Source organism: Carassius auratus, unplaced genomic scaffold, assembly GCF_003368295.1.
Source record: "Carassius auratus strain Wakin unplaced genomic scaffold, ASM336829v1 scaf_tig00031751, whole genome shotgun sequence".
Classification (NCBI taxonomy): Eukaryota; Metazoa; Chordata; class Actinopteri; order Cypriniformes; family Cyprinidae; genus Carassius; species Carassius auratus.
Window position 1 is genome coordinate 876 of NW_020525948.1, and position 72,089 is coordinate 72,964.

Genomic DNA, 72,089 nt, shown 5'->3' on the forward strand with positions numbered 1-72,089 from the left:
TATAGCTCTAATGAAAGACTGTAGAGCTCAGAAAGGCTGCTGCCAAAAAACATTCACAAAAGACGATGTATTAGAAATTGGATCCTTTACAATCGTATGGTCACCTGTCCGGATACAGTGCTTATCTTTTTGTAAAAAATGCACTACACTTAAAAGTAAGGATTGAAGAGGCAAGGACACATGATATGCCGAAGTGAGCGGGAGTCACAGTGCGGTTCCAAGAACACTCAAATTCTTCATGGGTTTGTCTTGTCTAATCTATTAGAGGTTGGAAACAAATGACAGCCTTTTAATTTTTTATTTTTTTTTTAATGGACAGGCTCACCTGTGGGCCCCTGTTCCCTTGCTCTGCATTAATGAGTGGTTAAATTAGCCAAAGGTGCTGAGACATGGATACTGTCAAGATTGCTGTACTGGAGCATTAACACACACACACACATCTACACACACAACACAGACAGACAGACAGTGTGCACTCAATTCCCTAGAAGCCACCATCAACCAGGGACACCAGCGAGACACGAGCAGGAACCCTGCCAATGACATGATCAACTTGGATAAAAGGAAAGTGACTGTAACTCTGTTCCAAAACCTACGAGCGGCAAGAACACGCTGTATAAAAAGGTACACTTTTGTGTCTTATTACTTGTAACTACAGTATTAGAGACCCAAAGTGCACAAAAATGTTCTTTTTGTTGTAAAAAGTATGTTAAAATGTTTTCCAGGATTAGAGGAAACTCCACCCCAAAAATATAAATGTTGCCATTACTCAATTAAACCCATGTTCGTTTCAAACCCGTAAAAGCTTCGTTCAGCTTTTGGGAAACAATTTAAGATATTTTGGATGAAAACCGGGAGGCTTGTGACTGTCCATATGCCAAGTAAAATACACTGTCAAGGTCCAGAAAAGTATGGAAAGCATTGTCAGAATAGTCCATCTGCCATCAGTGTTTACCGTAACGTTATGAAGCTTATAGAATACTTTTTGTACAAGAAGGAAACAATAATAATAATGACTTTATTCAACAATTTGTCTCCTCTGAGTCTCTCCACACCACCGTAGTGCCTCTTTGGAGAATATGAGCCGAACACAGTCAGCTTACATTCTTTCTGTATCAGCTGCGCTGCACGTATGCACTGTTTACTTTCAAATCAAGCATAATATATGTAGAAAATGTATCCTTGTGGTGCGGCTGACACAGAAGAGCATACGCTCCCTGTGTCAGCTCATATTCTCCAAAATGGAGCAACAGTGAAGACGGATTGTTTGAATAAAGTCGTTTTCTATGCTTCGTATCGGTACGGTTGAAACACTGATGGCAGATGGACTATTTTAATGATTCTTTTCATACTTTTCTGGACCTTGACAGTGTATTTTACTTGGCAGTCTATGGGACAGTCACAAGCTCCCGGTTTTCATCCAAAATATTTTAAATTGTGTTCTGAAGACGAGCGAAGCTATTACAGATTTGGAACAACATGGGGGTAAGGGATTAATGTCAAAATTTTAATTTTGGGGAGGAGTATTTTCTTTTAAATTAGCCCAGAATGAAAATATTTATCAAATGCCCTTAATATTGTTTTTTTTTTTAAAGCATCAAAAATTACAAATATACAAAAAATAATATGCAATCATTTTGACAAACTAGTGAAGGGGAAGGCAAGGAATAAAATTTCAATTGTTAAAAAAATAATTAAAATGTACCTTAACATGTTTGCCACTAAACTTTTCAATGACTAATTTTTAATCACTGAAAATTACTATGTTATTAATTAGTTTATATTAAAATATGTTATTGAAATTTACTTTAGTAGATATTGGCTTGATCAGTGAAAGACCAAAATCTCTAAAAGCTGTTTTACATCAATATTACATTTTCTAGCCAACAATTAAATAGACTTTCTAAACACACACATGACATGGCCTTAGAAAATATCTCATAAAATTCACAGTTCTACAGATAATATTATGTAATTTCAAATTCAGTGGTGCCTGGGGCAGAAGAGGGGAGGGGGGCAAGTTCGGGAGTGAGTTCACCTTCCTGACAGCCTGGTGGATGAAGCTGTCCTTCTGTCTGCTGGACCTGGCCTGGAGACTCTGCAGTCTCCTCCCTGATATCAGCAGGCTGAAGAAGCTGTGTGATGGGTGGGTGGGATGCCAATGCAGAGGGCTTTGCGGGTGAGACGGGTTCCATAAATGTCCTGTAGGGAGGGGAGAGAGACACCAGTGATCTTCTCAGCTGCTCTCACTATGCGTTGCAGAGTCTTTCGGCAGGACGCGTTGCAGGTGCCATACCACACAGTGATGCAGCTCGACAGGATGCTCTCGATGGTGCCTCTGTAGAAGGTCTACATGATGGGGGGCGGGGCTCTGGCTCTCCTCAGTTTGCGGAGGAAGTAGAGATGCTGATTTGATTTCTTGGCCAGTGCTGCTGTGTTTTCAGTCCAGGAGAGGTCCTCTGTGATGTGCACACCCAGGAAATTTGGTGTTGCTCACTCTCTCCACAGTCGCACCGTTGATGGTCAGAGGAACATGCTGAGTGTGTGCTCTCCTGAAGTCTACAACAATCTCCTTCATCTTCTCCATGTTCAGAGAGAGATTGTTGTCACTGCACCACCCGGACAGGCGGCTCACCTCACTCCTGTAGTTTGTCTCATCTTTGTTGCTAATGAGACCCACCACAGTCGTGTCATCTGCAAACTTAATAAAAAGGTTGGAGTTGTGTGAATGTGTGCAGTCATGGGTCAGCAGAGTGAAGAGGAGGGGGGCTCAGCACAGTGTGATGGTGCTGGATGTGTTGCTGCAGACCCGTTCTGCCTGAGGTCTTCCAGTCAGAAAGTCCAACAGCCAGTTGCACAGCGAAGTGTTGAGCCCCAGTTGGATCAGTTTGTAAATGAGCTGTTGAGGGATGATTGTGTTGAATGCTGAACTGAAGTCAATGAACAGCATTCTGACATATGAGTCCTTTTTGTCCAGATGTGTGAGTGCTGAGTGGAGGGTAGTGGAGATAGCATTATTGGTCGAACGGTTGGACCGATATGCAAACTGGAAGGGGTCCAGGGAGGGCAGACTTTATGTGGTGCATGACTAGCCGTTCAAAGCACTTCATGAGGATGGGGGTAAGTGCAACAGGACGGTAGTCATTGAAGCAGGATGGAGATGGCTTCTTCTGGACTGGAATGATGGTGGTAGTTTAAAACATGTGGGAACAACAGCCTGACTCAGTGAGATGTTGAAAATGTCTGTGAAGACATCAGTGAGTTCTGCTGCACAGTCTCCCAGTACATGCCCAGGGATGTTGTCAGGACCCGGAGCTTTGCATGCATTGATCCTGCTGAAGGATCTCCTCACGTTGTCTGGGGTCAGCGTCATCACCTGGTCGCCGGGAGGAGGTGGAGTCTTCTGTGCAGTTGTGCTGTTTTGTTGCTCAAAGCGAGCAAAGAAGGTGTTCGGCTCATTTAGCAGAGAGATGTTGTTGTCACAGGTCTGTGGTGGGGGCTTGTAGTCCGTAATGGTCTGTATCCCCTGCCACAGGTTCCTAGTGTCTCTGCTGTCACTGAATTGATGAGCTATCCTCCTGGAGTGTTGTCTCTTAGCCTCTCTGATGCCGCGGGACAGGTTGGCCCTGGCTGTTCTCAGGCCCACCTCATCTCCAGCTCTGAAGGCAGCGTTCCGTGTCTTCAGAAGTCTGTAGACCTCCCCTGTCATCCAGGGCTTCTGGTTGCCCCGGACAGTGATGGTTTTTGTGACCGTTACATCATCAATACACTTATTGATGTAGGCAGTGACAGTTTCCAAGTACTCCTGGAGGTCAGTGGTGTTATTGCATGTGGCAGCCTGCTTAAACATGTCCCAGTCAGTTGTGTTGAAGCAGTCTTGAAGAACCTCTGATGATCCTTCTGGCCACACTTTAATCTGTTTGTAAACTGGTTTGGCGACTTTAATGAGTGGTCTGTATGCAGGCATTAGCATGACAGTGATGTGGTCTGAGGCCCCGAGGTGAGGGAGGGGGAGGGCTTTGTAAGCTCCTCTCTGTGTGGTGTAAACAAAGTCCAAAATGTTATTACCTCGTGTTGGAAAGTTAATGTGTTGGTGTATTTTTAGAAAAACACTCTTTAAGTCAGCATGGTTGAAATCCCCAGCTATGATGAGAAAAGCATCGGGGTGTGCTGTCTGCTGCTCACTGATGTGCTGGTACAGTTCATTTAGTGCTTCGTTCCTGTTGCTGATAATGTTGAACGGGGGAATGTACACTGAAATTAGCAGTACAGCAGTATATGCCCTCGGCAGATAGAATGGCCGGCACTTAATAATCATAAACTCCACCAGGGGTGAGCAGTGTTTGCTGATCACAACAGTATCGCAGCACCACACATCATTGATGTAAACACAAAGCCCACCGCCACGAGTTTTCCTCCCGCGACGAGAGCTCTGTCCGCTCGATAGCACGTTAGCTGGTCGAGCTGAATAGCGCCGTCTGGAACACTGTTGCTGGGCCATGTTTCCGTGAACACAAAAACACAACAGTCTCTTACAGTCCTCTGAGTTGAGCGTAGTAATCGAATGTAATCCAGTTTATTGTCCAACGAGCGTACGTTAGCCAGTACGATGGTGGGGATAGATGGGTTGTGTGGGTTAGCCGTTAGCCTAGCCCTGATACCTCCGCGCTTCCCCTCTTCTGCTTCCTCTCACACCGCTTGTGGCGCCTCCGTTGTGGGCGAGATGCAGTAGTGGGGGTCGGTGATGGTGAAGGTCTCCGTAGCAGACCGAGATCCCGTAGCTGTCCTGCTTGTGCGAAGTTTAACTGTAAAAATGTGGTGCTGCTGACATCGAGCAGAAACTCGCGACTGTATGCTCGCTTACAGACAGCTAGACGCGATGACGACGTACAAAAACTCTGCGACTCACAAGACATAAAACACGAAAACACTGTTCTGTCGGGACAGAGAGAAGCCGCTGCGTCTGGACGCGCCGCCATCTTGGTTACACAGTATATGATATTCTCCAAGCTGGATCTTAACAGTCTGAGTAATTCTGATTCTTGACCAGTAAACTTTGAAGTGTCAGCTTTGTGAACAAATGTTGATTATGTATCTAGTCAGAAAGAATCATGAGCAGAAACCTTTTTGTTTTGGGTATGTCAAAATAAAAAAATATTTATTTTATATATTATCTCCATCTCGAAAATGGGGGGTGAAAGGTAAGGGGTTAAACAGATTGGTGTTTTCCATTTTATTGTTCTTAATTTTAATGTTAACAAAATCCTCTTCAATGATCTGATGTACAGGAAAACACATCACTCCTTGAAATAAATATCACACAAACAATAAATAAATACTTTTTTAAAAGGGCTCATATGATGCTGCTAAAAACAACATTATTTTGTGTATTTGGTGTAATGAAATGTTTATATGGTTTAAGGTTAAAAAAACACATTATTTTCCACGTACTGTGCATTATTGTTTCTCCACTATGCCCTCCTTCTGAAACACCTCGATTTTCACAAAGCTCATATCTCTAAAAAGTGAATCTACAAATGTGGCATAGCTATTCAATTCAATTCAATTCAAGTTTATTTGTATAGCGCTTTTTACAAAACAAATCGTTACAAAGCAACTTTACAGAAAATTATGTTTCTACAATATTTAATAGTAGCTAGTAGTTTGTGCACATTTGACAGGATTTTAGAAAAAAAAAATAATAATAATACAAGATGTAGTCAGCTAGACGATGAACTATCAATATTATTAAGTTATTATATGATGCAGTCAAACATTTGTTGATTCAGGGTTAGCATCATCTGGGGTCCTCTGAGGGTCAGCATCATCTCTTCTCAGGTTTTCTGGATCCAGACTGGAGCTTGTGTAAATCCTAGTTACCACGGGATGTGAATCCCGTGGCGAAACATAGAAACAAAATACAGACATCATTAGCATAGCTGCTGATCCAACAAAGTAAAATTAGTTTAACCCAAGCTAATGAATAAAAATGCACCTTTGATCAGATGCAACTACACTTACAATTAAAAAGATACATTATTCGAATGCTTGGCGAAAGAGATGTGTTTTTAAACTAGATTTAAACAGAGAGAGTGTGTTTGAACCCCGAACATTTTCAGGAAGGCTATTCCAGAGTTTGGGAGCCAAATGTGAGAAAGCTCTACCTCCTTTAGTGGACTTTGCTATCCTAGGAACGACCAAAAGTCCAGCGTTTTTTGACCTTAGGGTGCGTGATGGGTTGTAACGTGGTAGAAGGCTAGTTAGGTACGCAGGAGCTAAACCATTTAGGGCCTTATAGGCACCTCTCAAAAATCTTTGAGAAGGTGGTGGCAGAACAGCTAGTGGAGCATCTTAACCACACTGATGCATTACATCCGTGCCAGTTTGGGTTTAGGAAAAGATACTCCACAGAGTCTGCGTGCTGCTACCTACTAGAAGACATCAAATCCAGTCTTGATGGTGGAGGTGTGGTAGGGGCGGTCTTTCTGGACTTGAAAAAGGCCTTTGATACAGTTAATCATCAGCTTCTTATTAGCAAACTATCTGATTTTTCTCTTGATACAAATACAATAACATGGATTCAATCTTACCTTAATGACAGACAACAATGTGTTGCGGTTGACAATAAAAAATCACCATTAAGACCTTGTAGCATGGGAGTGCCACAAGGTTCCATTTTGGGCCCCCTGCTTTTTACCCTTTACATAAATGACCTACCAACTGTGTGTAAGAGTAAAATTATTATGTATGCTGACGATACGGTGCTATATGCACATGGTAAAACTGCGGAAGAAGTTGCTCACAAACTGACTAAAGAGATGAAGAAAATTTCTTTGTGGCTGAAAAACTCATGCCTCACTCTAAATTTAGATAAGACTGTTTCTATGTTTTTCACAAATCGTTTTAAAATACAAATTTACCCTAATATTTTAATTGATGGACAAATTATTTTAAATCAAGAACAGGTAAAATATTTAGGTGTCATATTGGAACCACATTTAGGCTTTAAAAAGCATTTAAAAAAGTTAACAAATACAATAAAATTTAATATGGCACAGTTCAGATACATTCGAAATTCCTTTACAATCGAGGCCTCAGGGGCCTATCTAAATGCCATGATTGTTCCTCATTTTCGATATTGTATGACAAGTTGGTCACAGGCTACTAAAACTGCCCTCAAGCCACTTGAGTCATTATATAAAAGCGCTTTAAAGATTCACAATAAGAAAAGCAGACGATTCCATCACTGTCATATTCTTGTAAAATACCAGTTTCTCAGCTTTGAAAATCTGATAATTCACACCAATCTGTGTTTGATGTATAAAATACTTCATGACAACGCTGCTCCTCCACTAAAAGAATTCATATCTTTGGGCTCTGAAATAACAGCTCGAGCCACAAGATCTACAGTGCGAGGTGAATGCAGGATCCCGAAACGCAGGACAGTATTTGGAAACTCTGCTTTTTCTTGTGTGGTCGCTCGTCAGTGGAATATGTTGCCTATAGAGCTAAAAAAAAGCACAAATTTTTACACCTTCACACGCCAAGCAAAGAAATGGCTTTTATCAAATCAAATTTGTCCCCACATGTGACCAGATATGTGTATGTGTGTAAGTGTGTGTTCTAAGGTCTAAGTATATGAAAGGTGTGAACATGAACTTTTTAACTTCTAAACCATCTTAGAGCCTGCCCTTGAATACCTGTATAGTTTTGTAATCGATCTATGAGTATGTCATGATCTATGGTGTCCTATGGTTGTAAAGCACTGCATTTTATCTTTGGGTGCGATGGATGAAACTGAAGTGTTAGATGATGTAGAATCTACATTCGCTATTGTATTTCTAATGTTATCTATTTTATCAGTGAAGAAATTCATAAAGTCATTACTATTTAACGTTGGTGGAATATTTGAATCAGGTGGCGTCTGGTAATTTGTTGTCAGTAATTTCGTCTAATTCATGTGTATTTTTGGGTACACATAGCAGTTGAGATAGATCAGGCAGGTTATTTGCGAATCTTTCTTTGGTGGCTGGAACAATAGTTCTGCCCAGACGGTATCGCTGCGACATATAGTTAATATCAGTTATACGCAGCATGCACGATACAAGGAAATGTTCTGTAATATCATCACTTTGAGGTACAATATCTATAACAGTAAGATCGATTCCATGCGATATAATTAAATCTAGTGTATGATTAAAACGATGAGTGGGCCCGGTGACATTTTGCTTGACTCCAAAGGAGTTTATTAGGTCAGTAAACACAAGTCCTAATGTATCATTTGCATTATCAACGTGAATATTAAAATCTCCCATGATTAGCGCCTTATCAACTGTAACTAGAAGGTCTGAGAGGAAATCTGCAAATTCTTTTAGGAATTCTGTATACGGCCCTGGTGGTCTATACACAGTAGCCAGAGCAAGAGATACATTAGATTTCTTTTGCATGTCTGACAGAGTAACATTTAGCAGAAGTATTTCAAAAGAGTTAAACCTGTATCCTGTTTTCTGGGTAACATTGAGAATATCACTATATATTGTTGCAACACCCCCGCCACGACCAGTCTGACGGGGCTCATGCTTATAACAGTAGTTTGGTGGAGTAGACTCATTTAGACCAAAATAATCATTTGGTTTCAGCCAGGTTTCAGTCAAGCAGAGTAAATCAAAACTATTATCTGTTATCATTTCATTTACAATAACTGCTTTTGGTGTGAGTGATCTAATATTTATGAGCCCAAACTTTAAAAATTGTTTTTGTTCATTTACTTTACATTTTTCTGGTTTAATTACGATAAGATTTTTTCTAGATCCTACATTATATTTATATTTTGACCTCACTATTCGGGGAACAGACACAGTCTTAATAGTTTTTACAGCGCAAGTACTTTTATCATTTAAGCGGGTGGAACAAAACTCATTATAATGGTTATTTGAGAATTGTCTTACTAGTCACATGGAGCGAAGTGTCCTGGAGATGTTGTCAGAGAGCAGCTCTGCTCCGACTCTGCTGGGGTGTAATCCATCAGCGCGAAACAGTCTAGGACGCTCCCAGAAAAGATTCCAGTTATTAACAAATAGCAGTTTATGTTCTTTACACCATGACAACAACCATTCATTTAAAGCAAAAAGTCTACTGAACCTTTCGTGTCCTCGTCGATACGTGGGCAGTGGTCCTGACACGACGATTGTCGCCACGGGCATCGTGCTGCGAACCGTCTCGATCAGGCTCCTGAAGTCCCTCTTCAGTGTCTCCGTCTGCCGCAGCATTGTGTCGTTAACCCCGGCGTGAAGCACGACCGCTCTGGGGCTCTCGTCGTCCTTCAGGATCGCGGGTATCTGCGCAGAAACATTGAGAACACGAGCACCAGGCAAACAATGAGTGTGCACTTTGCCTTCGGCTAACGTAGCACTTACGTGTCGGACGATGGAGTCTCCGATGATCACAGTGCCGCGTCCTGTCTCGCGGAGGGGAGCGAAGTGGTTCTGGATGGAGATCTCGAAGGCAGGAGGGGGAGAAGTCATCGCACGGGACCCAGCTCGTGTCCTCCGCTGTGGATGCACCCAGGGTCCGTGGTGTCCCGGCGTCGCAGTGAAGGACATCTGGGAAGATCGCGTCCTGGGTGCACCGGGCCTGCGCAGAGAAACACACGGAGTAGACATGGTGGGACTGTTAACAGCACGCTGTATACTTACCCCGGACTTGTGAGCGTCAGCCCGGGATGATTCCAGCACGGCTCTCCGCTCTCTCAGCTGGGCCTGCCTTACCTCCAGGTCGCGAATCTGCTTCCCCACGGCCTCGAGCTCGAGCTGCACAGAGTGGAGACATTCATCCGCCATTAAAGCAAGTAACAGTGAGTACAGCAGTGGCAATGTGTGAGAATAGAGTATTAGCAATGTAAGCACAGTTAGCAGCAACCACGCTTGCTGATGCTAACTGGCTAAAAGCTAATAGCGGACCCGGGAGATCAAAATAAAACTAGTGACAGCGAGGCGCTCTGATTGTTTTTGTTGTAGAATACAATAGAGGATATATTCACACGTTATATAAATGGAAACGATGATGTATAAAATTGATTTTTAAGTTAAAAATAGTCAATGAAAAGAATATAGTGACGGAGCTCAAACGCAGTACAGCCATCAACAACAAACAGGAAGTGACGAATATATGGGTCCAGCACTCTTAGGCCGGGGTCCCTGTCACTTCGAAAGGGGGTAGTGCTAAGCAGAGCTGGTTTTCCGGCAGCGTTGTTTTACTAGGCTGCTGAGTCAGCGCTGGCTTTGGGCAACTCAAGGCAGATGAAGATGAGCGCTTGGTTTGCAACACGCATAATGTATTGCATAGCCTGGGATTACTTTTGCAGCAGTGAAGTGCTCAGCCAACCCATTCACAGCGGGGCATTCCAACACCACCAAGCTGGCCATCAAATGCCCAATAGCCTGGGTAGTGGCCTTAGTAGTGTGCAAGAGAGGGTCCGTAGCACTGTGCAACTCCTTAAATGTGAGACGTTAGGTTGTCCTGCGAAAGCCAAAGTCATCCGGCATGGTTTGGATGGGAGGGTCGCATTAGACTTCCATCCAATGGCAGTAGGCAGGCACAGGTGTGGGGCCACAGATTCATCCACTGGAGGGATCTTCTCTGGCCCTTCTGCCCCGTGCCGTCAGCCGGGACATGGACACGGATCAGCTTGGTGTTCCAAGAAGACCTGGTGTCGACCGGCTGGGTAGACTTTAAGGAGACAGGAACCTGAGACAAGCCTGACTGATCATCGGTGTCTGAGGCCGCTTATGACATGAACAACATTAATAAGGAAAACAGTGTGTCAATAATACAAAATGATAGTTAAAGGCAGTTCATCATTGAATTCAGTGATGTCATCTCTGTTCAGTTTAAATAGTGTCTGTGCATTTATTTGCAATCAAGTCAATGATATCACTGTAGATGAAGTGACCCCAACTAAGCAAGCCAGAGGCGACAGCGGCAAGGAACTGCTATATAAATGCAGTCCATTTACCATTTACATTTTTCTTCAGTACACAAACTGAGATTTTTAACACAAACTGTTGCAGTCAGTCACTCTTATAAAGATGATGGTAATCACAACTTTGAGAGTTAAAAAACATACACAAACAAAACTGAATTAAACCCTGTGACTTGTGACAAACTGTCCTGAGCGCGTTCTCAACAGCTGTGTTCTTCTGAAGAAACCAAGTCACCTACATCTCGGATGCCCTGGGGGTAAGCAAATAAACATCAAAATTTCTTATCCTTTATAAGTAAGAACATGTAAGGTTCATAGCCCATTTATATTTATAAGTATTAAAATAGAACATTGAATTCAGATTTGTGTAAAGCACATTTCATAATTAATGTTATTCTGAAGTAGTATTATGTAGTCAACAGACCTGGAACTACTTTAGCCATGGAGCAGTATTGTAATGGTATTGTGGAAGACTGGGAATTCCATCTGGTAAATACATGAATATTCAGAGACAAGCAATATTAACTTCTCCATTGTTGTTCAGCTGTACAAGCAACAAGTGAAAAAAATGGCAGGGCCTTTTCACACACTTGCCATTTAAAAACAAAATAGTTTGGTGGACACGCAGGCTGAAAATACCATAAAACATGGATCTAAAACACAGATCTGTGCCTAAAGTGCAAGTCTTCTGAACCCATACATTAACTTTGAGAAACATATTTGGCATAAGTGGTCATTCATTAAAAAACACTCCAGTTTGCCGTAGCTGAGATCTCATTTGTGACATCAGTGATGTGGGACATTATACAGCACTTTTAGTATAGTAGCCCTGAGCATAGAGCAAAAGATGATCTCTCCACATAACTGGATCATTCCTGTTATACAGTGACTTTTACGTCCCAATGATTTTATCATATTTTCTCTAAAATTAGTCATATTTATAAGATATGGCTTAAATTGTATGTTTAGGTCATCTTTATCACTTAAACAGGGATAATAGAAATGATAAATACTATTTTGTATCTTACAAACCTTTTTATTACGGAAGTTCTAAGTGGCCATGCATTATAATTTTTTTTCTTCTTGTTTTCTCGTTATAACGACTTCATTTTCTCGTTATCTCGACATAACAAAGGTCGTTTTCTCATTATAACGACTTAATTTTCTCTAAGAAGTTACAAAACTTTGCCAGCAGGTGGCACTATAGACCTGAATATAACTGATGGGGTGTTGTACACTATCCACTTTACTGTACGCGGACCTTCCTCTTGATCGCTTTAATTTGTGCAGTCTTGTTTATTACTGACATTTAATTAATTCATACATGTTAAATGCTTGAATCAATATGAATATTTTGTGTATTAAGTTCTTGCTAGATGCATGGGTTTCACCAACGCGTTCTGTGTCATAAAATAACTGCTTATCAAAACCAAGGTTGACATCACTGTGTTCTGTTTGCACCTATATCTTTTATTTGTGCTTCTTTTAGGCACACGATAGGTAGTTAATAATCTGAGATGTTCTGTTTATCTACAGTAGGATAGGATTTAACGATGTAGGCTGATGTGCTTCTTTTCCTTATTACTAATCTTTATTGTTAACCATATTGATGAGAAATGTGATGTATATGTAAAATCCATAGGCTTTTTTTTCTACACACACACACACACACACACACGCACACACACACACACACACACACACACACACACACACACACATACACTACAAGTACACATGAACGCTCTTTTCAAACAGAAGCTTGTAACACACATGATATCTGCCACATCATATAATGACTACTACAAATTACAAATTATATATAATTTTATTTCAAATAAAGGGAAAATTAAAAGTGAGTTTAATCAAGCAGCTCTAAAAGATCTTAGAATAGTTCTGCATCATGACGTGTTCGCGGTGTTGCCATTTAAACGTTAATTACAAAAACAAAATGTTTGTTGTACTGTCTATGGAAAAATCAACAGTGATTGATCAGCCTTTATTTATATACAGTATTGTAGACGTTATTACCTAGGCGAAGGTAAATTTGCTGTAATAAAGGCTACAGGAAGAGCCCCTGCATGACTGTCCATCAGATGCCTGTCAAAGTTGAGTTCGTTACTATAGCAACAGTAAAACTGTCATGTCGTTATAACGAGAAAACAAACTTTCGTTATGACGAGATAATGAGAAAAATAAGTCGTTATAACGAGAAAACGACTTTCATTATGTCGAGATAACGAGAAAATTAAGTCGTTATCACGAGAAAACAAAAAGGAAAAAAAATGTAATGGATGGCCGCTTAGAACTTCCGTATTTTGATATACGCATTCAATTTTATGTCCTCAGTGCAAAGTTAACTTGATAAATCAACTTCCACAAGAAATATAAACCATAAAATAATAAAAAAAACTAAAAATTTGTTATAATTATGTTATAGACTAGGCTAAACTGTCTCTAATCATACATATAAATCATGTGAAAATATAGTTTTTTTTTTTTGTCCCTGGAGTCATTTTCCACCCTATTAGTACATACTTTCTCGCCTTCCAAAACCGACTGCAATTTCATTGAGACCATTTTATAGAAATTACATTATTATTATTTTTTTTCCTGGAATTCATCTGTACAAACTGAGGTAAACTCTCACTCCTAACTTTTGTTTTTGAAATATTATCCTGCTTGTCCCAGCCTTAAAGTTCCACCCTGTTAGGCTATATTATGGAGAATGTTTGTCCCATCAATAAAAATAAAAAAATAAAACTTTTTTTTGGGGTGGTGTTGGTGCAGTGGATAATAAGACACATGCCTTTGGTGTAAGAGACCCGGGTTCGAATCTACTGTGAGACACCAATGTGTCCCTGAGCAAGACACTTAACCCCTAGTTGCTCCAGAGGCGTGCGACCTCTGACATATATAGCAATTGTAAGTCGCTTTGGATAAAAAGTGTCAGCTAAAATGAATAAATGTAAATCTGACATAGTTATAAAAGTTCTGTTAATCTGTAGAAGGTTAGCTAAATAAATGATGATCACACAATGAGCTTTGGCTAACTTAGCTCAAAATTTTCCACCCTGTTAGATTCCACACCTTGTTAGGTCTGTAAAAAGGGTGGAATGTGCAACTAACAGACTGGAAATTCTTGTAGAATAAACAATATTTAGTGTATATAGCAAATTGCGTGTGTGTGTGTGTGTGTGTGTGTGTATGTATGTATGTATGTATATATATATATATATATATATATATACATACACACACATTTGTATTTGTATTACAAATACAATATACAAATATATATTACAATATTTAATACAATTAACGCAGTATCCATTTTCTTCCATCATAATTATCATCATAATAAAAAAACACAAAAAATGGCATCACTGTCCATTACTATTCCTTCTTGTGATGGTTTTTATGTTGGTTTGTTAATCTAGTTAACCCAGTGATTAACTTTTTATCATTTTAATATTTTATATACTTTTTATATTTTAATAAAATTTTAATTAAAAATAAGTTATGTCTGACCTTTCTAATTCGTAATTATTTCTCTAGCCATCTGAACAGATAATTGTTGATTGTGAGAAGGAACACATAGCTTTTTTTTGTTTCCCTCCCTCAAAGGAAATCGGTTTTATTATTTATTTAATTTTTCTTTTATTTTTTAGGTTCCATTTTTAAACAATATTATATAGGTGCAGTTCCACACATTACAGATGGGAAACCATGCAGGACAATGACGGAAAGCTTGTGCACCGCTAACGAACCTGTTAACAATGGTGTTCCACCCTGTTATGCTCCTTTCCACCCTGTTAGACAAGTCATTTTAAATAATAATTTCACAGCAACGTTAAATTTATTTATTTTGGGAGGTGAGGAGCACTAATAGCATATATATGTTTTTGAGCAATGTTTTTTTTATTATTATTTACAACCATATTGGCAAAAATTGGCACAAAAAGTAACTTTTCTTAATAATTAAGACATATTCTATTCATGAATAATTGTTTTGTTATTGTTTAAAAAAAAAAAAAAAAAAAAATATGGCATAAGAGACATATACTATCCAAGAAAAGCTTACTTTTGTTTCAAATTTATAGGTCTCTAACAGGGTGGAATATTTTCATGGCCAGTGTCTGAACAATCTATCCATAATTATTATTTCTTGAGTCTCCGAGCTTTACCAATATCCGTTCCTAATAGTTAAACATGTCAGTATTTTGTTAGAATGCAAAAAACATAAAAATCATGTAACTTTTTTTTTTACAACACTTATGAAGCCAAAATGTTACCGCATACCAGGAATGACCCATCTATTAAGGATTAAACAAATCTACATCTATTATAGATGTTCCTAAAGCTTATTACTGGTGTTACGTGATGCTTTGGGAGTATTTGGCTTATTCTCTCATTCCGAGGTCATCTTTTTATTGAATTAGTTTGTGTGTGCTCTTTTTCAGTGAGTGATCTGAGGATGGTGCTGATAGGAAAGAATGGATCAGAAAACAGACGAGTGGCAAACACTATACTGGGAAGAGCAGTGTTTGACAGTGAAGCTACATATTATTTACAGCAATCCAGTGACAGAATCAGCGGAGAGCTGGAGGGGAGAAAGATCACAGTCTTCAATCCTCACCTGTTCCAGAAGAATCTCTTACATAATCAGATAACAGAGAGAGTGAGAGAGTGTGTATCTCTGTCTGCTCCAGGACCTCATGTGTTTGTACTCGTACTGCAGTATAATGACTTCACTGAGAACGACAGACACAGAGTGAAATATGTGCTGAACCTCTTTAGCTACCAGGCCATGAAACACACTATAGTGCTCACTACTGATGAAGAGACACATGGATTCATATTCACTTCTAAGAATAACTCTGTTCATGATATAATAAAGGAGTGTGGAGGAGGACATCTACAGTTTGATACAGGGAACCCAGGCTGGCAATCTGAGATGTTTAGAAGGACAGAAGAGATACTCAAGAATGAACATGAAGAATTTCTCATCTGTGACATGTGTGAGGATGGAGGATCATCAGTGGATGGAGATCAGAGCAGATCTGGAGCTTCAATCAGAGGAGATGAGAAAGAGATGAAGTATTCTGATCTCAACGAGAGCACACAAACAGAACGTGATGGAGCAGGTTTGTCAAAATAGTTTATGGCTCATTTGTATGGGCATGTATGTTTTTTTTTTTTTTTTTTTTTTTTTGGGAGAAATTATGGTAAATTGGTCATTGCAATGAACTGGGTAAATTATAATAGGGTGACAGCCAAAATGTTTACTTTCATGTCCATTATAAATAAGATACTATAATACATAATATGACCCAAAACAATCTAATCTAAATAGATTACAAAAAAAATTCCATTTTAAAGAACTCACTTCATCAAGTTAGCACGAAGAAAATATATTTACAAAACTATACAATTACAGCCAGAAGTACAAATGATGTATACAGAAATGACTATAAAACATCACATTTTGCAAAATTACCCTTGCATTTACTTAAATTTTGAATTATTACATTTTAAGTATAAACTTTAAACACTCAGGTAACAGTTACCTACGTAACATGAACTAACAATGGCAAATACTTCTACAGCATATATTAAAGGGGTGCTATTATGCTCTTTAACAGTGTCTTGGATTTGTTTTGGCGGTGTACTAGAACATGCTCGTATGCTTGCCCGCATTACGAAAAGTGAAATGTGATGTGATTGGTCTGCGGTTCCAGTGCATTGTGATTGGAGAACAGCTAACACAGTCTTTCATTCTTTCAATCTTTCCTCTGTCTGCTCCATGTTCAGTTAATGTTAATGTCAATGTTCAGTCATTGTTTTTTTTAAGAATTCATTTCTGCTCATCAAGCCTGCATTTATTTGATCCAAAGTACAGCAAAAGCAGTAATGTTGTATAGTAATCCTGTTCCTGTGGCTCAGTGGAAGTGCATGTAAGCAGAGCAAAAGGTTGTGGGTTCAATTCACGAGTTCACGCTTACATATAATTAGCTGAGGTATGGTATGCGTATTTGGCGTGCTGTCCGGGGAAGGGCTCCTAGCTCGGGAATGGCCCGAACCTTCCCCGTCTAATTATAAAGTGAACTGAAAGTGAGGAGATGGGGTGGAGGAGGGATGCTGATAAACCGTCAATGGATAGAGGTAAGTCAGCGATATTTATACTGTGGGATTGATTACTTGATTATGGTCCACCTGTGTCGATTAGGCTAAGTATCTGATGCGCTCCTCCCGAATCTTGTTAATAAAACATCATTTACTGGGGTGAATTATGTCAATTATCAGCAACACTCTATATTTGATCATAATATGCATAACTATATACTATTTATTAAAAACAGGCTTACATAAAAGAACAGGCTAAAGAATAATGAGTCCAATGTTGCATAACAATGAGAGAAAAGCTACTCTTCTTCTTTTAAATGGCTTACTCCATATAATAGTGGATGTAGAGGGTGACAAAGCAGCAGACCCAAAATAGCAACTCTGGTAAATACACCAGGGGACTACATATAAGATCTGTGAAAGCATCTGACATCAAAATACATCGAAATTTCTCAAAAACAGTAGAAAGATGGCTTTCAGACTCACTGAATGGTATTCAGATTCAGCAGTGGCATAGGAATAATTATTTCATAATGTCATAGAAAGCAGTGATAATTGAGCAGTCAGTAACTGCTAATTGACCTGTTTAAGGACCAGAAGGATGGGAAAATGCTATCAGGCTGTAATGATATTCAACCATTTCAGTCCAAACATCTTCATTCAGGAACTAACTATGGCTATCAATATGTCAATCAAAGCTATTTCAAGATGAATCCCTCATTTATATGCCGATGTAGTTCCTGAAACTATGCAGCAGGTATTTGGCCGTTGATCATAGCAGCATGGAAAACAAGTTTTATACAATTATGAATGGATAATATATAGCATAGAAACAACGAACACCCCCTTTATAATTACTAAAACTGTCATTCATCTTCATCGAGATATCGAGCACCCCTGAACCAGGCCTATTGATCATTTACACAAGGAATACAAAAGCCCCGACATGGAGTTGATAAATATAGAGAAAAGATATATGGAGAGAGAAAGTTACCCCTCAAAAAAGTCAGTACAAAGCTCCCTCTCCCCGACTGCGAGTGGAGGTTTATTATTCTCCTTTTTTAGCTAAAGTTAGGTTCACCGAAGTGGCGCGAATCAAGTTGCCACGTCAATGATCACCTGCGCTGAGCGGCGTTCAGACGGGAGCAGGGCGTTTAAAATTTAAAGAGACATGACAACTAGCCCATAAACAAACTTAATATCAATGATTGTAGATAATTAATTCACGAAATGTACCATATGCATTGCATGAATTTTATCGCATTGGTCATTAGCATTTTTACTCAAATAAAAATATCTGAGTATCTGGATCCCCCCCAGCCCCCCTTCAATTTGAGCCCTGGTGTCAGTCCCATAGACTCCCCATGTTAAAATGTCCAACTTACAGGAGAAAAAAAAAAAAACATGTTTACAGCCTGGTTCAAAAAATGGTTGTGGGTGTGGTTTCATCAGCCAGCTCCCGCCTTTTTGTCGAGGATGATAAATGGATAAAAAGTGATAGTTAAGACTTGTATTGTTAGAGAATATTTCTATTTAAATAAATACTGTTCTTTTTAAACATTTTATTCAACAAAGAATCAAAGAAAAAAAGTATCACAGATTCCATAAAACAAAAACAAAACATTGAGCAGCACAACAGTTTAATAACGGATAATAGATTAGCATATTAGAATGATTTCTGAAGATCATGTGACACTGAAGACTGACTAATGGCTGATAAAAATTCAGCTGTGCATCACACAAATAATGTTATTATAAAGTATATTAAAGGGGGGGGGGTGAAATGCTCGTTTTCACTCAATATCCTGTTAATCTTGAGTACCTATAGAGTAGTACTGCATCCTTCAAAACTCCAAAAAGTCTTTATTTTTATTATATTTATAAGAGAAAGATGGTCTGTACCGATTTTTCCCGGAAAAACACGAGCGCCTAGAGGCGTGACGTGTGGGCGGAGCTAAAGAATCACGAGCGCGAGTAGGCTTTTGCGTTGAGAGCATGTGGAAGCTGTGACACAGATCCAGAGGCTGAAATTTAACAAGAGCAGCATCAGCAAAGGCTTCTCTATGTGGTATGTACTGAAACTGTATATATTTGCTTAGCGGTTTTGGAAAATGACTAAGTTCCACTTTATGTCGTCTTTTTTTTTTTTTAAGCTGTACATGTGGAAAGTGCAGTTTGATGACAACATTGCATGTTGTTTACTTGATGTGCTTACGCGCTGATAGCTAAGTTAACAACACAGAGATATTTGAAGCAGTTTTACTCACCGCATGTGGTTCCAACACACGATCGTGACCCTTTTCCGTTGGGACTGCATTATCCTTAAGAAATAAACGATGTGCAATCCGAAATGCAGGGAACAAACAAAAACACTTGCACAACTCCATTGATGCTCTGTAAAAATAAACTCCATCCACTGGTCCCTTAATGCTGTTTTTTTTTTGGTAATCTGTGCAGGGTTGTCTTGCCCTGGCAACCAAAAACACACTTCTTTTGTGACATTTGGTGACGCTCTCGCTCTGATCAGTGAAGTCTGTTGTGCTCTCAGTGCTCTGCTATACGGGAGCGCGCTCTTCCGGCAGAAGTGCCTCAGGACCCATATAAGGAAATTCCGCTCCATCTAACGTCACACAGAGCCATACTCGAAAAAAACTTTCCGAAACTTGACAAACCGGAAGAGGTTTTTTTGGAACAAAAATACTCCTTCAAACGTACAACTTAATTTTTGAAACTTTGTCCATGTTTAGCATGGGAATCCAACTCTTTAACAGTGTAAAAAACTCAGTATGCATGAAATAGCATTTCACCCCCCCTTTAAAATAGGAAACCAATATTTAATATTTCACAATACAGTTTTTTTCTGTATTTTTGATCAAAGCATAAGAGACTCCAGTAGAAAACATAACAAATCTAACTAATAACCACACTTTTAAATGACAGCGTATATATAAAAAGCTATATTAAGGTGCCACTTGGTGCACACACACCACTCACACTCAAATCATAGAACAGAAACCTGCACACTAGCCCACTACTTTTATTAATAAAATAGCATACTAGATTGCTTATAGGCCTATTACCCAGCAACAAGGAGGTAAGAGAGAAACATTTCTAACATAAGTAAAAAAGTTGATTAATACTAAATAATTTGCAACTTCCATATCTTACCTCGCGCTCTAGTTTCAACGTTAAAAAAGCTTGCTGTTGAACAGTAGGTCCGTTCAGTTAAGATTTTTCCTCAGTTACTGCAGAAAATAATTTTTTTTTTTTTTTTTTAGATTAGTTTAGATTTTTAACTTTATTGTCATTGCACATGTAAGGTACTGGGTAATGAAATGCAGTTAGCATCTAACCAGAAGAGTACAGGATATAAAGTTTCTACAATATGTTACAAATGTACAATAAATATACAGATAAGGCAGTACAGAACATTTGGAGCTGCAAGCAGGACTCGCTGCAACTGATGCACGATTAGCCATGTCAAGAAAATATGAAAGTTCAGAGGTTTCAAGTAGAACCAAAGGCAGTAGGGTGGAAATATTGATGTCTGCGCCAAAAAAGCATGATGTCAGCCACAGTAAGAGAAGTGTAGCTAGCAGTGGAACTTGGCATAGCCACACTGGTGGAAGAGGTACGATACGAGCTTCTGTCACTTCAGATAATCACACAGATAATCTGGTTAATGTCATGCAAAGGCAAAACGACATCACTGAAAGCCTAATAAAGCAGCAAATGCTATCTACATTGCCATCACCGAACATTCCCGTTTTCAAGGGAGATCCATTAGAATATTGTCTCTTCATGAGAGCCTTTGAGCACCACATAGAAAGCAAGACTGAAAACAGCAAAGATCGGCTTTACTATCTAGAACAGCACACAAATGGGCAGCCTAATAACTTAGTGCGTAGCTGTTTTCATTTGGATCCAGATCAGGGCTACCCTGAAGCCAAGAGACTGCTAAAGGAATGCTTTTGTGATAAATATAAGATATCCATGGCATACCTTGACAAGGCTGTAAACTGGCCTGCCATTAAAGCAGATGACACCAAGGCACTTGAAGCATACGCACTCTTTATGACAAACTGCAATAATGCAATGTCAGATCTGGAGTACTTAGAAGAGATGGAAAATGCTGCTAACATCCGTACGATCATCTCAAAGCTCCCATACAGGCTGAGAGAGAGATTCAGGAGTGTCGCCATAGACATTCAGAAAAAGCAAGATCGGCGGACAAAGTTCAAAGACGTAGTGTCATTTGTCAACACACAGGCTGAAATAGCAGCACACCCTGTGTTTGGTGAAATCTCAGGACAAACAAAGTGCCAGACTGAAAGGTTAAGTGGAAAGAAAAACATCACAACACTAGCCACTGAAGTAAAAGAACAGAAAGCTGAGAAAGAAGCTGCTGGTGCCCAAAACAAGAAAACTAAGGAGAAGGGAACAAACATGGACAAAGCCTTCATGAAACCTTGTATCTTCTGTCAGGGAGATCATACCATGGAACAGTGCAAGAAACTCCAAAGAAAGCTTCACAAAGAAAAGCTTGAATTCCTTAAGAGCAGAGGACTTTGTTTCAGTTGTCTTATAAGAGGACACATGAGTAATGCCTGTGAAGAAAAGAAGAGCTGTGAGATATGTTCAGCGACACACCCTGACGCTCTTACACATAAAGCAGAAATTTAAAGGCTTAACCAAAGGAAGAGGCATCACAGGAGGAGCCAAAAGAGGAGTCTCCAAAGGAAGAGCGAACCGTTGTCAGTGGATTTGTGGATGCAGGGGAAGCATGCTCTTAGACTGGGGTCGGGGGTACCGGAAGTGTCCTCGCCATCGTTCCTGTGAGGGTAAAGGCAAAGAAAGGCAACAAGGTGCTGACTTGTTATGCATTCATGGATCCAGGGAGTAACGCCTCCTTCTGCACTAACAAGCTGGCGAACGACCTTCACCTGCAAGGAAAAAATGTAAACATCCTACTCACAACTATGGGAGACCAAAGGACAGTCTCATGCAAAGCTGTATCAGACCTAGAAGTGATCCGCAGTGTCAAGGATGGGCCGTATGCATTACGCACAGCTTTGGGATGGACAGTAAATGGACCGCTGCGTGAGAACATCAGAAGCTGGACAAAGAATGGATACCCGCAGATCCAGATGAATCGGATCTCAGTGGCTCGACTCGAAGACTTATGGACTCAGCAACTCAAGTATGATTTTCCTGAGAATGCTCAAGTAGAGCAGTTAGAAATGTCTAAGGAAGACCAACTGTTTATGGACAGAGTTTCCAAATCGGCAAAGCTGGTCAACGGCCACTACTCTATTGGTCTTCCGTTGAAGAACAAGGATGTGAAAATGCCCAACAACAGAGCAATGACAGAGCAACAAGTGCTCAACATGAAAAAGAAGCTACAGAGAAATCAAACGTTCAAAGAGGACTATGTCAGCTTCATGAATGATGTGATAAAGAAGGGCTACGCTGTAAAGTTTCCAGATGAAGAACTAAAACAGTGATGTAAAGGTGTGGTTTATTCTGCATTACGGTGTCTACCACCCTAAGAAGCATAAAATGCAAGTGGTATTCGACTGTGGTGCTTCATATCAAGGAACCACACTCAATGAATAATTACTGCAAGGGCCTGAGATGACAAGCAGTCTGGTTGGAGTCTTGACTAGATTCCGTCAAGAGCGAGTCGCAATCATGGCGGATGTGGAATTGATGTTCCACCAGGTCAAAGTCCCAGCAGAAGATGCTGACCTTCTCAGGTTTTTGTGGTGGCCGGACGGCGACAAAGAACTACAGTTGCCACTGTCAGATTCCAGGTTTTGGACGGACAGAATTGCCATACTCAAGTACTTAGCAAATGAGAACATCAGATTTAAGACATTTGTGGCGAACAGGATTGCCATAATCTTGCAAGCATCAAAAGTGCAGCAATGGAGCTACGTCAAAACTCAGTTGAATCCTGCTGATTGCGCCTCCAGGGGACAAAAGGTGAGTGTCTTCATGAAGAACGAAGTTTGGATTGCAGGGCATGTCTTCCTCAGTAAACCTGAAAGGGAATGGCCAGACAAGCACGATTACCTAGAAGAGCTCACGGCTGAAGATCCTGAGGTCAAGAAAGGCATACTTGGCAATGCTTCAACAGCAGAAGAAAGCACTGATGCAATGCAGCAACTAATTGGATACTATTCTTCATGTATAGACCTCAAGAAGGCTGTGGCATGGCTCACATGACTCAAGGGAACCCTGATAAACCTGTCAAGGAAAAGAAAGGAGATGAATGGATTGTACAGTGATCAACAACGGGTGGACGGGGAGATGTTGAGCTACAAAAAGAGTCTCAAACAGACTTACCTGACTGTGGACAATCTGCGACAAGATGAGACGGATATCATCAGCCATTTTCAGCAAAGTAGTTTCCAAGAAGAGATATCTGCTCTTCATAGGAAGGACTCCATCAAGAAGAGAAGTCAAATCTTCAGACTTGAAGACTATCCTCAACTTGAAGAGGGAATCCTTCATGTTGGAGGGAGGCTAAGTCGGGGATCCATGCCAGCCGAAGCCAAGCACCCGATAATCCTGCCTAAGAACCATCGTGTGGCTGATCTGATTCTCCAGGATATACATGAGCGGCTGGGACACAGTGGACATAATCATGTCTTGTCTCATGTACGTCAAAAGTACTGGATTATCGATGCTCTCTCGTCAATCAGAAGAATGCTGTCACAGTGTACTATCTATCGAAGACAACATGGTGCATAAGGCACACAAATGATGGGGGACTTACCAAGAAACAGAGTTGTACCAGATGAACCACCCTTCACCAGAACTGGAGTGGATCTATTTGGGCCATTCAACATTTAACGTGGAAGATCATCTGTAAAAAGATATGGGGTGATATTTACCTGCCTTGCATGTCGTGCGGTCCACATAGAAATGGCAACATAATTGGAAACAGACTCCTTTATTCAAGCTCTGCGTCGCTTCATTGCAAGAAGAGGTCAGGTAAAGGAGATGAGATCTGATAATGTGACCAACTTTGTTGGAGCTGATCATGAGCTCAGAAAGGCAATAAAGGAGTGGAATACTTCACAAATCGAGAACAGCTTGCTCCAACGTGACATCAGATGGTTATTCAATCCACCATCCGGATCCCACCATGGAGGGGTGTGGGAGAGAATTATCCGCTCCATCAGTAAAATCATGGGTGCTACACTGAGAGAACAAAATTTGGGTGAGGAAGGTCTTCAGACGTTCTTCTGTGAATGTGAAGCCATTCTGAACAGTAGGCCTATTACCATGCCTTCCAATGATATTAATGATCTGGAAGCTCTTACCCCACAGCACTCAAGACTAACCCCAACTTGCCACCAGGACTAAAAGAAGGAGGCAAGTCCAGTATATGAGTGATCTATTCTGGAAGCGCTGGACCAAGGAATATCTGCCTCAACTCCAGAAGAGACAGAAATGGAACCATCCATCACGGAACTTCATCCCGGGAGATGTAGTCTTAATTGTCGATGAATCAGCCCCAAGGGGATCATGGCTGATGGGAAGAATCGTTAAGACTATGGAGGACGAGCATGGAGTGGTCCGCAAGGTTTGAGTCAAAACAAAGACGAATGAACTTGAGAAGCCGATAACTAAACTCTGCTTACTTCAGGAAGCAGTATGAGAAGGACTGTAACTGAGTTTTACTCAAAAGAAAGACATTTAAAGTTATAATTGCTTTTAGGATAGAAGGCAATTAGGGTTTGGGTATGTAGAGGCCAAAGTACAATTCATAGTGACGTGAATAAGAATTAATGTTAAAAAGGTAAATTATTTCATAAAGAAGTTCATGTAATAGTTAAAATGTTAAATACTACTTAAAAGGTTAAAAGCATCTTAGAATTCATGTGTTTATAGGATTTGGTACATTTTGGTAAAATAGTGTATTGCCTCTTTAAGAAAAGGCCATCTATATTACGTTGATTTTCATTATGTTATTCAGATCTTGAGAGCTGTGGAAGCGAATGGTTTTCTTACCTGCTAACTGCTTACTTCTAGCTACTTTTGTTAGTAATCTTTTATTTCATTAGCAACTATAGAATAAGTGTATTAGTCAGCTCACATTTTCTTTTTTTGTAAATTTGAAACCAAGGAATAAAACTTGACTCTGAGATTTTCATCTTTTATTTCAACAACGTTTCTGAAGTGGATTTATTGAACTGTGTTGCTGGGCTGACAATGGACACTACACATGGGACTAGCTGCTTGGAATAATATTAGACAGTTATTAGTGTAAGCCATTGCATATCTCAAGATTTCAAACCTCTAAAGTTCCTCTAATGTAACCTCTCATATTCTCTAATGTCATTTAAGTAATATGGAACAAAAACAACTTTTATTTATTGCAACTGCATAAAAAATTAGAAAGTGGTAACTCAAAATTTAATCAAAACTTATCATCCTTATTCTCATACTATTGCTGCTCATTTCTTAATCTAGGATTGCGATCAAATAGCACATCTAGGTTCCTAACTGATGACAAAGAATTGACAGAGCAACCATCAAGTCTTAGACAGTGTTCTAGGTTATTACATGCAGAGTTTTTAGGTCCTATAATTAACACCTCTGTTTTTTCAGAATTTAGCAGTAAGAAATTACTCGTCATCCAGTTTTTTATATCGACTATGCATTCCATTAGTTTTTCAAATTGGTTTGTTTCACCGGGCCGCGAAGAAATATAGAGCTGAGTATCATCAGCATAACAGTGAAAGATGTATCATATCATATATCCACAGGTGGGTAGGAACGAGTTACATTTACTTCGTTAAATTTACTTGAGTAATTTTTGGGGTAACTAATGCTTTTCGGAGTATATTTAAAGATGGGTACTTTATACTCTTACTTGAGTATATTTTTGGGGAAAAATCTGTACTTTTACTTCGTTACTGTGGGCAACGCTCCTCTCGTTACTTTATCTTAATGCAATAAATGTTATAAATGCTTCAGTTTATTCCAAACGCGCAGTCTACTTTTCACTGGGCAATGAGGTATGCCCATTCGCAAATGATTCATTCTTTTGAGTCAATTCTGTTCAAAGGCTTGATCAAACCAATTGGCGAATGAGTGAATTGGTTCATGAATCAGTTTGAATGAGTTGTTCAGTTCCCTGCCGCACGCGCTGAGCGTCTGAAGCGGCTCACTCAGAGTTGTAACGTTTAAGATCATCAGCAGCGTTGAAAACGGGGCTATGGAACTGCACTGAATTGAAAGCAAATCTGCAAAGGCTATTATTTGCTTGCGATGGAGATCCTTATTAGATGAACGCGTGTGCTGTCTACTGTTTAACAGGTAATAACTTGGGCTACATTCGATTAGAGTACACAATACCACTGTGACATTAGTTTGTTGTACGTGTGTGGCTTATAACAGAAGGGAGTCAAGTTGAATGCAGCTTCCAAAAGACAAAAAAATAGCCTATTAAGATTTTATTAATTTTAATACAATCACACAGGTGCGAGTAGCTACATTCAGCAAGTCATATAATCAGCTGCTAAATTCAGATCAGTGATCGCTTGCTGGCGCTGAGCCAGAGACAGACGCGTTTTTACAGCGCTGCGAATTATAACCATTCTGTTGAGCTTTTGAACGCAATGGCCAATCAGAGGAGTTCAGATGAGTCATCGCTAAAATCCCGATGCTTCCTTCACTCGCTCACTGACTGAATACCTCTTTCTCCCTTATGAAAATTAACCATGGTTTAATTATAGTAAAACTGTAGTAACCATGGTTTTTTGGCGTGTTGACTACCATTTGTATAACCACAGATTTACTACAAATACCATGGTCAAACTATGGTTAATATAGCAATACCATGGTTCATTTGTGGTTACTATGATTTAACTATAGTAACTATGGTTTTTTGGTTTTATTTGTAGTAAAACCATAGTTAATTTTCGTAAGGGCTGGCGAATTCTCTCTTCAGAAACAACAAAGTGCAGATGTGTGTAAGAATCTATTATTAAGATATTGATTCTACAGTGTTAACAGTTTCAGTGATTTTAATGGGAGTTTCTGAGAGTGATTGAAATCTATACTGTCAGTGAAAATGATCTTTAATAATGTAAATGTTATTTGCTCTCTTTCTGAACAATGGAAGATTAGTAGCAATATTTATATCACATTAACTTTCAATGTTAAATTCACATTTAATATAAAGACAGTCGTATTAAAAATATGTTATGGCATGACACCTATATCTGATACTTAAGTAAACAGACAGGGTTTTATAATAAATTACATAAATTGGAGTAAAGGCTGATGAAATATACACATTCATACACAGACACATACATTTTATCTACATATCTAAATAAAAATAGGCTCAGTATATATGACCCAAGTAACTAACTACTTGAGTAGATTTTTTATTCGATACTCTTTTACTCTTACTCGAGTAACTATAGTACTTTTACTTTTACTTGAGTAAATATTTCTAGAAGTACTTTTACCTTTACTTGAGTACAGTTTTTGGGTACTCTACCCACCTCTGCATATATCATATTTTCAAATTTAGGAAGGTGCAATCCTTTTCATTGTCCAGTTTCCTGGATGACAGCCATTTTAACCAATCATGATCAAAGCAATAAAGTAAAACAACCAATAGGAATTCTTTCAGTGTTAGTTTTATTGTTGGTAATGATGATAATATTTAAGATATACCTTTAGATTTTAGAATAGGTATCATGATTAAAATATTTTAAAATGCTATTTAAATAATAATAATAATAATAATAATAATAATCTCAAATAATTTAATATAAATAATTTAAAAGGCTATAACCGCAGTTCATTCTGTTCACCTGTGTTCATTCTATTCAGTCATTAGTCCCTCTCTTGCTTTGGTGTACGTAGTCCCCGTTTCAGTTCAGTCCCTGCTGGTTATTAATGTTGCTTGAGTTAATGTAGGTTTGTTTTGGATACACTGTTGAAATACCTGTTCTTCTGTGGATTACAAACAGTACTCAACACATTGTAAAGAGAAATTGAAAAATGTCCTCGATAAATGTTCAAACAAGTTCCAGAAATGTGTCCTACTTAGTGAAATCATCCCGACCCAAGTTTTGCACAAGCAACTATTCAAATGTCACAGACAAATATTTAAAGACACATTCCAAGAGTTTAAAAACAGTTCTTCACAAGTTTGACCTAAACGCTTCTCATTAAGACTCTGCCTACACAGTAAGTCTGTAAGTGTCACAAGCACACGATGAAGATGAATAAGTCATAAATCCAAACAAAATGTAGTACAGCAACATTCAAAAACATGTAGACATACAACCAGACAAACTCGAAGTGAACATACAGGAACTTAAATACTCAGACCAAACAAGGATAATTAACTAGGCACAGAATAATACAATCAACACAACAAAGGAAACGGTGCCAAAGGAAAACAAAGAAATGTGACAGTAATGACCGATACACACTGCATGATTTTAGAAATTTTCACGTTGACTTCATATCTCATTTTATTGGTTGGTCAGGAAATGTGGATCGTATCAGCAAACACACTGTGCAATAATCATGCTGTATCAGCCCAATCTCATGGCAATTTGTACATATCTTACGAGGTCGCTAATTTGTACGAATTCGTACAACCACACTCGTACAAATTCATAAAATTTTTGCCAAATTGTACATATTTTATGAATTGCACAACTCCGCTCCTAAACCGACCCGACATTGGGGTTTAGACAAATCCTATAAAATCGTACGAGTGAGGTTGTACAAATTCGTACGAATTAGCCACCTCGTAAAATATGTCCGAATTGTTTGTGAGATTACATTAGCTGTATCACTGGCTATTTTTGGTCGCAAGACTATGACAACAGCCATCTTTTGAACCTTTTTTAGTATACGACACAGAACCACCGATTAGGAGCCACGATAACAGAAATTACGATTGTTTCACAATGCCAATATTTCACCTGGGACAGCCAAAAATCGTGCAGTGTGTCTCGGGCTTGAGAGCTATCATTAAAGTGCACTTCTGTTTTAATGCTGCACAGTACACATATAAAAACCTGCCATTAAAAGCATGTTTAAAAAATGATGATAATAGCTTCTCACACAATATAAGTGGGCCTTTATTCATGTAAAAATCATAGCTGATTTTATAATTTAGTAAAGTAATTATATCTCCTGCAAGGGAATTAAAATATTTGGGTTTCTTTGGCATCAGACAGTGTTTTGTCTCTCTCACACACAACTTGATATTTAATTAAGGACAAGTGACTTTCAATTGAACAGTTTTAGGAGTTGTTCACATTCTCATTTTTATAAAACAATTAAAGCTTAATATATTATGACTATTTGTAATTTTTGACTTTTTTTAGAGTTTAATTTAAAGTTTAGAATTTTAGAGATTCATTGATAATGTCTCATATAAAATCAAACACATAACTGTTTGTGCTTCAATTAACTTACTGTCAGGACGATCAAATAATGGACTACATCTACCTGCTTCTATAGGGAGAAACACACACAGAGAGAGAGAGAGAGAGAGAGAGAGAGAGAGAGAGAGAGAGAGAACAGATTGTTTAGCTATTATACATTATTTATAAAAACATCTGTTAGAACTGAGTAAATAACAGTGTGTTAGTGATAGATCGACGCTAATTTAATTGATGTTGATTCTTACCTGTCGCCATTTTAACAATATCCCCTTTAAATCTAAATCGAAAGAAAAACGCCGCAAGACTTGTCCTGTTCTCCTGTAGAGCTCGAGGGGAAATGAACTCAAATTCACAGAGGAGCTGTGTGACGAGTCAGATTCTAGTTTCGGTTTCGATTCCCACCAACATGAAAATGTGACACGCTGTTGCTTTCCTTCGCGGTTTCGCCCCTGCTTTAAAGTCTAAACGTAACGTCTATGCTTTATTTTAAGAGTTATTAAAAGTTCTTTAAACCGAGAAAGAGAAGCTTGGCCTAAACCATCAAATAAACATCAAAATATGTCAACGCCCGCTGCAGTCACGCCATCTGCGTTAGAGTAGCGCGGTCACGCTATGCGCGCTTCAAGTTCATTGCGCGTCTACTCGCGGTGTTGTGCCTGAACGCGTTCATTGCAAGATAGTTCATAAACTCGTTCATATTTTGGGCGAACGTGAACTGAATGTGCTGTATTACTGCCTGATGAACGTTACTGTCAACTCGTTCATTCTGGTGTCTGTGAACGGCACGCTCTCTCAGGTTAACTTCGTTCAATAGGGTCGCACCGCCGTCCGCCGCATGCGTGACGCGTCATCAAAAAAAAAAGGCTTCCAGGCGACAGCAGCATGTAGCAAGAAGGCGTATGATCATTTAAAATAATTGTATGATGTTTATGACAAGGTCGGTGAGAATGGGAGACAAAGCATTAAAGCAACAAGGGGGGAGTGCTGTCTCCTTAATGCTTATGTAAACCCTGGTTGGATAAGGATTCAAAATTGGATATGAAGGTGAAATCTGAAGCATAGCTTAATTGTTAAAACTGATAAAATAATTGCTGTCTGTGATTCTATATGGGCTGTTGCAATAATTTTGAAAAATAATAGCTCGCAGCAACATATGGAAAAAAAGAACTATGAACTAGTTCATTTTTGGAACTGTGTGAACTTAGTTCAAAATTTTGTAGTTTGAACTATGAAGTGATCTAGTTCATTTTAAAATTTGTGAATTGAACTTTGAACTAGTTCATGCAGAAAGTGAACTTTCCCAACACTGTCTACTCGGCGGTGCGTGGTACATTAACGTGCGAGCGTTACAGTCTTCTTCTTTGCGTAAATCCTCCTTCGGTTGTCATATTTATACATATTCATAAGAATGGCGGAATTCATTCACGTTTTAAGTTTTATAAGTGTATATGTTATCATTCAATCTGTACCTGCTATTGCATGGTGTATCCTGCTTATGTGGAGAGAATCTAAATTCTTATTTTTAAAAAATATAAAATTATATTTTAGAATAATAGAATAGAATAATAATTCTTTAATAAATTCTTTAATAATTGCATGCCAAAATCAGGGGGGGGGGGGAACACAAAAACAAATCATAAATTGCCAAATCATGAAGAATGCTATCTTTTTCAATATCATGAATTTGGTGGGTAATTATTAAATAATGATGCAGTAAAATGTTATGACAATCACCACAGTGGCACGTGGGGAGATGTACAACAAGAGTCTGGTGGAGTTTGCAGAAAACAATTTAATTCATTTTTTTATGAATTTTCAAATCTGACTGTATAGTGAAAAAGATAGCATTCCTCATGATTTTGGCACGCAATTATTAAAGAATGATACAGTAAAAAATACAGTAGAAAGACAGTTGTACAAAACACAATCCCAATTCAGTAGCATTCCCCATAAAAAGGAAAAAGTATACAGCTTTGAACCCAAAAATACATAAATAAATAAAAACACATAATTTTAGTAAAATAAATGGTGAAAACTTAAATAGAAGGCCGTGAATATGAATAAGAATATGAATAAATATGAAAACCGAGGGAGGATTTAGTAAAGAAGAAGACGGTAGCGCCTTTAACCCGCTCGCACGGTAATGTACCACGCACCGCCGAGTAGACGCGCAATTTATTTGAAGCGCAGATAGCGTGACCTCAGTTTTGTTTAAGTTAACGAGGCGCAGTGACAGGGAAAGTTTGCTCAGAAACCCTTGTTGAAATATGAATCAGTAGCTGTAATGTACCCGGAAAGGGACATAAGTTCAGCTTACTAAGTTCTGTTGTGGCTGCACGAGTTTAATGCCTAAACAAACCTGCATGACCACAGCGAGGGGCGTCATGCACTCGTTATTTTCGAGGGGGCACGAGTTGGGGGTAGGGTCGTCATGTGACATACAGCAGCCACAACAGCATATGGGCTAGTCAAGAGGGTCTGGCTGCAGACATATCCAAAGTTGCATATCTCCGCCATCTTGGATTTCCGGTCTTGCGAGTGTGTTCGTAGATATTTCCGGTTGTGCTGAACGCCAGTGCGGAGAACCGGAGAAGTCCGAATATTACCTGAGAGGGGGTTCAGCGAAAAATCTGCAGCTGTCAGCAGGAAGTGGCTGTCACTGGCAGCAGGAAGTGGCTGCCAATAAAACCGGATGGCAGCTGTCGCTAATACCCGGAAATTGGAGGAGGCTGCCGGCGGCAACAAGACAAATAAATAATTATATACACTTATGATTATGTTTAATACTTTTTTAAATAAGTATAAAAGGTCAGTATTGTATATTATTTGATTTAAAATATTGATCAAATATAAACAAAGAAATAAGATCATTTTGCTAAACGTTAATTTCCAGCTGAATGTTTATGCATGTATCATTGTTTGTGTGAAATAAAACAATTTATATTTATATACGAGAGTGGCACTTACTGGGTGTATGTTGTATATTTATTATAGGCTATATACACAAATGACTGAAAAGAGAGAAGTCTCAGAGACCTTTATTTAAAATCATAATTTGCGGTTATATTTGTAGTATTTCAAGAAACAACTATATATATATATATATAGTATAAAGTAGCTGTTAAATTTGTAACGGAGTTAGTAAGTTGTCAAAGTCAGTGCTTTACAATGTAAACCGTATAATATATATCCAGTAAGCAAGCAGACTAAAATATCAATCAGAATCACGAACAACAATCCGGAGGTATTTTCAAGACTCTTAGATCAGAACTGATGAGGTATACAGAGTTACTTCTCCAGCATCTTGCACCACTCACTGTACAACCCAGGGTGGATGTGCATCTCTCCTCATTTTCCTCTTGCAACATGGTCAAGTCAAGCATCGTTTATTTATATAGTGCTTTTAATAATACAGCTCAAAGCAAAGCAACTTTACAGTATTAAATAGGAAAATAGTGTGTCAGTCAATAATGCAGAAGGACAGTAGTAAACTCAGTTTATCATTCAATTCAGTGATGTCATCCTTCAGCTCGGTTCAGTTTAAATAGTATCTGTGGAATCATTTGCAATCATGTCAATGATATCACTGTAAATGAAGTGACCACAACAAAGCAAGCCAGAGGTGACAAGGAACCAAAACTCCACCGGTGACAAAATGGAGAAAAAACAAGGTCTTTACAGGGGATCTGTATCTGGGCTCTAGTTGTCCTGGTCTCCGCTGTCTTTCAGGGCTGTAGAGGTCCTTTCTAGGTGCGATCCACCATCTGGTCTGAATACGTACTCGATCCGCGTGACTGCAGTGACCTTCGAATAAGAAAGAAACAGATTAATATAATTGAAGATGTTAATATCTATACGATGTTTGATAGGGAGCCAGTGCAGGGTTTACAGAACTGGGCTAATCCGGTCATACTTCCTGATTCTAGGAAGAACTCTAGCTGCTGCATTTTACTATTCATAAGAAAATGGTGACTTTAATACCTAAATTGCTTTATTAACAGTAGACATGCATGCACAGCCATATTAATGATTATTCCCATTGCATCTTGTCATGTACAGAGCAGTGGTTACATTTTCATGCATAATTTGCACACCTGGTAAGCAGTTGTTGTAAACCTCGTCGCAGTGTCTGCAAGGTGTACATTTTGTTGAATTCCTGACATGGCTTAGACTTGTTCTCCATTTTGTTCCACCTGTATATTGAGATGAGGAGCGTGAAAACAGCATTATTACAAAGATAAACATTCAGACATGGCAACTGAGAAATGTAATGTTATGGCACCTTTTTAAACCTCTAATCAAATATGTAAAAGAAGATACTCAGTCAAGCCAGCTGGATTGTGCACTCTTTCGAAAGGAGTCTGTATACAGTACAGCAGACTTCTGAATTTGGAACAAACCAAAGACGGACTTAATAATGTGGCATCACCCCTCCTCCAGGATCACGTAAAGAAGAATTTCCAACAGGACAGCATCTGGCAACTATTGGGTATTACAAAAAAAATTAAAAAAAAAGGTGTCAGTGCCATGGTTTTGTCTCAAGATGCACATCAGTAATGTGTTTTTTTTTCTTTCTAAATGCATGTTTACAAAAGCTACTTCAATGTTCTAAATTTATCTACAGCCTAATCCTGGCTTAATCCAAGCCCTGTCTGTGAAACTAGACCTAAAAGTTATAAGGAATTGAACATGAATATGAACCGGTCCATTATATTTTGTATAGATAACAATAAAAAATAATAATAATAATAATAGTTTTGCATTCACATGCTTACAACTTCAACTGGTACACAGAACAGTTCTGCACATGCATAGTATTAGAGAAAACACACCTCAATAGTGCAAAAAAAAAAAACTTATTTTAAGAACTCTTAACTTAATGTATATCACACAATCTCCTGAAAGACTTAACATGCAAAAATATATGGTTAGTGTTGCAAATGAATCTTCTATCATTCTAGTCAAACAACATTCTTTTATATTATTCAATAGACTGTTAACACGCTAACAAACGTTAATATTTAATGGTACGTCAAACGTAATTTGAAGTTAATGGTAGGCCCCTAACAAGGTACACAAACAACGTTGCTACCACTAATTAGATTTCATTGAACAATTAAACCAAAGTAGACACCAAGTCTACCAAGTCGTTCACCAAGATACCAATTAAAATCAAACTTACAACGCAAAAAAACATTAATTACTCCGATGACCAATTTCTGAACTTACCGTTTGATCAATCGCAACCATTACTGAAGCGTTTGGGTGCAGTTATATCTGATTGGTTGCGCCCACGTTGGTCGATACTGATTGGCTCCCACCGAATGGCAGGTCCCGCCTACCATCCAGCTGCCAGTTACTGCCTTCCGGCTGTCAATGGCAGCCACTTCCTGCTGCCAGCTGCCGATTTTTTATCTGAACCCCTGCTGTATTACCTTCTATATATGTTTACAGGACTTATAATATCACTTAAAATGCAAATAAGATATACACTGCTATTATTACTATTCTATAAATGTTAACTGAGCCAGTGCATTTGAAACTGTATATGTTTGGGTACAGTGAATGAATTAAATACACTAATGTTCCCTACTGTTCACGAAATGAAAATTAAACTCATGGTGTGTACACACAGATATATAATTTATTTTGACCTTACCAATTATGTAAATGTAAAAATTACTTATTTCTCGTAAATGTTTGTATTACATTATTATTTTTTTGTTTAATGAAATATTCATCTTGTGCGACATGGGCTGTGATTTATCTTCACATTTCTCAATTGTGCACTACATTAGTTTGCTTCATCATCATTTTCACAACATATTTCATTATTTGACAGTCAATTTTGCATCAAACATTTTGAAATGAAAAAAAAACGGGCTGTAAAATAATACAACTAATACATTACTAATTTTAATATTTGTTTTATCTGAAGAATTCATAACAAAATACATGCGCTGCTTATAGACAAAATTATTTATGCTGCAGATATTTTACAAAACAGATGAACATTGATAAAACGCAAATTAATGCACACAGTTATCTTTCAATTAATGCAAACCTACCATAATAGCATTTCCAAAAATTGTACACAGTTATAATCAAATAAAGTAAAAAAACATACATACTTTATCTCGTTTGACAGTCAGAAACCTTATGATCTTATAGATAACAGTCAGAACAAAATCAGCTCTCCGAAAAAGTAAAGTATTGCATATTTGAGTGGTTTGTGTTTGAATGAAGAAATCCATGTGGACTGATTAACCTGATGCTGGCGCTGATCCGCATAATCAACAGAAGAATAAAGCAATCTCCGCATTGTATCGTGATGAATTTCCACAAAGAGGTACACAAAAATGTAGGGAGGATGTTTCCTCGTGTCTTTGATATACCACTATTCGCTGTTAAATTTGAAAAACATTAATTATATCCATCTAGCCAAGTTTCGTATGTAAGTTTGCCTTACAGTAAATGCGAGCGTCACAGGACCGGAAATAAGTATGAACACACACACGTCGCTGAAGCACACCGGCGCCATCTTGTGCACCTAGCCCACTGGCAAATTATTATTAAGCATTATTATTATTCATTTTTATTGGAAAAATTCCTAGACACATGAACTATATCATGAAATATCTTGATTCACACCTTCATAGATTGTTAGATAATATGCTAGGGTCAAAGTAGCCTAATATTGTATTAACTATATGCATAAAAACCTGTCTGTTTACTTAAGTATTCACGTGCCCCCTCAGATTTCTGAGCCGAGTGGATTTTGAATGCATCTTCCAAAAGATAAAAAATATATAAATATAAAATACGTGCGTTTTGATTCAGACAAAATGCAAGTTTTGAACGTGTAAACAGGTCAACCAAACTGGCGGTGCAAACGTCTTTTGAAGCATCCAAACAGGCGAAAGAAACGTGCGATTTCCTAGTGTTTTCAAAATGGCACGTCGAAAGCGTGTGCTCACGTCATAGGGCAGAAGTCCGTAATGCTTCGTCCGCTAAATATGGGCTTTTACGGTAAGGCATTGCTACAGCATACATATTCTTTTTTTCCACTCGGTCATAATGAGGGATGTTATGTCGTTTAAATGACACATTTTAATTTAATGTGGTTAAGCTTCATTAAAGAAATGGGTCTGGTACACTCTTTATTATAGATCAGTGGTGTGGTACAGTTTAGACGAATGTTGTTCATTTTAGCTGCTATCTAAAGTTACCTCTGTAGCACCATGTAGCACCAGCACAGATGAGCACCACGACATCATAACTCTTGGGAACGTGATATTATGTCGTGGCCACGAGTTTCATGTGTAAACAAACCTGCCAGACCATACCAACATGGGATTGTCAGAGTTGGATTCATTAATGTTTTATTTTGAATTAAGAGATTATTATATTATTTATAATATAAATTATTTCATTATTAAATTATTATATTAACCAGAGGCCTTGGCTACCGGGCTGTATGCGATCGTCAGCATTCAAGTGAAGTTTATCATGAATAAATGTTACATAAAGTGTGTAATATAAAATAGGCCTACAAGAAAAATATTTGATCATTGTCTTGTGAGTGTGTTATTTGATCGTCTTTTCCCGTTAATATTTGTATATTATTATTTTCATATAATTATTGTTTATATTTTTATATTATATTCGTTCATATTCATCTTTTCCTTTGATTTCGATCTCTTTACTTAACGTTCTGAATGCTTTTGTAAATAGCGTACTGTAAATGGTAGACATGCAAATCATGCTTTGATTATGCTGACTGGAATTTATGTTGGAATGTAGTCAAAGTCATTTTAAGACATACGGGTATTCGGTAGTCTATGGTTTGAGTTTAACATATATTTCATTTTATTTTGGCTAAATAATAGACCATAATTATAATTACAATAGTGTTCCGTTGAGGAATTGATCATTCGCGTAGTAATGTCACGTTTGTAAATGAAAACACAAGATGCTCATTTATCATTTATCTGACAATTAAGCCAAGAAAGTTTTGAATTTGTGATTGTATTTATGCCCATGTGTGATGATAAGTGACCATGTTGTGCTTTCATTTACAAATGAAGCTATACGTGAATTATTAATTCCTCAACGAAACACTATAGTATTTACAATTATGGTCTATTAATTAGCCAAAATAAAATTAAATATGTTACATTTAAAATGCATTCCAGCAAAAATTCCAGTCAGCATAATCAAAGCATGATTTGCATGTCGACCATTTACAGTAGGCTACGCTATTATTTACAAAAGTATTCAGAACGTAAAGAGATCGAAATGAAAGGAAAAGATGAATATAAACGAATATAATATAAAAATATAACCAATAATAATAAAATAATAATAATATACAAATATTACGGGGACAAGACGATCAGTTAATGGACAAAACAAGGATAAAGTATTTTTCAGTCAAATGGAAACATATACGCAGCAATCATCCTTAACTGAAGAAGTGTGCCAAATCATCTCTTGAGAGAAGCTCATAAATTCTACATTTTCTGCAGTGTCGTGTGTCAAGTCATGCTCCCCTGGGCATCTTACAGACTGCATCTTAACGAACTCCCGAACTGACTCAAATGATTCGTGATCCCCAAACTTACTCACATGATTCGCGAACCCCGCTCCGAACTCCTGACTCAAATGATTCATGATTGAACTTCGAACTGACTAAAATGATTCGCGAACCCACTTTGAAGTCCAGAACTGACTCAAATGATTCGCGAACCACTCCGAACTCCCGAACTGACTCAAATGATTCGCGAACCCGCTACAAACTCCCGAACTGACTTAAATGATTAGCGAACCAAAAACTGACTAAAATGATTCGCCAACCTGCTCCAAACTTCCAAACTGACTCAAATGATTCGCGAACCACCTACGAACTCCCAAACTGACTCAAATGATTCGCGAACCCGCTCCGAACTCCCGAACAGATTCAATTGATTCGCGAACCACCTACGAACTCCCAAACTGACTCAAATGATTCACGAACCCGCTCCGAACTCCCGAACAGATTCAAATGATTCGCGATCCCCATACTGACTCAAATGATTCGTGATCCCACTCCGAACTCCAAACTGACTCAAATGATTCCCGATCCCGCTCCGAACACACGAGAACTCTTTGGCCACAGCTGCTGTGCTTCAGAAGCTCTTGCAGCAGCTCAACACTGGTTTTCTCTGAGGTGGTTGGATCACATCAGATTGTGGTTAATCTTGCAGATCATGACTTATATCCACTCTTCCTCTCCCTGCAGTTTGGTAATATAAAGATTCCTCCTTTGAACTCCCACCTCTTCTGTGGGTTTTATTGTTCTGGGTCTGAATTTGGGCTCCAGGGGTTTCAAAAAAGAAAAATTTTCAATCTCCAAGGTGAACATTAAGGTGAACATAGCTGGTAAAATTATTGGTGAGAAACAAGTAACCATGTCTGATCTTTATATTGTGGCAGTAAAAAGGAAAGCATCTGCTATTGTGACAGACTCTGCCCATCCTCTGCACAGCTCATTTGATTTACTTCCGTCTGGTAGACGATTTAAAGTACCTTTGGCGAAAAAGGCCACATATAAGAAGTCTTTTATCCCTACGGCCGTTGACATTTTAAATAGGAAATAGGGGAGGGGGTTATCTTAAATTGTGTGGTTGTCTTTTGTATTGTATTGTTGTTAGCTGTGTATTGATAGTTGTATATTGTTTGTTGAGCCTCTTGCCTAAAGACAATTTTCTACCCCTGTGGGGATAGACAATAAAGCTTTTTTGAATTTGAATTTTGAATTTGAATAGTTACTTAATTCAAAAAGTAACTCAATTACTTTGTTGATTACTTACACCAAAAAGTAATGCATTACTGTTAAAAGTAACTTTTTAGTTATTTTTTAAAGAACTTTCTTTAATGTTCCCATTAATGCGCTTTTATGCGTTATGGTCTATACAAACATAAAGTAAAACAGAAAGTAATTTTTAAACATTATTTTGATTGAGGCAGACCAGCACAAACTTTGTATATCACAAGGATTAAGACCAAACTGGGCCTGATGACCAGAGGTGGAAAGAGTACAAAAATATTCTACTCAAGTAAAAGTACCATTACATGAATGAAATTTTACTTAAGTACAAGTACAAGTACCAGTCTAAAAATCTACTCAAGTAAAAGTAAAAAGTAGCTTGTTTAAAATGTTGAATACTCATTTGAAATGATAAGAAATAATTTTTTTTTTTTTTTAAATCAAAAGATAGTTTAATTGTGAACTTAAAATGGCCAGTATGTGTCAGCAAGTCACTGTTAATAAGTGAGTCATTGCGATTGAACCGAATCATTTAAACGGTTGATTCATTCAGGAACTAAACAGTCATGTTGTTCAGAGATGCAAAACTGTGCTTTGGTGGCTATGTTTGGAATTATTTTTTGTTGTAAAAATAGAGCAAAAACAGGCAATATGGTATCTAAAACGCAAGTCTCTTAATTAACTTGTTTACTGACCTGTTGTAAAATATGTATATTATATTAAATATGTATTATATATATAATCATGATGATTTTTGGAGGAATTTTGGAGAAATTATTCCGTTTATTTTTAATTATTTATTTATTTTGCTAAATATTTAAAATTGGTGTATTTTATTATTGAGGAAAAAAATTGTTTGTTTAATGTTTGAGGAAAATAAGGCATTCTTAAGCAGTATAGGCAAATTTTCCTTTGAACATGAAATAAATCCAGGTTTATTATTATTATATAATTCATTAGGCTATACTATAGCCTAATAGGTATATTTTTTTATTTAGATTTCTTAGTTTTTTACTGTATTTCTATGTTATATGTTCTACGTTCCTTGTTCGTTCCTTTCATACATTTAATTAAACGCAAATAAAACGAAACATTTGTTTCTTTTTTAAATTCATATTCAACTGGGGAGCAATTGAAAAAATAACAGAGTAGCAGATAGAATATGCAATGCATTAAAAAAAAAAAAAAAAAAACGTATACTTCACCCACAGGATTTTGCAGGAGGTAGCAGGACGAAACTTGATTCGCGGGCGGTAGCGGGAAAAATAACATTTTTGCGGGAGCGGGATAAAATCTTGCAGGAGCGGGACAGAAAAATCCCGCGCAGTTCTCTACACTAAAGCGCCAGCATACTTAGCCTTTCCTGCCCAACTGAGGACCGCAGCTCTCCTTTGATTATTCCCAACTTTGAGAAGCTCCGCTCGCCAGAGTCATTGGACATCATCACGCACAGATAGATGCGACAACCAATTTCGACATAAACGTCTGAGAAAGATCTAACGATGACAAAAGCTCGTACAAGCTCTGCTGATTCGTTCACAGTCACGGGTTTCTGAGTGCAGCAAACTCACATCAGCTGATTTTGACCGATTAATCCTAGAGAGAGAAACTTATATATAAGTTTTTTTAGATAAAAACAATTATTTCATTCAGAAATAGACATAATGCAGACACAAAATGTTTACAAACATTAGGCTATTTTTTTATAATCATTTGTTATTCAAATACATGGCGAATACGGAAACTTTGATTTTGTGTCGAATGAGAAACCCAACGTTGGTTTCAGTTTCGTTTTAGTCTAAATTAATTAGTTTTGGTTTGTCGTTAATATTGCTATAGCTTCTTATATTTGTAATTCTTGTTCTTTTCTAAATACTGTTAATTGAAATTATTTTGTTGTGGAGTGAGGGGAATTAAAATAGCCTAGCGGAGCATCTCAAATTTACCAGAAGCTGAACAGTTTTCATTTGCTATTAACCTCAAAATAATTAAATGATATTTGGAGTCCGACTGTCGGACGCATATACAGCGTTACTTATTATACATTTACTATTATTCTATATTCTTTATATTAAATAACATTTTAGCATCCAGATACGTCGGGAACATGGAAACATTTGGATTCGTGCTGAATGAGAGAGGTAGGCGTCAGCTTCAGCTTACATTCATTTGTTTTTGGATTTAGGTTTTTATAGCCTAAACTTTAGAGGATTTGATTTGAAGAGAAACGAATAACTGTTTTTAAAATGTTTTTAAACATTTTGCTTTAGACTACAGGCATTTTAGCCTTTCGGAAAGTAAAGTAATAGGGCTAATAAAATGCAAAGTGAGCCGAGACTTAAGTTTTTTTTTTACTCTCAAAACACAATCTTATACAAGTGTTTTTTTTGTTTTTTTTTTAACAATCTTAAAAATCTTATCTTAAAAATACTTTTAAATTGTTGGTAATTATTAAGTAGGCCAAGCTTACATTTGGACAAAACCTGGTGCAAGCTGTAAACTGTAAGCGTTATTATTACGCTATTATTAGGCAAATAATATTGTTTTTTAAAAATAAGGTTATTAACCGGTATTTCTTCCAACACAAATAGTATTTTAAAATTACATTTCAATTTTTTTTTTATTTTACTCTTTAATTTACTATTAATTTATTCTTCATTTTTGTCTATTCTGTATTATTCCACCCTTGATATTACATATTCTTCTTGCTATTGTTAACCGGTTATTTGTTCGGTTATTTATTATGTTATTATTCCTATTATACATATCATTTTATGCTATTATAAATCTATTATATCACATACTGGTATGTTATTGTACCGTTGTACTTGCTTTTCATTTTATTCACTTTACTTTAAGTTGTACTACATATACTTTTTAATATAAAATATCACTTTTACTATATTTCTACTGTGCACTATTAGAGCATATTTTCATTTTCACCGGATCCATATCCACATCAGTTATATGTTATTATTTGTTGTGGAGTTCATCTGTAGGTTATAGTGCTATCAAAATGAAAAGCAGACTACAAGTGTGTCACTTTTTGATTTGTATTTACTTGTTTTATTACATTTTCTCAACGATAGTAAACTATTAGTGTTTAGTGTTCTGACCTGAGACACAAGAAAGAGAGAAACAAAAAGAAAGAAAACTGTTGGGATTGAACACAGAGAAAGCAATAAAACAACTACATATCATGTAATGTACATTCAAATTACATTACATGAATATGTCACAGTTATACTAAATTAACAGATTTGTAAACCAAAAAAAAAATCAACGAAATCAACAAGTGAGACACATGTGAGCTTTCAATTAATAATTTACCAAACCTAACTAAATAACTGGAGGCAAAGTTTTTTTTAACTGCACGTAGATCACAAACCTCTGACATCGGTTGATAAATGTGAAAGTTATCGTGTTTTTATTCAGTAAAAACCGCAGCTCCCCCGTTTACTTTGATTTGTTTTAAGGCAGTCTTGCCCTCACCAACATGGCGGACGCGTTGACGTATCGCGGCAACGGCTCAAAGCGGCCAATGAGGCGTCTAGGTATTTATGTAGGGATGGGTACCGAAACCCGGTATTAAAATGGCCCCGGGGCTAAATTATGAAAGACCATAGTATCAGTAAGATCTGACGGTATCGGTTCTGCTTTCGGTACTGGAGGGGGGAAAAATTCATGTACTATGTATTTTCGATTAATAATGTTATCGTGTCCTTTTTATCTCACCAAACATTTCTAATGTGCGATCATATTAAGATGTTTGTCTGTGAGATCTGCGAGATCTGTCATGCGCGCCGCGGAGGCTGTCTGTCAGTCACACATGTAACCGTCTTCTTCTGTCTGCGTTGTGTTGTTAATTCAGTGCAAAAAAAGACAGGAGAGCACCAGATTGGGTCTGCATAAGAGAATATATTTTGTTTTACAGGCCGTCACGCCAGCTTCAGCTCAATTACACAGTGACACTCAGTTCGGGAGAAAGGCAGAAAAGCCCGCTCAAAGATTAATACAGCGGATATAGCTGCCTGGACCGAACCACTTTGTTGTAAAGAGGAGGGGGGGGGGGGGGGGGGGGGGGCGGTCGAACCATCACCTCTTTACAGACCCTCTTTTAATGAATTTAATGAATATAAACACTTGTTTCAATAATAGTAAAACAGCCTTAAATGTATAATAACAGAAAAATCTTGTGAAATAAAACCATTTTAACCTCGTTACACTCACCCCCACTGATTTCACTAGATTTTACATATCATAAAAAGAGTAATACATAAAAAAAACAAAAAAAATCAATCATGCCAAAAATACTCAACTCTACAGTTAGATGACTCAGCAATCAAGTGTATCTCCCAAACATGAAGACTGAAGAAAGTCTACCAACATTATCGCTGTCCACAGAAGGACTAGGAAAGACAAAGGTTAGCTACTCCTTTACCTAACCATAGGAAGACATGCCATATACACATCTTATCGACAAATTACATCCAAGATTGCATAATTGTCTATTGTCATAGACTACACATAAATGTGTTTTTTTTTTCTTTACAAGGACATTTAAAACGTGAAATGAAAGAGAGAGAAAAAAAAAAAACAATAATAATAACAAATGAACTCTGTATCAACTCTGCTTGTTTTCTCCAAACGAGATCGACAAAAGATAGGTTAGATATAGTCTTAATGAGCCTATTTAACGGCTATACCAGTCTGAATGAGCCTATTTAACGGCTTTACTAGTCTTAGACTGTACACTATTGCACATTAACCCTCTTAAACAAAATAGAAAACAGGAAATGTATCAATAGAAATTGTAACAACAGAACAAAAACAAAAAAACAAAAATATATATATACACACACAAGTAACCATCTACCAATTACTCATAGTATAAATTTCTTTTACCCAAAAAGATTCTTAACAAATTGACTAGACATAGTCTGAATGAGCCTATTTAACGGCTTTACAAGTCTGCCATGTCTAGTACGATAACCCTCACTCTGCCCAGGCCTTTCCACTGACAGCTCCTTTCCAAAGGTAGATGGTTGTACAGAGGGGGGATGCTCATTAACCAGGCTTTCTTCGTGAACTGCCTTAATCTCAGTGACATTCTCCTCACTCAAATTGACACTTGTTGCCGAATCATCCTGATTCCCATTCCTTAATTCAGAGTGGTCACAACCGTGTTTATCATTGCCCACATGGAAATCAACACCAGTAACCGTAACATCTCACTCACTGGTAGCAGAAGTTACCAACTCCCCCTCAAATTCTACATCATCACTTTCGTGAACAGTTTCCTCACACATCACATTCTGCTCATCCACTTCATCTCTATGTGCGACAGAACCACCAGACCTGCTAGAGTGGTCAGCTACCCACCGAGTAGTCCTTTCTTCTGCAAGCTGCTCAAAACTAGAGTCCTCAGGTTCATCACCACTCATACTGGATAACTGTTCCTCGACAGCGCCTGCATCAAGCAAAGGCAGAAAGTCAACCGGCATAATCAGATTCCTATGAACAGTTTTAACAACGCCCAAAAGGCTTCGGAGTTTGTACGTGTTCATTAAGGAATTTTTGTCAATCACTACATAAACTGTACTCTCCCAACGATCTGCCAGTTTCTTTTTACCTCTTTCGCCTTTGTTGGCTAATAAAACTCTTTGCCCAATGTCAATTGACTGTCCTTTACACCTTTTGTTATACATTTCTGCTTGTTTGTGTTGTTGTTTTTCTGAATGGGACTGTGCAAGCTTCATAGCTTCACAGAGGTCTCGCTTGAGTGACTGCACATACTTATCAATGTCAACTGTTTCTCCACTCAAAAGTACAGGTTCAAACATCAGGTCAACGGGTAGTCTCGGAGTACGGCCGTACATGAGAAAAAAAGGTGAAAAACCTGTAGTTTCGTGAACTGTACAATTATATGCAAAAGTCAAGGTGTTCAACATTTGTGGCCATCTGACTTTAGATCTGGGGGGCAGTGCACGGATCATGTTACCAAGAGTAGGGTTCATTCGTTCTACCTGGCCATTGCCCATTGGATGGTACGGTGTGGTGTGCGTTTTGTCAATACCAGCCAACTGACACAGCTCTGCAATCAATAGACTCTCAAAATTGGCGCCCTGGTCAGAGTGAATGCTAACTGGAAAACCATACACGCAAAAGAAGTTATTCCAAAGAACCCGTGCCACTGTCTTCGCAGATTGATTAGCACAAGGATATGCACACGCCAACTTCGTGAAATGGTCAGTGACTACTAAAACGTCAACAGACTTATTGTTGTGGTCTTCAGCTGACCAAAAGTCTATACAGACTAATTCGAGTGGCGACAAAGTGGTAATGGAAACTAATGGGGCCCTAGCCTCAGGCTCTGGGGCTTTACTCACAATGCATCTCTTACAGTAGTGTACGTAATCCTTGACATCTTTCTCCATTGTATCCCAATAAAACCTCTGTCTGGCCAACCCCAATGAGCGCTGCTGACCCTGATGGCCCGCGTCATCATGAATGCCTTTCAATACTGCCATTCGGAGCGATTCCGGCACAACATATTGGTAAACCTTCTGTTTGGTCACTGGGTGCTTGGACACACGATACACTATTCCCAGGCGTGTGGTCAGTTTACCCCACTGTCTCAATATCCTTAACGTTCCACGTGATTCATGAACTTTTTCGCGCCTAGAGGGGCGACGACCGCGGTCAATGAAAAACTTGACACGACCCACAACACCATCATTGACTTGTTTGGTAAGAAGTACATCATGAGTGAAAACGGGAACCGGGTTCTGCCCCACTGCGACAAGAGATTCCAAGTACTGCACATGTGAAATAGCTCTTATAGTACCAGTGTCTTCCCAATGCTGATGTGTCCTCATAACAGCAGAAACCTCATCACTGCACACATGTACACTTCCTGTAGTACACACAGCTTTCACAGTAGTGTCCACAGTGCCAATCTGAGCAGTCACACCCCTCATCTCAGGAAGCTCCGCCGAGAGCCGAAACATATTCTGAACTTCATCCGTTTTGAAATTGTCTGCCTGCTTAAGAAGGGTGGAATAAGGAGCTCTAGTAAGTCTGTGCAAAATTTTTGTCTGCACAAAAGGCTCTCTGCTGAGGGCATCAGCCACCACATTTCTAGGGCCTGGAATATACTGGATGTCGAAGTCAAACGGTGCCAACTGCGCCACCCAACGCTGCTCGCAAGCATCCAATCTGGGATTGGTCAGTATGTACTTCAAGGGATTGTTGTCGGTCCACACAGTGAACCTGTGACCACGCAACCAATGGCTAAATTTATGACAAATTGCCCATTTCATTGCGAAAAATTCAAGGCGATGTGCTGGATATTTTGCCTGAGCGTGATTTAGAGACTTGCTGGCAAAAGCTATAGGTTGTGCTCTCTCACTGTTGTGTTGAACTTGCGACAATACTGCACCAAGTCCAGATGTAGAAGCATCAACGGATAAAATGAACGGCTTACTAAAGTCAGGGTGAGCCAAAAGTACTTCCTCAACGAGTGCTGCCTTAAGATTCTGAAATGCCTGTTTACACTCCTGGGTCCAATCATCTGGGACAAGTTTGCGGGACAGCGAAGGCTTTTTCCTACTTTTCGAATGCCGAGGCCTTTTCTGACCACCAGTCAGAGCAAACAAGGGTTTAGCCAGTACAGAACAGTTTTCAATAAAATGCTGGTAGTAGATAACCATCCCTAAAAAGGAACGTATTTTGGAAGGAGATGGAGTGACACCATCTAACTCCATCAAATCAGCCTCTTTAACCTTGACTATAGCTTCTACTTTACCCGGATCCCTCGAAATTCCATGTTGGGAAATAACATGACCTAGAAATTTAACTGAGCGCCTCAAAAACAGACATTTTGAAGGTGAAAGTTTCAAATTATGCTCCTTCAGACGCTGAAATACCATTTCCAAACGGGCTAAGCCCTCTTCTTCAGACTTCGCAAATACCAACAAATCATCAAGGTAACACAGAAGACTTAAAAAGTTCTGGTCACCGAATATGGTAAGCATCATTCGCATAAACGTGGCTGGGCTATTACACAGACCCTGTGGGAGACGATTGTATTCGTGCAATCCTAACGGTGACGAAAACGCAGTATACTTCCTGTCAAACTCATGTAGAGGTATGTTAATATGTAATAGCCAGCCGTCAAGTCCATGGTACTAAAGAACATGTTTCCCCCCAACGCAGCCAGGACGTCACTCTGATGTGGAAGCGGATGGGCATCTTTAACAGTTCTGGCATTAAGCCATCTGAAGTCGGTGCAAATTCGTAGATCGCCGTTCTTTTTCCACACGAGAACCAAGGGAGAGGCAAATTCACTACAAGATTTACGAATTATGTCCTTTTTTTCCATTTCATCCAAGGTCTCTTTCAATTTGTGATAATGAGCAGGCGATATTCTACGATATGGTAACCTGAATGGTCGGTCATCTGTTAGTCTAATACGATGACAGAAATCCTGCGCCTCACCACAATCTAGATGATTTCTCGAGAAGACAGACTCATAGGCCCCAATCAAATCAACAAGTCTCTCTTTACACTGCACAGAAACTTCACAGCCACCAATTGGAATGGAGCCAAGCCCTAGCTTTTCCAGCTTATCGTTCACATCACAGATGTCACTACACACACTTCTCGCAGTGAGGCTACCACAGGAACCATTACTTCGCACTTCCCCCATATTTTGGTGAACAGTCAAAGTGTCAGACAACTGATCAAAATCCTCTAAAGCAACACAGGGAAAAACGTCTGCAATTTTCGAATTTCTGCGTAGAGTTATTTCTGCATTGGTGGGGTTAATGATCTTCATGGGTAGCCACCCATCTCCCCACAATGGAGAAACTATTCGCCCAACCATTATCCGTTTGTTCACACATGGAGATGCACAAGGCTCAACAACAACCGTACTGCAAGCTGATAACACGGTACCCGTGGGTAAACGACCCCACACCAAATGTTCAGTCATAGGCTGAAGAGTTACAGCACCTTTCAACTTCAAAGTTCCGACCTTGTCAGGGATGGACTCCCCTCGCCATCTCTCTAGGTTAGACAGAAGACGAAGAAACTGGCTACTGTCACTCTGGCCCGGTACATCAGGTTTACTCATAACACGCCAGAATCCATCATTTGACTTGAAATGTCGTATAAGTGGCTTAAGCACATTGGTACCCAAACAATGGGATCAAACTGTCCTTCAACAAACAGAACTGGGACTAAAAACTTGTACCCATAAACTTCAAGTTTCAAATCACACAGCCCTAAAGGACTGGTTTGTTTACCCCCACAACCCACTAAAATAATATCCGCTGGGACAAGCATGTCGTCTGTAAACACACCTGCTTGTTTTAACATGGGTATTACAGCAGCACTGATGGTAGTCGCCATTGACCCAGTATCCAACATTCCTTTCAACTCAACTTTATCCTGCACTAAAATATTAGTGTAGAATAAACTTTCATTTTGAGGTGTTCTCATGGTGTTTTGCAAGATTACTTTGCTAGACTTTGGGACATTTTCACAAACAAAAGCATATACAGACTCAATGTCATCACTGTCAAAGGAGGTTGAATTCATGTGCCTACCATCGCCCTCCTCCAGATATAGGCTCAATAGTTTCCCTGAGGGGGCCTTTGACTGTTACCATCGACCGCAGCAGTCGAGGTGTTCGGTCTAACCTGTGAAGCAGACATCTCACACATGTCACGTGTATGTCCAGGAAGATAACAAGTGAAACACAATTTGTGCAATCTACAGTGGGCAACTGTGCTGTGGTCAAGACTCTGACAGACCCTACACACCTGTGGTCTCTTAACATTCGGTTTACGATGCACGACTGCTTTGGAGGACTGTGCATTACATGTCAATGCTTTTTCCAGCATATTTAGTATCCTATCCATTGTGTTACCTTCACATGTTGGGTTATCAGGCTCAACTGGGACTTGGGTTCTACCAGGTGGTGTACCACCTACATCAGGAATGACAGGGCTAACGGTTTGTTGTGAGAACTGACACTCGTACACTTTGCGGTCTCTTACAAATTCATCTAAGCGGTCCTGCACCTCTGCAGCGGTCCACTCACGCTGTGGTTTGCTCAAGAACATCATGGAAAGACCTTTATCGGGACAATTACGTATGAACATAACTGCAAGCTCCATGTCCCGGTGTTGCAATGTTCTGCCCTCACTTTTAAGATGCTGTTCAGCTAGGTCAGCGGCTTTGTTTAATCTGATCCAATAATCAAAAGGACCTTCATTTTGATATGGTGTCGTAGCATAAAAATCAGCCATAGGAAGACCTGTGGATATCACACCCCCAAAGTGCTGTTTGAGGATGCGGAACACCAAATCTACATCACCAGTCCTTGAGACTGAGGCACTATTGATATTGGTATATCGTGGGACACTGGAGTAGAAAAGTGTACTGTTAGCATCATAATCAGTGCTATTCAACTTCCCAGGAGTACACGGAACACTAAATGGCAAAACCCCTCTACCTCTCCCCAAATGATAGCCACCAAATCACTGGTATCTTTGTTATAATTCATCATGAATTACCATACTTATAAATAAAATAAAAATAAAAAATAAAAATACAAAAATATATATATATATTTTTTTCCACAGCTGAATAAATCAGCACTTTTGATTTTACCTCTCTAATAAGCTGATTAATCACTCAAAACATTTAACCTAAATCAAATCTATATCTGTTTGATACCTCTTAAACTTGCTGGTTCAAAAATACTGTAAGCTTAGTTCGTGCGTCTCCTCGGTGAACTGTAAAACGGCAAAGTCCGACGTCTTCTTAACCTCTGTACCAGCAGTCTGTGCGTCCCCTCAATGAAACGGAAAAACGGAGCGATCTGACGTCATCTAATCTCCGTGCAGCATTCCGCGCGTCCCCACGATGAAGCAGGAAAGCAGTGAGATCCGACGACTTCTAATCTCCGTGCAGCAACCTCGGGAGTTCGGCAGCCGCTGAACAATCGAACGGGTCACGACACCAGTGTAACCGTCTTCTTCTGTCTGCGTTGTGTTGTTAATTCAGTGCAAAAAAAGACAGGAGAGCACAGGGGCGTAGCAAGCTTTTCAAAAGTGTGGGGGATGGATGCGGTTTGTTTATAAACAATAAAAATGATGAACACATTGACAGAGGGGTACAAAATGCAGGGCTTAAAGTTCTCTGGCACTGTGCGGGATTTCTGGCTTGCAGCGTTTGGCTGGGAAAAAATAATCCTACATTAAAAAAAAAAAAAATCAGAAAAGGGGAGAAAAAAAACGCAAAATCAGAAAAGGGGAGAAAAAAAACGCAAAATCAGAAAAGGAGAGAAAAAACGCCCACACAAAGCTTTTTCTCTGGTGGTATAAATCATGTAACAATTTACTGTTTTTAAACATTAAAATAATATACACTTTAATTTCATAGTTCTTCAACAGGTATGCAAACAATATCCCAATAATAGCAATTAGCATTAGTCTAAAAAACTAAATATAATACCAAAAACACTCGACATGTCAACAAAACGATTAACAGAACATCTTCCCAAACACATCAAGCTTATTTAAATACCTCTAAAGCATAAACACTCATTCAAAGTACCTGGAAAAGGGAGATGTAAATAACCATAAGTTCCCGCCTCCTCAGCACGAGCTGACCGATAACACGCCAAGAGAGGCGGGACTTAAGGCAGAACAGCCAATCATCAGCCGATCACACTCAAAGCCGGTGTCAAGTTTGAGAGGGGGGAGGCAGCCGCGGCGAGCGCAGACACAGAGCGGCCAGAGAAACGGAGGAACGACTGTAGTAAGGCGTTTGTGCAAAACTGCGGAAAAACTGCAGAAAATGTGCGGGTGTCGAACCCTCTCACCGGGAAAAGTGTGGGTGTTAAAACACCCACATCCCCCACGGGTGCGACGCCCCTGGGAGAGCACCAGATTGGGTCTGCATAAGAGAATATATTTTGTTTTACAGGCCGTCACGCCAGCTTCAGCTCAATTACACAGTGACACTGCCAAAAAACATAACATTCCCAATATATTGTGAATAAAATAAATAAAAACAACTTAAACATTGTGTGTGTGACTTGTTTTCAACCAATGCTAACAACTAATCGGTAGCATAGAATACAGCATACCTCAGTTCGGGAGAAAGGCAGAAAAGCCCGCTCAAAGATTAATACAGCGGATATAGCTGCCTGGACCGAACCACTTTGTTGTAAAGAGGAGGGGGGGGGGGGGGCGGTCGAACCATCACCTCTTTGCAGACCCTTTTTTAATGAATGTAAAAAAGGCTATGGGTTTCTATTTTTCTAACTGTATTTAAATCTCTCCTTCTACATGTTGAGACATGTATATACACAGACCACTTCACCTGAGCGAATTAGCGTCCAGAAACCCTGACCACGTGATTCCCCCCGCCCTCACAGTGACTGAAGATCAGTGCAGGGGGATACAGGTCGAAGCCTTAAGTTTCTTCATTATCATTGTTTCTGGACTGTTTAAAGATCGCCTTTTGGACAAAGTGTTGTGTGTGAATGCAAAAGTAAGTTTGAATAGCTTATTATATAGTCGATGAGAGATTTATTCACGTCTGTATACAAGTTAATATGTCCGTGAGGTAACGATGTCTATGTGTATGCGTGCATTTATAATTCGTGTGTAACATTGTAAACATTGTAACCCGTTGTTTGTATGCTTATATACATATCTGGTGAATGCTAGAGTAACATATGTTGTTATCAGTACAAGTTAAGTTCCCGTTTGAATCAGGGTTTGCTGCATTTCTTTATATCTAACGAGTATACTGTTAAAATATAACTGTCTAAGCGCATGCGCTCTCGTAGCTCAGACTGAGTGGCGCTTCATAAGCGTCCCGGCTCTAATAGGGTGTCAAGTTACAAATGTGCGCTGCTTATAATATAAGAATTACAGCCTGCCTTGTATTCTACATTTCTTTTTGCTAATAATGTTCATATTGATGTTTAATTATCAAGTTTAATTTACTGTGCTGTGTTATTGCCAGTTTGTTATAATTTATTTTTACTATTATCATGTATATTATGTATATTTATGTTTATGTCTTTGGTTTATATTTTTGTAGAAAAACCACAACCACGACCAAACCATCTGTTGAGTGGTGACAATAAATGGGTTATTCCCAGAAAAGTACATCTTCATTTCGTCTCTAATCGGACAGTCTTTGGTGGGTCAGCACCCTGATCTGGCAACTTGTGTCTTATAACACTACCAAGCAAACAAACTAATTTACATGGTCCTTCGAGCCGGAGCCTGGACTTGCCAAAGAGATAGAAGATGTCACAACATGAAGAGGATGAGCCAACTGTGCGAGTCAGGAGGAAAACTGTCCTTCCCGCACGTTATGATGAGTATGATCTCACTGGATTCACCCTCCCTAAGCATGATACACAACCCATGTCACCACTCGTACATTCAAGCAGACTGGCTGAAGGCGACGAAGCAGAACAAGGCGCAAGTGGCTTTACTCCATTGTTACCAGGTTATGAAGTAGACAGTCCGCTACAGTGGTCTGGTGACGAGTATGATTCTGCATCAGAGATCATAAGGAGAGAGAATAAGGATCTCCGCATAGCCCTGCAAATGATACAGCAGGAAAGAAACACATTCCAGAACGCAAATGACCAATACATAAAGGAGCTTTCTCAGCTCAAGCAACAGATGAAGCAGCTACAAATTCAGATGGATCAACAACGTCCAGGAAATCAGCCACCTTCACCTGTTGCCCTTCCAAGGAAGCATAGCTCCAGTCGTCCTATACCTGCACCACGTGTCCAGCCACAGGCACATTCTGTGGAAATGGGAAGCAAACCTGTACCAGCTCAACGCATTAGGCTACAAATGGAGCATCAGACTCAAAACAAGTTTCAAAGCTCAACTCCAGTATCCGCCCCCATTACAAAACAGAGTGCCTCCTACAATTATATGCCACAAACGGGTCAGAGATCCGACGTGCAATATTCCCATGGAGAGGACCCATCTAATGCTCCATATAGGGACTCTCAAGACACTGCCAGGCATCCACAAATACAATGCCGCTCACTTACTCCATCACCTCCGCCTGAGCAAGAACTGATGTATCGAGGTCCAACTCCTACGATCCCTGACTTCATACATCCCAACCCAAGAGAGTTCTCGCGGCTGAAAATTGCTCTGGAGAATGTCCTCCCAGCTAATACAACAGAAAGATTCAAATTTCAGATACTGATGGACCATCTGAAGTTAGAGGAGGCTTTACTAATTGCTGACTCATACTGTCATTCTCAACATCCTTACACAAGAACAATGGCCGCTTTAGACCAACAGTATGGCCAGCCACATCAACTGGCTCTCCAGGGCATTGCCGAGTTAATGGATGGCCCAAGCATAGCTAGTGGAGATCAGAAGGCATTTCGTCTTTTCGCTCTTAAAGTCCGTTCACTAGTTGGCATGCTAGAGCAGTTAGGCAGGAAGGGCGCTCACGAGTTACAATGTGGTTCTCATGTGTCTCGGCTGCTTGGAAAGCTTCCCCACGACCTGAGATCAGGGTTTCGGAGGTTTGCACATCCACATCGTGTACCCATCCCTACTCTTCTGGATCTTGCAGAATGGCTGGAGTTCGAAATTGAAGTTCAAGAGGACACTACAAGGTTCGTAAGCAATCAACGCAAAGGACCCTCAACACGAACACGAGAGACTTTCAGAGACTCTAAGCCAGCCACTAAAGGCACCACAATTTTTCTGGGTACTGAGAAGGTGAATCCTGAGTCTATACTATCTACTCCACCATCTACCAGTTCTCTGAGGCCCTACTGCCCCTACTGTGACAACAGTAAGCACTCCCTTAACAACTGCAGCAACTTCAAACGGCTTACTAAGGAGCAAAAACAAAGCTGGGTCAAAGACAATAATAGATGCTGGCGTTGTGGCAGAACTCACAAGTCTGCAGAATGTAACCTGAAGATGCGCTGCAGACAGTGCAGCAGTCGACACCTTATGGTTCTGCATGACATCAGTGTTGGTAAGCCAGAGAATCCAAAGTTTGTTAAAGATGAAACTGCTGATACCAACAGCTGTCTATTCAATACCATGAATGAGATTCTCCTGATTCATAAACCGCCTACCAGCAGGAAGGTTCTACTTAAAATCAGCAAAGTGATTCTCAGAAATGGCAAGAAAAGGTTGAACGCATACGCAATCCAGGATGATGGATCGGAAAGAACTATCCTCCTTCACAGTGCAGCACAGCAGTTAGGCCTCAAAGGTCACCCTGAAGATCTCCCACTCAGAACAATCAGGCAGGAGCTACAAGTGCTCAGAGGAGCAGCAGTCTCATTTGTGATCTCACCAATTGCTCAGCCGACTAAAAGGTATTACATCAAAGGTGCTTTCACTGCTCAACAGTTAAGCTTAGCAGAACATTCACACCCAGTGAAGACTCTGAGGGAGAGATATCAGCACCTTAAAGGACTTCCACTGCATGACTTTGAAGCGGTCTGTCCTGTGTTGCTCATTGGTTCAGATTATCTCCATCTAATCACTCCTGTAGAACCAGTTAGGCTAGGACCACCAGGGGGACCAGCTGCCATAAAGACACGACTTGGCTGGACATTACAGGGTCCGATCCAACACTTACGGAAGGACATGACTGAACAACACTGTCTCTTTACTGCAGTCTCATTCCCGGAAGCTGATCTCTACAGGCAAGTAGAGAAATTATGGCAGATGGACTTACTACCCTGGCGTAACGAAAAGATGTGTCTCAGATCCAAACAGGACCAAGAGGCAGTGGAGCTTCTTGAAAGGAAGACAGTAAGGGTTGAAGTGGAGGGCGTCAAACGATATGCAACCCCTCTCCTGCGTGTCAAGAACATGCCTGAACTGAAAGCACCAAAAGAAGCCGTCTTGTCACAGCTGAGGGCCACTGAAAGGAGACTAGCCAAAAATCCCCAGCAAGCAGCCACTTATACCAAAGAGATTGCAAAACTGGTACAAGCAGGATATGTTAACAATTTACCTCAAGATGCTGTAACAGACACATTTGGCTCCTGGTACATCCCACACCACATGGTGCAGCACAATGGGAAAAACAGGATAGTTTTCAACTGCTCGTTCCAATATCATGGACAAAACCTCAATGAGCTTCTGCTCCCAGGACCAGTGTTGGGGCCATCTCTACTTGCGGTGCTACTCAGATTCAGGGAACATTCCGTGGCAGTCAGCAGTGACATCAAGGGGATGTTCCACCAAGTTAGGCTGCTCCCGGAAGACAAACCACTATTGCGCTTCCTCTGGAGAGACCTAAATGCACAAGAACTACCCAGTGTGTACGAATGGCAAGTCCTTCCTTTCGGCACCACTTGCAGCCCCTGCTGCGCCGTCTTTGCACTCCAGAAACATGCCATTGATCATAGCCAGCCAGGAGATGATGTCCGTAATTCTGTGCTGAAATCCTTTTATGTAGATAACTGCTTACAAAGCTTCACTTCAGCAGAAGAGGCAAAATGCTTTGTTGACAGAATCAGGACCCTGCTGGCAGATGGAGGCTTTGAGTTGAGGCAGTGGTCCAGCAATGCCCCTTCAACGATAAGTCACCTGCCCCACGACACTATATCAGACAGTGCAGAACTCTGGATTTCGCAAGGCCGTACGGACATCCATGAATCAACATTGGGGCTCCTCTGGAACCATCAGTCTGATACACTCTCCTACAAATACCGTGCTAAGGACAGTTGTGAGACCACCATGCGCAACATATATAAAGTGCTGGCCAGCCAGTACGACCCATTAGGTTACCTCATCCCGTATACCACTCGCGCCAAGATTATTGTACAACATCTGTGGGATAAAAAACGGGATTGGGATGATCCACACTTGCCTGCAGATCTGTTACAATCCTGGACTAAGTGGGAGGAGGAGCTACCAACCCTACAAAATATTGTTCTTCCTCGGTGTTACTGTAGCCCCATCAAAGACACAGCAACGAGCCTAAGAGACATTCATGTTTTCTGTGATGCCTCTGAACGTGCATATGGCTCCGTGGCATATCTTCGAACAGAGGACCAACATGGGCAAACAGAGGTGGCTTTCCTAACAGCCAGATCCCGTGTAGCACCAAAAAAACAACAGTCTGTTCCACGACTGGAATTATGCGCTGCACTGACTGGAGCTCAACTTGCCAAAGTACTCCAAACCGAGTTGAACCTACCCATACGCCAAACGATCTTGTGGACTGACTCTACCACCGTCCTCACATGGTTACAATCCGATTCATGCCGGTTCAAAGTATTTGTGGGGACTCGGGTTGCAGAGATCCAGGATCTCACAGAGAAACACAGCTGGAGATATGTACCCTCCGCAAACAATCCAGCTGATGACATCACTCGGGGAAGGAGTCTTTGTGAGCTTGGCCCAGAAAGTCACTGGTACCAAGGACCACTCTTCCTGAAAAATCCACCTAATCTGTGGCCGGAATGCCCCACTTCAAAGGAGCTAGACAATAATGAGCTTCGTAAGGTTGGTACCTGCACTCTAGTATGTTTCACATATTCTGATTTCAGTCAGTTTAAGACTCTCGAGGAGCTAATCGAGTCCATAGCTCTTCAAGGGTCTACTGATAGTAATCCCACAGCTAGTGACTACAGAAGAGCTGAGATTAGTGTTCTGCAGCAAGCACAGCAGGAATGTTTTCCATCAGACTTAGAGCAACTGAGGACTGGTAAACCACTTGCGTGCAACAGCAGACTAAGAGCATTAGCCCCAGAACTTGATGGAGAATCCCAATTAATCCGAGTCGGTGGACGTTTACGACATAGTCCCTACCTGGAGCCCAACAACATGCACCCTATTGTACTGGATCCAAGACACCCAATCACGAAACTTATCATCCAAAATTGTGATTCTAAACTCTGTCATCCAGGACCTGAGAGGGTGTTCGCTGAACTCCGCCGTAAGTACTGGGTTCTGCGTGGAAGAGAGGCTATCAAGCGTTTGCAACGAGAGTGTGTGCAGTGTCAGAGATGGAGGAACAAACCAGAGGTGCCAAAAATGGCGGACCTTCCCCCAGCAAGACTGCGTCTTTTCAAGCCCGCCTTTTACTCCACTGGCGTGGACTGCTTCGGTCCTTACACTATTAGAACAGGTCGGCGCAGTGAGAAGAAATGGGGAATAATATTCAAATGCCTCACCACTAGAGCAGTCTACATCGACATCCTCCACAGTCTGGAAACTGACTCCTTCCTTATGGCTCTCAGGCGGTTCACAGCTAGACGGGGAAAACCCCATGAACTTCTGTCAGACCAAGGCACGAACTTCAGAGGAGGTGAGAGAGAGCTAAGGGAAGCCTTTACAGCTCTTGGCCCAGATCTGCAGAGACAATTGGCCAAACAGCAGATCAAATTCCAATTCAATCCACCAAATTCACCACACTTTGGAGGCTGTTGGGAGCGAGAAATTCGCTCTTTGAAAAACGCACTGATGGTTACTCTAGGAACTCAATCAGTAACCTTTGAGGTTCTTCAAACCGTGCTGGTAGAGATTGAGGGAATTTTGAATTCCAAACCACTGGGATATACATCATGTAATGCTTCAGATCCTGACCCTATTACTCCAAATTGCTTTCTAATGGGGCGGCCGGATGCATCACTCCCCCTGACAGTATACCCACAGTCGGAACTGATCAGTCGGCGTCGATGGCGCCACAGCCAAATTCTTGCGGACCAATTTTGGAGACATTATGTCAAATTCTACCTCCCCGGTCTTCAAGGTCGTCAAAAATGGCAAAGGGATACTCCAGACATCCAGGTTGGCACTGCGGTGCTGATCATTGACCCGCAACTACCCAGAGCTCTCTGGCCCGTAGGGAAGGTGTCAGAAGTATACCCTGGAGCTGACACCAGAGTGAGGACAGCCAAAGTTCAAGTGGGAGATAGGGCTTACACTAGACCAGTCGCACGCCTTATACAATTACCTGCCATTCCTGATTAAAGTAATTGTAAATCCAACCAATAAAATAAGCCTTTTGGTATAAGTACATATTTCCTTATGGAAATCTGGGGGCGGCTGTAAAAAAGGCTATGGGTTTCTATTTTTCTAACTGTATTTAAATCTCTCCTTCTACATGTTGAGACATGTATATACACAGACCACTTCACCTGAGCGAATTAGCGTCCAGAAACCCTGACCACGTGATTCCCCCCGCCCTCACAGTGACTGAAGATCAGTGCAGGGGGATACAGGTCGAAGCCTTAAGTTTCTTCATTATCATTGTTTCTGGACTGTTTAAAGATCGCCTTTTGGACAAAGTGTTGTGTGTGAATGCAAAAGTAAGTTTGAATAGCTTATTATATAGTCGATGAGAGATTTATTCACGTCTGTATACAAGTTAATATGTCCGTGAGGTAACGATGTCTATGTGTATGCGTGCATTTATAATTCGCGTGTAACATTGTAAACATTGTAACCCGTTGTTTGTATGCTTATATACATATCTGGTGAATGCTAGAGTAACATATGTTGTTATCAGTACAAGTTAAGTTCCCGTTTGAATCAGGGTTTGCTGCATTTCTTTATATCTAACGAGTATACTGTTAAAATATAACTGTCTAAGCGCATGCGCTCTCGTAGCTCAGACTGAGTGGCGCTTCATAAGCGTCCCGGCTCTAATAGGGTGTCAAGTTACAAATGTGCGCTGCTTATAATATAAGAATTACAGCCTGCCTTGTATTCTACATTTCTTTTTGCTAATAATGTTCATATTGATGTTTAATTATCAAGTTTAATTTACTGTGCTGTGTTATTGCCAGTTTGTTATAATTTATTTTTACTATTATCATGTATATTATGTATATTTATGTTTATGTCTTTGGTTTATATTTTTGTAGAAAAACCACAACCACGACCAAACCATCTGTTGAGTGGTGACAATAAATGGGTTATTCCCAGAAAAGTACATCTTCATTTCGTCTCTAATCGGACAGTCTTTGGTGGGTCAGCACCCTGATCTGGCAACTTGTGTCTTATAACACTACCAAGCAAACAAACTAATTTACAATGAATTTAATTAATATAAACACTTGTTTCAATAATAGTAAAACAGCCTTAAATGTATAATAACAGAAAAATCTTGTGAAATAAAACCATTTTAACCTCGTTACACTCGCACTGCCGCTGACACAGAGAGGGCAGTTATGTTTGGTTAAGAAACATCTTCACAAACTGTCTTTTCAACTACACAGTATTATATCTGTCTTACAGTCATTTATATTATCACAGAAATACTGGGATAAAGTTTATAGTTCAGATATTAACACTGATGTCTATATTGTAGCGATCAAAATATAACAAATCCCCTTTTGAAAGTACTGCGCTTCAAATAACGTTCGTGTCGATTGCATTATTTCACCACTAGGTGGCGACAAGTGTCTTAAAAATGTATTTGTCAATGAATTAATATTTCATTCAAGAGAATCGTTCAAAAACGCTGATTAATCCAGTAATTAAACAAGTGTAGTAGGTTTATGAGTGAGTCGATGAATCAGTGATTTAAACAACTTTTTCATCATTCTATTATAAAAATTTGGGGTTTTAAGGCCCGATTACAGCTTGAATCCCCGAGGTGAATCAAACGATTCGCGACGCGAATCTGAATCAAACGAGTCGCGACGCGCGGTTGAATCCCCGATCCGAATCAAACGATTCGCCACACGCGGTTTGAATCCCCGATCCGAATCAAACGATTCGCGACGCGCGTTTTAAATCCCCGATCGCGACGCGGGGTTTGAATTCCCGAGGTGAATCAAACGATTCGCGACGCGAATCTGAATCAAACGAGTCGCAATGCTTGGTTTGAATCCCCGAGGTGAATCAAACGACTCGCGACGCGCGGTTTGAATCCCCGATCCGAATCAAACGATTCGCCACGCGCGGTTTGAATCCCCGATCCGAATCAAACGATTCGCGACGCGCGGTTTGAATCCCCGATCTGAATCAAACGATTCGCGACGCGAATCTGAATCAAACGAGTCGCAATGCTTGGTTTGAATCCCCGAGGTGAATCAAACGATTCGCGACGCGCGGTTTGAATCCGATCCGAATCAAACGATTCGCGAGGCGTGGTTTGAATCCCCGATCTGAATCAACGATTCGCGATGCGAATCTGAATCAAACGAGTCGCAACGCGCGGTTTGAATCCCCGAGATGAATCAAACGATTCGGGACGCGCGGTTTAAATCCGCGATCGCGACGCGCTGTTTGAATCCCCGATCTGAATCAAACGATTCAAATGATGCGCGGTTTGAAATCCCCGAGGTGAATCAAATGATTCGTAATTCGCGATCCAATTGCAGTGAATCATTTTTCAAAGCAATGGTTTCTTGAAAGAAACAATTCTTTAACTTCTAATGTAGCCTAATTTCAGATGCAGCCGAAATTACAATAGCAATGCTGGCAATAATTGTGATCAAACAAATAAATATATGTGTATGTGTGTGTGTATGTATGTATGTATGTAATTTTCTACCATAGCAACATTAGCTACAAATAAAGATTCATTAGAAACAAATGCACTTGTTTAAAAGTCATTTTTAATCAAGCAGTAATTTTGTCAAACTAAGCAAGTACGTTTGAAAATATGATTTAACTGTGTACACTCACTGGACGTTGTAAGTTAACAAATGAAATATTCTTATTTGTGGAATGTCTGCATTAACTATGAAAAAACCCATTGTGGAGATTCTAGAATGAGTGTGTCGTCATGGTGACGTCTCTGTGATGTCATCACAAACACTGAACTGGGATCAGATGCTGACAGACAGACAGAAGACGAGTACTTGTGCTGATATGATGAAGAAGCAGACAAGAGCAGAAACCCAGCGGACTCGGGTAAGAACCTGAGTCACGTTCAGTATTTCTGATGTGTGTGAGACACTCATGTGTTCATTCAGTGACCAGGCTCCAGCAGAGATGCATGACATCAGATCTGTGGCTTCTCCTCCTGAGCGTGTCCAAACCCATCCAGACACCAGCCGAAACTCTCTGAGACCCTTCTACACGGCTCAGAAACCGGCGTGTGGCTTCAGCTTCTCCTGGAGCACAGACCACCGACGCAAACACAACGGCCTGCAGGCCTGCGACCCGGTGAAGTGGAGGAGCCAGTGTGTGTCCAGAGCACAATAAACCTGCCTTCATTAACCACACACTGTCTGTGTCGCTTCACTCAGCTCTACAGGGCTATACATACAGCTGAGAATAACCATTAGAATGTGCTTTATTAGATCCTCACATAACAGTCGCACAGCTGTGCTCGAGCATCATGTTTGACTGACAGTCAGAGGTCGTGACCTCAGGTCACTGGGGCGTGCTGACACACTGTATTTAGGATTCCCTGTAAGCAGGAGGTAATTCGCTGTAATTTCCAGAGCGGAAAAGAACAGCGGGGAGTGACGTCAGTGGTAATTGGACGGGACACCCTCCTCCTCGCCCTGCTCTGTCCTGCAGGCTGAGCCGAGCTCTGTGTGTCAGTGTGTGTCTGCACAGGGAAGCGGTGACCGATCTCTGCTGCAGCGGCATCATGGGAAACACCTCTGGCATATCAGTGAAGGAGCTGAGCGCATGTCACTCCCACTGGTGGTACCGCAAGTTCATGACCGAGTGTCCGTCCGGGCAGCTCACCTTCTACGAGTTCAAGAAGTTCTTCGGTCTGAAGAATCTGTCCGAGACATCCAATGAGTACGTCAAGACCATGTTCAAGACCTTCGACATTAACGACGTAAGAAAGTCTGCTGTTCTTCTACTTCTTAGGCTACCATTTGACAAAGTGTTACTAATATACCTGTGCATGTTTGTGCATCCTCATCCTCAATTTACTCCAAACCAGCACAAAAGAAAATATTCTAAAGAATGTTGGTGAACAAACAGTTGACGGTACCCATTGACTTCCACAGTATTTTTCTCCATGCTATAGTCAAAGGCTAGCATGAAGTGCTTGGTTATCAACACAATTAATTATTTAGTGAAGAATTATTGTATCCAAATGGCTGACGGTAGCTATTGACTTGCATAGTGTGAAAAAAAAACTATGGAAGTCAATGGGTACCGTCAAATACTTGGCTACCAAAGTGGTTAAAAAATATCTTATTTTGTGTTCAACAGGTTTGCAACAACATTAGTAAATTAGAGTATTTTCATTTCGGGTGAACTATGCCTTTAAATGTTTAGTAGCCAAACAGCTGACGGTACCCATTGCCTTCCACAGTATTTTTCTCCATGCTATAGAAGTCAAAGGCTACCATCAGCTGCTTGGTTGCCAACACAGTGGAAGCTTTAGGGAAGAATGCTTGTATCTAATTGGCTAATGGTAGCCATTGACTTGCATAGTGTGGAAAAATACAACAACTATGGAAGTCAATGGGTACCATCAAATATTTACCAACAAGATTCAAATTATGTATTTTTTTGTGTTCAACAGGTTTGGAACAACATTAGTAAATTGCATAATTTTCACTATCCCTTTAAATGTTCGGTAACCAAACAGTTGGCGGTACCCATTGACTTACACAGTATTTTCTCCATGCTACAGAAGTCAATAGCTACCGTTAACTGCTTTTTACCAACACAATGGAAGATTTGTTGAAGAATGCTAGTAACCAAATGATTGACGGTAGTCATTGACTTTCATAGTGTGGAAGAAATACTATGGAAGTCAATGGGTACCATCATTTGCTTGGTTACCAGCATTCTTCAAAATATCATCTTTTGTTGTAGAGAGGTTATTGTTAGGGAAAATTAAAAGTATAAACCTGATTCTTGAACGCACCCCAAACAAAACTTAACTTGATATAAATAAACTGAAAAATATAAAGCCATGAGGGCTGAACTCATTAACTCTTTATCCAGCGCACGCCTCACGTTCCTTCTGCTTGAAAGATCCTCTTTTATGTTCTTTGTGCCAGAATCCATTATCTTTGAAGCATATTTTGTGGATTGTAATAGTTTAACGTCTGTCAGAACTCTTAGTTTCTCTGTTGACTTTCATGGAAAGATTTTTATTGAAGTAAAGCTAGATATAGTATTATAATTTTATCTGGGATCAAATTAAAAAATTTATTTTAACTTAACTAACCTCGTTGTCGCCCATGAATATAGATGAGGTATCTCGCATATACAAACAAATAAACAAACGTTCCTTCTGCTTCAGTTCAGCTGAGGATTATGGGTAACGAGATCTGTGTTAATATAGTAAACTCAGGCCAAACATCAGTGATGCAGAAGGTCAGAGATCTTCACTAAGACCCAGCAGATCCTGTAATCTGGTTAACTCTGGAGTTTATACAGTGACCGCTCTACTTTATTTCTGATTACAGCGGCTTCCATTCACGTCACGGCACTTTCCATGAAAAATACAAGACTATCTGGATTATTAGCCTCATCAATTACAGCTTTAGAGCTCATAGTGACATAAAAACCCTTTATACCAAAAGACCTGATTCCTCTGGGCCATTAATTTACTACTCAATTTTATAAACACATTTTTTTTTTCTAATCTTGTCAAAACAATTATCATTTTAAAAGTCTGAAGGTTCCACATTTGGTGACTATTCTATGCTAGAAGCAGTATAGTGACATTCACTGTGACATTCAGTGTAGTTGATATTCGCACAAATCTAGTCAGGAAGGACATGAATCATTGGATGACTCTTTATTAAAAGATTTCCATGCTGCTCCTACAAACTAATTAAGTGTCATTTTCAATATTAACCAATCTTTGCTATTATCCTTCTAACCACTAGGTTTTACCCATTTGTCAACCAGAAGTTTTTAATAATTTGGAATATAACACAAGTTTAGTATGATTACATATTTTTTTGCATATATAAATAAGTGCAGATCAGAATAATTGTTGTTTTATTTTTACATGAATTCCTGTGTTATACTGAATAACAAGAGAACATTATTTCTTCCATATTTTGAAATTTTAGCTAATCGTGCTAGCTAAATGCTAATCATGCTAGAAACATGCTAGCGACATGGTAGTCTCTTGCTAATCATGCTAGAAACATTGTAGTGACATGCTAGTAATTTTTATAATCATGCTAGCAACATTCTAGGTGCATGCTAATCATGCTATAGAAACATGCTAGTCACTTGCTAATCATGCTAGCAACATGCTAGGGGGCATGATAATCACGCTAGAAACATGCTAGCTACATGCTAGTCTCTTCCTAATCATGCTAGAAACATCCTAGTGACATGCTAGTAATTTGTTAATCATGCTAGTGACATGCTAGTCACTTGATAATCATGCTAGCAACATGCTAGGGGGCATGATGAGCATGCTATAAACATGCTAGCTACATGCTAGTCTCTTCCTAATCATTCTAGAAACATCCTAGTGACATGCTAGTAATTTGCTAATCATGCTAGTGACATGCTAGTCACTTGATAATCATGCTAGCAACATGCTAGGGGGCATGATATTCATGCTAGAAACATGCTAGCGACATGCTAGTCACTTGTTAATCATGTTAGCAACATGCTAGGTGCATGCTTATCACAGTAACAACATGCTAATCACTTGCTAATCTTGCTAACAATATTTTAGTAACATGCTAATCATGTTAGAAACATGCTAGCGAAATGCTACTAAATTGTTATTTATGTCAGCAAACATGCTAGGTGCATGCTTATCACGGTAACAACGTGCTAATCACTAGCTAATCTTGCTAACAATATTCTAGTAACATGCTAATCATGTTAGAAACATGCTAGCGAAATGCTACTAAATTGTTATTAATGTCAGCAATATGCTAGTAACAGGCTAATCATGTTAAAAGCATTCTAATCATGCTAGAAACATGTTATTAACATCTGTCTAACCTATCAGAATTTTCAAACTTTAGGCTTTTATCACTGCTTTAAACTTTCAGGCTAGGCTTTCTCAAGCCAACCTAAAGTTTGTCTTTATGAACTTTTTTATCTAGTTGTAATTTTAAGCCTCAAACTTTGAAAGACACTTTACTTATATTTGGTTTGGTGTGATCACTAAATCATAGTATCATAATTGGTTTTGTGTTATGATGTCATCATCAGGACGGCTGCATTGATTTCATGGAGTACGTGGCAGCTCTGAGTTTGGTTCTGAAGGGTGGAGTTCAGCAGAAGCTGCGCTGGTACTTTAAACTGTTCGACGTGGACGGCAGCGGCTGCATCGACCGCGAGGAGCTGCTGCTCATCTTCAAGGTATCTGAAGAATTCAGTGCTGTCTGTGACATATTGTACTGAAAACCATCTCATAAGACGTCAGAACAAACACACAATCAACTCGCTTTCATCTGTTGTTTTTCTGCTGCAGGCCATCGAAGCCATTAACGGAGTAGAGCAGGAGTTTTCCGCTGAAGAACTTACTGACATGGTGTTTAACAAGATTGATGTTAACGGAGACGGTAATATGACGATCTGTGTGTGCTATTTAAATATGCAGATGAAGCGGTGTGATTTACATATGTAAATGTGTGTGTGTTCAGGCGAGCTGTCTCTGGACGAGTTCATCGAGGGCATCCAGGCGGACGAGGTTCTGTCGGTGATGCTGACCCAGAGTCTGGATCTGACTCATATCGTCAGTAACATCTACACAGACATGGGCTCAGCCTGAGATCAGGTGCCAAACCAGAAGAAGAAGAGGAGCGTTTCTCAACTCTGAAGATGCTGATTCAGCTTTAAACCCTCACAGTGTTAATAAAGTTCATCTGCATTTCAGCAGCCACACAATAACTGAGACTAGAGCAGACGCTTCGTTTAAGTGCACTTATACTTATGGTTCATTTGTGATATTAAAACCTAGGATTTCAACCAATCCTGTGAAATACTTTTCTTCAGCCCTGTGATGTCCTGTAAGAACTCCATCTTAATATGACGTAGTATTATTATTATAGATATGAAGTATTGTAGTATTTGTTATGTTGTTGTAATTTTACACTTTCCCCAATAAAACATGAAATGTGTTTTTTGTATACTGAATAATGACTATAATCAACCTCCTTTATATATTTTGACATGAATCATATGTGTACTTGGATCCTATAATTCTCCATTATAGCGCCACCTTCTGGCTGAATCACGTAAACACACAGAAGCGCGTCTTCAGCCAAGCGTGTACGTCTGCAGACTGCAAGACGGGGGCGTTACTTGAAGTTGTCCAAATCACACAGAACCACGCGAGATCTCAAAACGATAAGTTGTTGGCAATATGGCGGCTTTAATTAGGGCACAGAGTAGAATATTGATTACGTTTTAAGGGAGGCATGGGTTTTAGGCAGGATTTGATGCGTGATGTGTGTGTGGATATTAATGTTAGGGGACAATGTGAGAGATGTGTACACTTAGTAGGAAAACGTATTATCTGATCCACACTCCGGAACAGAAGAGGGCGGTAATGCCACCAATAAACTGGATGCCAACCGCCATTAAACTGGAAAGAAGACGAATATGACAGCTTGCTGTGAGAGACAACGGTGAGAATATATATTTTCCCCGAAATACTTATTTAAATTGAAGTGTATAAGTCATTTTCATACAGTGGTATTGTTTTTGGAGTTAATAATTTATTAAAACTAAGGCGTAAATTAAGCAACATATAAGCAAAGGGTCTAAAGACGCTATCCCCAGGTTTCACAGGCTTAATCTAAACCCTGTCTGTGACCTACATAATATAGCATATTTGTGCTTTTGCTGTAAACATGTTTTATAATGCATAACTAACAGGGGAGCTCCATTAAGTACACGACTCATTAGTGGATTTACAAAAACCATATATACTTCTTAAAGACTATTACTAAATGTCTATTTATCATCTGACTGGATAATGTTTGATAAGTATTGCAGATGAGCACATCTAACAGACATGAAACAGGTGTCTGAGTGATGTGTGTGTGATATTGTGTAGAATTCACTTTTGTCAACACAAAAGAAAGTAAATTTTGCTTCTTTTACTAAAGTGTAATTTTAAGAAAAAATATATATATTGGGTTGGCATTTATCGTTATTATTGCACGTCAGTGTTGGGGTGGGCAAAAGATGCAATTCATTATGGGGTAATGTTAATTTTTAAGTAGTAATACTTACATTTTTAGAGTATCAAATCAACAGTCTTTTCCAAAGGTGAGATCTTCAAGCAGCTGATCGACGTACCCTTTGTCACTGTGAGGTGTTTGTGCATCTGACCCTCTTTTTTATTATTATTACCAAATTATTACATAAAAGATCATGTTAAGACGGTTGTATCTAACAATAAACAATCATAATGCCATAAAACAGTAAATAAAAAAATGTGTTCATCATAGTATGAGATACTATACAAGAAAAACATTTTTCACGTAAAATAATTGAAAAAAAATATTCAAGAGATAATGATTTTGGGTTTTCTAATAATAAAAAAAAATGCTTTAAGGGTAACACTTGATCACATTAGTGGAGTTAAAAATATAAAAAAATCAAATGCATCCCGACAAAATCTCTTTTTGAGATCTCGCGTGGTTCTGTGTGATTTGAACAACTTCAAGTTACGCCTCCTACTTCAAGTTACGCCCTTATCTTGCAGTCTGCAGACAGAAATCAGGGCAACTTTATGGTAATGAGCTATGACGCGGTTGAGCAGCAACCAATCGGAATGTAGAAGTGCACCGCTTGAGAGGATTCCAGAGAACGCAGCTCCGACCACATTAGTTCTCAAGCAGAAAGAGGACAGGATGCTGTGGCGGGTTTGCAATAATCTATGATGTGTCCCTGTTTGTGTACAGGGACATAAAATAAATAAATATATAAAAATGTCTGAGTCTGAGATTGTTCATGTTTCTGGTGAGTTGCTGATGTGCATTAACGGTATATAATAATCTAATGATATTATAAATAATAGTAGGCTACAGTTGTCCCAGTTTACTTTTAAACAAATTTCCTTGATTATACTTACATTAAGTAATGTTTATACTTGCTTATATTTACTTAAGTAACATTTTCAATGCAGGACTTTCACTTGCAGAGTATTTTCACAGCGCTTTATACATTATTAGGTAAAGGACTTTAAAACTTCGCCCACAACATTATATTTAATGAGGGTAACTTATAACGTTCCTCTCATTGGGGTTAGTCTGCACGAGATCAACAAGCTTGCTTTGCGGCCGCTTTAAAAACAGGATAAGTATTCGATCTACCCCAGCCGGCACATGACCGACCTTCAACGTTGAAATATGGTTGAAATAAGGTCAGTTGTGGTATCAACGTTGAAACAACGTTGATTCAACGTTTAAAGCTGAATGGTTGAAAAACATCCAGCACATGACCAACTTTCAATGTTGAAATATGGTTGAAATAAGGTCAGTTGTGGTTTCAACGTTGAAACAACGTTGATTCAACGTTTAAAGCTGAATGGTTGAAAAACATCCAGCACATGACCAACTTTCAACGTTGAAATATGGTTGAAATAAGGTCAGTTGTTTTAATGAAACAACGTTAAAAATGTTTAATGCTAAATGGTAGAAAAAGGTTAACAAGCTTTTAATTATTTATATTAAATTATTTAAATTAATTATTATTTTAATAGCATTTAAAAATATTTTAGTCATGATACCTATTCTAAAATGTTAAATATTATCATCATTAACAACAATAAAACTATACATTTCGCTGCTTTATCACACTGAAACAACTCCCATTGGTAGTTGTATTTTATTACTTCTATCATGATTGGTTAATCTGGCTGTCATTCAGGAAACTGGACAATGAATCGGTTCGCGCTTTTCTACATTTAAAAATATGACCGTTATTGTCGTCTTTCTGTGAGTGAGGCGGCTAACTGTGAGCTGCTGCTCGTTATAACTGACTGCTCGGTCGGTCCCAAATTATTTCATATTTGCCTGTACATTTTTTATTTATTTCGAGCGAATTTGAGTCGTGACATGTCAATGGAGAACAAAAACTGTGAACACAAGAAGGGTCAGGTGTTCTGCGAGGTCCTGAAAACATCCTGTCAAAATGAGGTAAGAAAATCGCTAACTTTATCTTTATTATCTTTTGAAAATAGTAAAGTATTACCAGAGTTTACAAATGGGTAGTTTAAAGGACATGTAACCTGCAGATAAATAAATACCCGTGTGTCTATTTTTGCATTGCTTTATCACAGCTGATCAAGTTAGATGCTCACCTAATGTGTTGCTGGTGAGTTATGTGTTAATGTCTGTCTTTTAGAGATTTTCCCATATTTTCCTGATATGAATCCCATGCATTAGGTGTGTTATATATGTTTGTATTCTTATATTAGTTTCAAAGTGTTTTCTGCAACATATAAGTGCAAATGTCGGTATTTAAATAATATAATTTTAATGAATTAATAAAAAAAAAAAAAAAAAAAGGATTGTTTAAAGCCATGGTTCTCAAAGTGTCAGGCCCCCTCTAGTTATGCAGGTGAATCACTAAATTAAACTAATTAATGTTAATATATTTTAACTTAATCTTTGAGTAAGTTTTTTTTTTTTTTGCACATTTAAGTATGTTACAGTTAAAGTACAGTACAGTTTTGTAACTTTTGTTACATAATTACATTTAAAATTACATTTTAATTTAAACTTTTTTTTTTTCATTTACCTGTGTATGTAAGCACAGTTGTAGTGTTAATGTTCAAACTGTATTTACCATGGTAAAGTGTCTGACAACAATTAATATTCTTATTAGAATAAAACTGCCTCATTTTTTTAACTGTAGAGCTGTAGCTGAATAGTTTGGCCTACTACGCTGCTGAAATGTAATGTTGGTCATTATGGTGCAACTTAATATTTAATAACAAATATTTTCTGAAGTGGTACTTGGTATAAAAAGTTTGAGAACCAGTGGTTTAAAGAAATGGTATAATATGAAATCCTGCTTTTTAAGAACTTTTCAGTAAACCATTTCTTCTTTCCCCTTGTAGAGTCATCGAGGATCCAGCTTGTTCTTGAAACATTGGTAAGAAATTGTTCTTCTGCTACATTGCACTGTCACTTCTGCTAGAGATGCTTTGACCTTTTGTGATAGGTTTTGGTTGTGCTTAGTTTAATAAAAATGTACTGAATTTGATTTGACTTGTTTTACTACACTGTAATGTTAGTGTTCTGATTAAAACAGTGTAACTGGGGGCTCTGAAAACACTGCTTGTGAATAATTTGTTAATATTGTACATTTTCATCTGAATACATTAAATAAGTGTTTAATGAATAGTGTTGTCCACTTTGTTTCCAACCTCACTGTTACTGAACTGTAAAGTGAAAATATTGTGTGATTTATTTTGCATTTCAGTTTCAGTTAAATATATTTCACAATATCAAAGTTATTGTCAAACATTGTGAACATACCTAAACTCACTGGTTAAATCTTATGTTCCCTCCAGAAGTTTGCCCTCTGCAAGTGAACGACGCCTTGTGGTGCCATCCCAAAGAGGTTCAAAATCACTCTCTCGGACCTTTTCCTGGACTGTGCCCAGCTGGTGGAATGACCTCCCAATCTCAATCCGAACTGAGCGTTTACTCATTTTCAAGAAACATCTTAAGACTCATCTTTTTCACCAGAACTTAACCAACTAATGCTAGCACTTTTCCTTCTTTTCTTGTCTTTTTTTTATATATATTATATATATATATATATATATATATATATATATATATATATATATATATATATATATATATATATATAAAAAAAAACCTGGCTATGCGTTCTGTACTAGACTAACTGAGACTTGTCATGGCACTTGTATCCTGTTGTTGTTCGCTTGTACACCTGACTGCTTTTGTTCTTCTCATTTGTAAGTCGCTTTGGATAAAATCGTCTGTTAAATGATTAAATGTAAATTTTTATACAGGACGGTACAGAAAGTGCACAAGTGGGAGAGAGTGGAGGGGACGGCGTCAGAAAGGACCTAGCGCTGGGACACTTTCAAGGATCACCCGAAGCACAACCACACTGTATACACTAAGGCTGCTGGTTCTAACATTTTAGAGTGCCCTGCGGTAGAAATCTCATTCTGCATTCCCCACGGTAAAGAAGACACAGTCCGGGGGGGTTCCCATTAGAAATCAACTGGTGGAAGGTTCCCTTCTCGAACTGTTCAACACATTTTCACTGCACAAATGTACACTACTCTTGTAATGAGACGCATTACTAAAACATGTTTTTGACAGAAACTGTAGGTTTCCACCAAAATAAAAGATCCACTGGTTTCAGTCATAAAGGTACAAGGGTTTGTCTTGTAAGTGCTGCAAAAAATATGCATTTATGTGCCAAATTATTTCACAAAAACCTTTAAATATTATTGTATTTGGATTGTTCTACTACCTGTTTTTAGCATTACCTCCATGCATACTCTGCATAATAAAGTGTGGGATTATTTTCATCTGTTTCCAAAATTTAACTTCTGTTTGACAATTTTGAGCATGTGGTAGTTTATTGAAGTTGTTTGTAAAGCCATTGCTGCCAGTCATTAGATTTTAGCCTTGCATGTACATTGTTGATCTAAATGCCAACTAGGATCTAGTGTATTTACACACGGTGCAAGGTACGACGGGGAAACAACGTCGTGTTATCAACGCTGATTAACTTTTCAAAATCAACACCTCATTCAGCTTTCATCCCAGGGCTGCAGCAACGACCCTAATTCACTCATAATGCAGGTA

General features: G+C 39.2%; 1 protein-coding gene and 3 long non-coding RNA genes across 5 annotated transcripts; 2 read left to right on the plus strand and 2 right to left on the minus strand.

Moving 5' to 3' along the window:
• Positions 1 to 9,760: 9,760 nt before the first annotated feature.
• Positions 9,761 to 30,266, minus strand: LOC113080601 (uncharacterized). The gene is made up of 3 exons (XR_003281911.1): positions 29,793 to 30,266; positions 29,579 to 29,617; positions 9,761 to 9,809 (listed from the first exon to the last, which is right to left on the minus strand). It is a non-coding gene; the product is annotated as an uncharacterized LOC113080601 (long non-coding RNA).
• Positions 30,267 to 33,292: 3,026 nt separating this feature from the next.
• On the minus strand, positions 33,293 to 33,889 carry LOC113080604 (uncharacterized). The gene is made up of 3 exons (XR_003281913.1): positions 33,830 to 33,889; positions 33,642 to 33,740; positions 33,293 to 33,351 (listed from the first exon to the last, which is right to left on the minus strand). It is a non-coding gene; the product is annotated as an uncharacterized LOC113080604 (long non-coding RNA).
• Positions 33,890 to 58,439: 24,550 nt separating this feature from the next.
• Positions 58,440 to 59,346, plus strand: LOC113080602 (uncharacterized). The gene is made up of 2 exons (XR_003281912.1): positions 58,440 to 58,721; positions 59,280 to 59,346. It is a non-coding gene; the product is annotated as an uncharacterized LOC113080602 (long non-coding RNA).
• Positions 59,347 to 61,162: 1,816 nt separating this feature from the next.
• On the plus strand, positions 61,163 to 66,373 carry LOC113080605 (guanylyl cyclase-activating protein 1-like). 2 transcript variants are annotated; one of them, XM_026252763.1, is made up of 5 exons: positions 61,163 to 61,278; positions 61,341 to 62,164; positions 65,485 to 65,634; positions 65,747 to 65,837; positions 65,919 to 66,373. In XM_026252763.1, the coding sequence occupies exons 2-5, from the start codon at positions 61,967 to 61,969 to the stop codon at positions 66,044 to 66,046; spliced, it is 567 nt and encodes a 188-aa protein (XP_026108548.1). In that variant the 5' UTR covers positions 61,163 to 61,278; positions 61,341 to 61,966; the 3' UTR covers positions 66,047 to 66,373. The 2 variants fall into 2 exon arrangements, with proteins under 2 accessions (XP_026108548.1, XP_026108547.1); XM_026252762.1 differs by having other exon boundaries at positions 61,163 to 62,164.
• Positions 66,374 to 72,089: the final 5,716 nt, after the last annotated feature.

What these genes read in the sequence shown, in the direction of transcription:
- LOC113080605 (XM_026252762.1), top strand. Translation starts at nt 61,967, where the DNA reads ATGGGAAACACCTCTGGCATATCAGTGAAGGAGCTGAGCGCATGTCAC. An exon ending in AGCTGCTGCTCATCTTCAAG is followed by an intron (nt 65,635 to 65,746) that starts GTATCTGAAGAA and finishes TTTCTGCTGCAG; the next exon opens with GCCATCGAAGCCATTAACGG. An exon ending in GATTGATGTTAACGGAGACG is followed by an intron (nt 65,838 to 65,918) that starts GTAATATGACGA and finishes GTGTGTGTTCAG; the next exon opens with GCGAGCTGTCTCTGGACGAG.